We start from the raw sequence: 72,089 nt of genomic DNA on the forward strand, positions 1-72,089 counted from the left end.
TGGTTAAGAATTAAATGAGTTAATAAGTGAAACATGATTAGAACACTTCCTGGAACATAATTCTGCCATAAACACTAGGTTTTAGCATTAACATTATTGTTATTATTGTGCCACAATAAATTCTCAATAAATTGCATCATTATACTCAATGTATCCCATTAGAATGGAATCACAAGGGTTACTGAAGCTGAGACACATTGAGACAAAGTATCTAATCCCTGGGAAGAACTGCAAATACCCTGCCAGGAAGAATTGCAAATATCCTGCCAGGGAAAGTCTATATGATGGTATTGTGTCTGAAAATGAATGTTGTCTCAGAGCCTCATTCAGAAGGGTAGCTAGATCTGGGGACTCATTCACTCAATAATGTGAGGAGCACACAGGTCTAGAAATTCTCTCATCATGCTGTTCTTCTCTCTGAGCCCAGAACATGTCACATGTCCTAAGCAGGAAGCTTGTCTCCTTCTAGGAAATTCTCACACAAACTTGGTTTACACAGTGTATACATGGGAAGCATTTAAGCCCTACTGGGGACTATAGGAATATGACTGATTCAAATGGATTATGTACAGAGTAATGAAGGTAGAAATGTTCTATGAATCTAAAACATTCATATTTATGGATACAAATCACAGTGACTGCCTGTATTTATTTATTCATTCATAGATAGGTATTGATAGCAGGCACCCTGCTAGTGCTTATGATATAGCGGTAAAAAAGACACAGTCCCTTTCCTCACAGAGCTTCAGTCTAACAGGGCACACTGAACAAAAATGCTGGATACTATGGGGGCACATATCTGACTTCATCTGGTGGCTTAAAAAGGATTCCCAGAGAAAGTGAATTCTAAGGCTAGAAATAAAAGGCATTTGGGTAGACTGGGAATCATTATAAAGCACTTGGCTGAAAGAGAACATGAGAACTCAAGGATCTGAAAACTCTAATACTGCTAGAACCAGAAAGCAAGGGAAGAAGTAACAAGAAAGGCCAGAAACATGGGCAGGGAACCAGGTATGCAGGACCTACAGACCATAATAAGGAGTTTGGATCTTACTCTGAGGAAATGAGATATGATCATATTTTCATTTTAAACTGACTATTCTGGCCACAGTGAAGACAACTGATTTTAGAGTTGTGGCAAAATTGGATACAGGGAATTCAACAGAAAGCTATTGCAGAAGCAGATGACCAATAATGTTGACTCAAATTAGAATGGTGACAGTGACAAGGGAAAGCAGATGGTTTTCAGGGCATCTAAGAGGTGGTAACAATAGTAGGTCATGGAGATTAAGGAAGAGTAATTAAGCAAAGATGACTTCTAGGTCTCTGGCATGAATTGCTGAGTAGGTGGTGCAAATCATTTACTGTTAGAAAGAACATTGGAGGAGAAACAATTGTGAGCTGATGAACACGATCTCATTTAGGGAATATGAACTTTGAATTGAGCATAATACATCCAAGTGGAAATCTCAAGGAGGCAAATTGATGGTCAGAAGGAAAAAAAAAAAAAGCCCAAGACAGTAAATATTTTGAAAGTTGTCTATATAAAAATAGCCATTGAATTCACAGAAACAGGTGGCATTCCCTGGGAAGAAAATACAGAATAAGAGAAGTGGAGCAAGACAGAACCTTGAATGAACAGACAGAAAGAATCAAGAAAAAAAGACTGAGGAGCTGGCTACTCAGAGTCAGAGAAACCAGAGGGTCAGAAGTGGAGCCTGCAGTTCTCACCAGGAAGATCTGCATTACTGAACCAGAAACCAAAAAGAATCTTCCTCTAGGAAGATCCTAGAATTTGTAGGTAGGAGTAATAAATGACTCAAAAAAATCTAGGGAGTAAAAGAGATATATAATTTTAAAAATAAGGTCCTATGTGAAGATTGTATTTATTCTGTATCTAAATAAAGCTTGAAACTTCAAAATTAAGCAGCTAATCATCACCCAGATAGAATTATAGGTAGACATAATTTGGCATAATTAGACATAATTTTACAGATAAAAACTGAAGGGCTGGAGCTTCTGAGAGTGGGTTTTAAATCAAACCTCCTAGGTGATGGATAAGGGTATGGCATTGACTGTGGTGGTGGTTTTATGGATGTATACTGTTACACAAACACAGAAAGTTTAAAAGAGCATACTTCCTGGTAGATATTGTGTCTCGTCTTTGTATTCACCTTGTCTTACACTAAGCCTGCCCCTCACATAGCGGGTATTGAACAGTTACTCTTTCAGTATCAAACTCTGCATGTGTAAGGTTCTACATTCCTCTCTAAAACAGTATTACTATGGCTGTGAAGTGAGGTCATGTGGGTGACACTCATAAAGAAGTACAGAACAAACAAACAAACAAATAAAACCTCCGATTCGCAAAGACAGTTACCTCTCTGTGCTTTGGCACCTTGGACTTCCACAAATTGTTACGGGCATTTAAACCAAATGTTTTCCTCCTAAGATTCATTGTTGTGAGTCTTTGTTTGCTTGTTGGTATATCATTACTTCTCTAAACATTTAGTGCTTTAGAAATGGGTCCGGAGTTCATGTGAACTACTTGCTTTATCTGTTAAGCAGGAATTTACTCCCAGATGAAATACAAATTCTAAAGCTAAATCATTAGGTACTAAAAGAAAAACATCACCAAATTTTTTTTGTATCAAAATGAATAAGCTACTTTTCTCAATATTTGAATTATAAAACAGCCTATTTTTTCCATTCTTAAGTCATTAGTTTTGTTGGCATTTCACATTACATCATCCCACTCAATGCACTCTTCTTGGATTTCTTGCCACTGTATCATGCCAAAGGAATTAAAAATTAGAAAACAGGCAGCTTCTCATTTCATTTTTAAAATCATTTGATATTAAGATCAAATAAAATTTTATCTACTGTCTAAAGCCAGATTCTTCCAAATGCTGTTTCAACCACTCTCTTCCAAATGCTTATAGTGCATGTATCTAAGTCATACATAAAGTAACAGTTTTTAAAACATGTATTCTACACTATATGAGGTGTCTAATTAAACAACAATAAAGAATCTAAAATTACTCAATGCAAATGCCAGTCAAAATCTGCAAACTTGTTCCCCATTTTCTCATGATCCTCTTTTTAAAAGCAATTATTTAACTATGCAATATTGAAATACTAAAACTTTAAACTGAGAATATTACTTTTAGAAGATTTAGTTATTCACTCAACTCTTAAGAGGGAGAGCTAGGGTTATCTTAATGGCTTCAGTTTCTTTTCAGTCATATAGAGACCTAATGATATCTTCTTCCAGAAAGAATGAGGAATTGATAGCTACTGATGGAACAGGAGACTCAAGAAGAAAGTTGGAAGTGGAAAACACTAATTAAAGGAGGATCCAGTTCCACTTGCACTTAGAGGTAGAAAGCCACAAAATAACGTGGCTTTCACATTAACAGGAACAAAGCTGGACAATCAATAAAATCATGATTTGCCTGAGCTCATCAGAGAGCTAAGATAGCAAGGCAAACAAGTGCACGAAATTTCAGATGACGGGCCACCCTGAGGAGAGATCAGGGGCATGAATGGCTTCCCCTTTTGGCAAGGCACAGAACGAAAACGCAACAACCTTACAGGAGGGTAAGAAGAAAACATCAAATTTTAGCAAATCCTTAAAGGCCAAGGGTGAGCAAGCGTGATGGTTTCAACTCCTGGCTCCTCCCAACACAAGAAACTCAGAACTGCCTCACACACTGTTTCTACCCCACACTCCATAGTCCACAGACACAAAGCCCCATCCTCTTGCATTTCTTGAAGAGAGATTCTTCTTGAAGTGGGAACCAAGGGCTTTGGGTCCCTGGGTGAGGGAAAAAAGTCCTCCTGCCTCCAGAGCTCAGGCAAGAATTTCTTGCCTCTGGTCAGAGACAGAATCCAATATCACTGGGAAGGCGTGGAGAACCCTTCCTTCCTCCCTCAGTCCCAGGCAAAGATAAACTCTGAAGAGATTTCTCAGAAACCTTTGTATTTCCAATATAAACCTTGCACAGAGTAACAAGTGCTAGCAACCTATCACTGGGGGTAGGGTGGGGAAAAACAGGGCAATTCATATGTCCCTTATCTCCAGTGAAGGTACAACGCTGCTGAGGGAAGAGTAGAGCAAAAGCTAGCTGACACTAGGGAAGGGACAGGAAACCCCTAGGGTCCAGCCTTGTACTGATAGAAAACAGGTGTTAGCTACCATTGGGGCAGGAGGATGAAACTCTTTCCTGCCCTGAGGGCTTCATAGATAGTAGGTAGGGTTTGGGTGCCAAATGGGCACAGGAATGTTGAAAACAACCCACTTCTGAAACCCAGGTATCCAGAACTTAGCCAAGTGAGACTGGACCAAGACAACAAAGAGTCCCTATTCACTCCCATCTTTAGCCTTCCACCAAATAACCAACAATAACAGTAGACCATATAAGAAAGATAAGAACATAGAAAGACTCTTTAGTGGTTAAGTGTGCAGGGCTACTTATAGCTGAGAAAACATGGAGAAAAGTCCTCTAGCACCCTAGGACTCACAATAAGTACATGGTAGCAGCAGTCTACCATTGGAGGGGTTTTGATATGGTTTGGCTGTGTCTCCACCCAAATCTCATCTTGAATTATAGCTCCCATAATTCCTACATGTTATGGGAATGACCCAGTGGGAGATAACTGAATCACGGGGGCAGTTCCACAGTACTGTTTTCATGATAGTGAATAAGTCTCGTGAGATTTCATGGCTTTATAAGGGGAAAGCTTTCACTTGGTTCTCATTCTCTCTTGTCTGCCGCCATGTAAGAGGTAACTTTCACCTTCCACCGTGATTGTGAGGCCTCCTCAGCCACATGGAACTGTGAGTACATTAAACCTCTTTTTCTTTTGCTTCTTTTTTGTTTGTTTGTTTTTGTTTTGAAATGGAGTTTTGCTCTTTTGCCGAGGCTGAAGTGCAATGGTGTGGCGCCATCTAGGCTCACCACAACCCCTGCCTCCCGGGTTCAAGCGATTCTCCTGCCTCAGCCTCCCAAGTAGCTGGGATTACAGGCATGTGCCACCACGCCTGGCTAATTTTGTATTTTTAATAGAGATAGGGTTTCTCCATGTCTATCAGGCTGGTCTCAAACTCCCAACCTCAGGTGATCCGCCCACCTCGGCCCCCCACAGTGCTGGGATTATAGGCGGTGAGCCACTGCACCTGGCCAAAGACTCTTTTTCTTTATAAATTTCCCAGGCTCAGGTATTGTCTTTATCAGCAGCATGAAAACAAATTAATACAGATCTGAAGGCTGTTATACATTAATAGTAGTGGAAGCAAGAAGACCAAATATCAGCTAAAATAAAAACTAAATTGACTCAATGCCCCCATACTAAAAAACTAAGAAGAGATATTATAGTTGGTAACTTCAGTACTCCCCTAAAAGTGAGTATAAATCTTACTGATTTTCAGGTATAAGTCTTTTTGACCTCAGGCTTTACTGTTTTATATAAAATATGCAATAATCAATCAAAGATTATTAGACATAGAACAATAAGAATGTATATTCTGTTGTTGAGTGAAGTATTCTATATGTGTCAGATAGGTCAAGTTGTTTGACAGTGGTTTCTATGTCTTCAAAATTCTTACTGATTTTCTGTCTAGTAGTTCTATTAATTACTTTTAGAGGACTACTGAAATCCCCAAGTATAATTGCTGAATCATCAGTTTTCTCTTTGGATTCTCTCATTGTTTCATGTATTTTGATACTGTGTTGTTAGATATATAATCATTTATAAATTTATATCTTCCTGATGAGTTGACCCTTTGCGCTATTAAAAAATATTTCTCATTGTCTCTAGTAACATTGTTTGTCATAAAGTCTATTTTGTCTGAAACTAATACGGTCACTCACGCTCTCTTATGCTACTGTTTATATGATACATCTTTTTCCATCCCTTTACTTTCAAGCAATTTTGTGTCTTTGAAAACAGATGTGAATCTCTTATAGAAGCATATTTTTAGATCTTGCTTTTTTATTCAGTCTGCAATCACTGCCTTTTCATGTAATTATTAATGTAGTTGGACTTGTCTACCACTTTACTATTTGTTTTTATATGTCTCATGTTCTATTTGCTTTTCTGTTTCTTTTTACTGCCTTTCTACGTGTAAAATATGTATTTTCTAGTGTATCATTTTAATTCTATTGTTGCCTTTTAAGCTTTTAAAATATTTTTTAGTTGTTTACATCACTCTGTTGCCAAGGCTGGAGTGCAGTGGTGTGATCTCAGCTCACTGCAACCTCCGCCTCCCAGGTTCAAGCGATTCTCCTACCTCATCCTCTAGAATAGCTAGGACTACAGGCGCATGTCACCATGCCCAGCTAATTTTTTGTATTTTTAGTAGAGGTGGGGTTTCACCATGCTAGCCACAATGATCTCAATCTCCTGACCTCATGATCCAACCACCTCGGCCTCCCAAAGTGCTGGGATTACAGGCATAAGTCACCACACCTGGCCCTACTATGCATTATTAACTCATCATAATCTACTACAGGTTAACACTGACTTAATTTTTATTAAATATAGCAAATTTGATTCAAGATAGCTCCATTTCCTCCTCCATACTTATACTGTTATCATCATATATTCTAAACAAGATGCCCATCAACAGCAGATTTGATAAAGAAAATGTGATATACACACACCGCAGAATACTATCTCATGCAGGAACAGAAAACCAAATACTGCATGCTGTCTCTTATAAATGGGAGCTAAATATTGAATACACATGGGCACAAAAATAAGAACAATAGACAGCGGTGACTTCTTGAGGTGGGGAGGGCAGCACAGGAGTGGGCTGGAGACTTAACTATTGGGTATTATACTCATTACCTTGGTTACAGGATCATTTGTACACCAAGCCTCAGCAACATGCAATTTATCCACGTGACAACCTTGCACATATATCCCTAGAATATAAAATTAGGGGAAAAAAGATGTCTTCTCTGTAGTATGCAGCCACTGATGTCTCTGGACATGCTTTTTAATATTACTTTTCATTTTTACCCTGGCTTCTTGGTTTCACCTGTGTCAATGATTTGATTAGAGCTTGGACACAAACATCTTAAGTCCATAAAGCTTTCTACCCTCTCTGCTGATTGTTTGTGTGTGACCTGGGAATGTACTCTCATTTGCAATTGGTTAAGTATCCCTTGAGATATATTTTTCTCCCAGCTCCCTCAGTTCTCCCCCATGCATGTGTGCAGTTTTCTATTCAACCAGAAATGTTTGGAGAGCTAATCTCATTTCCAGGATCTTTCCATTCAGTTTCTGGCTTTTCTAATATTACTCACCCTAGAAAGAACTGCAATCTCAAGTTAGCAAAGCAAATTATTTTTTTCTGTTCCCAACCAGTTTTGTCAGTTTTAGCTGGCAAGGACACAGGTTTGCCACCTCCCACCTCAAATTAAGTCTATCACCCATGACAGTCTCATGTCTTTATTGATCCAGCAATTGGGGGTGGGGTGGACAGAGGGGAAGACTACCTGGTTTAGTAAAAATAATAATTAAGGATTCCCAGTTAAATTGGAATTTCATTTATTTATCCCAGATAAACAATGAGTAATTTTTAAATATAAATATGTCCCGTTTAATGTTTTGGACATACTTACACTTAAAAAGTATTTACCATTTATCTAAAATCAAAGTTTAACTGGGCATCTGGTATTTTATCTAGCAATCCTAGGAGGAGCCACAGGCCATATAAGCCTGATGTTCTTAGCTGAAATACTTTCATTTTCCAAAATAAACTCTTCTAAATTTGTTTTCTACCTTTGGTCAATTTCCAGTGCCCTTAAATGGTTGGTTTTGACACTGTTACCCAGTTTAGTACTTGCTTTGCAAGGAGAAATCATGATAATCTTCATCCTGCTATAACTAGAAACTGACCTTCCTTAATTTATAAATACAAATATTTTTAGAAAAATTTAGTTAGTTTAAGATGTGCTAAGAAAATGAAGGGGAAAATGCCAATTCTCTTTATGATCGAACACAGGTTTGATGGTAGCATTTCAGTTCACTGAAAATGATCCACAGAGAAAGAAGAAAGGGCCACAGAAAGAAGCTGGCCCCTTTCCCATGATTCTTCCCTTAGGATGGTCGGTCCACATGCACAGTGCCTTCCTTACCTTTGGGAGGTGAGCACACGCTGTGTGTTTAAGAAGTTGTACACATGCCGATATGGTGTTTTTTCTCCTTTTTCTGGTGGTGTGCTGGAAGGTTATACTCTGCCATGTTGTCTCTTAATGTGCATTCCCAGAAAGTTGCTTCTCCCTGGCACCTGCATTCCATTAACACTTCAGGGCAACAGGTGTGGACCATCAAGAAATGACCTCTCCCTGGCACCAGCTGCCAATTTATCACTTTTAGAGAGGCAATCTGATAATCACCAAACCATCACTGGACATTCCTAGTGGGTGTGGAAAAGCCCTTCCCTGCCCCTGCCCATTCATGCCTGTCTAACTAACTATAACAAACTAAGAACATACAAAAGGTAAGAAATTATATTTTATCCTCTACACATGAAAGTAACATAACACAGCTGTTAGCACTGACAGAGCACTTTATATAATCCAGCTATTGTCATGTTTTAATCTTTGCTATGCCATTGGGCTGCCATATCTTTCCATGGAACTGGCCTTGTAATTGGCCTACCACAGAGAAGGGAAGATTTGAGGCCAAAATCAGGCTTCAGCACTCATCACTTTTGCAGCCTGGGTTTCCTTGGCCATAAAAGAAAATGCAAAGCATAATGCAGGCTTTGGAAGCTTTGAAAGAAGTTTTTCTTAAACAAGCAGTTTCATTCCTTAAGCATTTTCTCCACTGTGATATTATGAAACATACATTTGACCTTCTTCCCCATTTCCAGGCAAAATTCTCCTAAACCCTTAGAATCTCCAGAGTGATATGAGTGTCTTTTGCCTGCTAATGAGATGACTGGTGGCTAGGGGCTCCTAGACAGCTTCTAGATGGAGACTGGTTATCATAAAGACCAAGGCATGATTAAAGAGTTAGGACTTTAAGCTTCACCCCCTAACGTCTGGGGAGGGGAGAGTCTAAATGTTGAGTTGATGACCAATAGCCAGTGATGTACTCAATCATGCCTATAGAATGAAGACTCCACGAGAGTACTGAGTTCTGGGAGCTTTCAAGGAATATGCAGAGGTTCCTAAAGGGTGACATACCCAGAGAAGGCATGGAAGCTCTGCACCCCCGTCACATGCCTTGACCTCTGCAGCTCTTCCATCTGCCTGTTCATCTGTATCCTCTGTAGTATCTTTTATAATAAATGAGTACATATAAATGAAGTGTTTCCCTGAGTTCTATGAGCCTTTCTAAAAAATTAATTGAACCCTAGGAAAAGACTATGGGAACTCCAAATTATAGCCAATTGGCCAAAAGTTCTGCAGGCCCAGACTTAGAACTGGCATCTGAAGTAGGGGACAATCTTGTTTGACTGAGCCCTCAATTTGGGTGATCTTCAGGTAGATAGTATCAGGATTAAACTGAATTAGACACCCAGCTGGTGAATCTTCTAAGAACTGATTGCCTCCTTGGTGTGTAGGGAAAATCCCACACTCATTTGGTCACAGAGGTGTTCCTGTTTAAAAAGTATAGTAAAACTCAGTTTTCTTTTTTCTGTAACTTCAGACCCACTTTATAAGTACCTCCAATTCTTTCTCCCCATGTTACTCATAGTAGAGTACTTTTTAAAAATCCTCAATCTGCTAATTTTGCTCTCTTAACACACAGATCAAGTCTCTTAGATCTCTAGTGCCATGTTTGGCAAAGTGATATAAATAAATAGTAATATCTGGCCAGGCGCAGTGGCTCATGCCTGTAATCCCAACATTTTGGGAGGCCAAGGCAGGCTGATTACTTGATCCAGGAATTCAATACCAGCCTGGGCAACATGGTAAAACCCCCTCTATACAGGAATAACAAAAAGCAAAATTTAGCTGAGCATACCTGTATTCCCAGCTGCTCAGGAGGCTAAGGTGAAAGGATTGCTTGAGCTCAGGAGGTCAAGGCTGCAGTGAGCCGTGTTGACACACTGCCCTCCAGCCTGGGCAACAGAGTGAGACTATATCTCGAACTAATAATGATAATAATATCTAATATTTAGTGAGCCCTTACTAAGTGCCAGGCACTGCTCTAAATTCTTTATATACACTGACATTTTCAACTCTTAAAACAACCTAGAAGGTATGGATTGTTAGTATCCCAATTCTATGGATGAGGAAACTGAGATACAGAGAGGTTAAGTAACTTGTACAAAGTGACACAGCTGGTAACTGGCATCCTGGAACTCAAGCCCAAGTAACCCAGATTCAGAGACTACACTCTGATCACAATGTCCTACTGCATCTTTTTGAAGGAAAGAAAGAGCATGAAGAATGACTTCATTAAACAAAAGGTGAAATTAACTTTACTATCTCATTCCTCTGATCCAAAGCAAGTAAGGATGTATTATACAGGTACATGTTAAATGAGGTACTTCACATAAATACCTTCAATGGAAAGAAGGTTTAATTTATTTTCCTAGATAATTGTACGAAGATTGAAAAGTAGATGCATGAACTTGAAATAAAGCCCCGGGAACAATAAAATTTCAACAGAAATAAATTAACATGTAGTTTCCTACTAAATGTAACACTGGCTTACTAGTTAACATGTTCCTGAGCATACTGTTTCAATTATATACCCTATTCTTTGCATTTCAAATAATAACAGTAATTGCACTAATTTTTTATTTGTATCAGGGCTTCTATTCTCAATCCATACACTAATTACTTCTACTTTTATGATGTTTTCAATATATTATTTTATACATTCGCTCAATTAATTCAAAATTGAATTAATTCAAAAGCATTGAAATGGGCATTATTTCTCTCATTTTAAGATGAATCAGATGAAAAACTGTGAGTTAAAGGAATTTTTTCAAGGTCATACAGTCTGTAAGTAAGTAGCAAAAGACAGGTAAACCTCAATCCAAATTCCAAGCTTAATCCCTTTCCTGTTGCCCCAAAGCTATACAAAAAGAGAAATGACTTTCACTATGATAGCAAATTCTATCCCTTGTGGACCATATTGACTAACACTGAGTTATTTGTGCTTAAGCTAGAACCTTGTCTCTGAAGAGCTGAAATACTTTAAGCTCTATTAATCTCACCAAATTTCTTCACAACTCACAAAAGGAAAAGCTGAAAAGATGAACACCAGTCCTACCCTCAGTCCAAATGCCAACAGTTTAACCAACATCCATCAGTTCTATGATTTCACAGTGTAAACCAAAAATAAAACTCTAAGACCCCCCAACCACCTAAATGGACCCCTCCTTTAGGCCCAGGGCTTTCCAGAATTAACCTGCAAAACTTGTTCTGGTCATGATGGAAGAGGGGGTTGGTTGAACATGCTTCATTATATCCTCTTCCCTTTCAGAATTCAGGAAAAGCTTCACATCAGCACTGATCTTAAGTCTGATAAGAAATATTTACAATCTAGGAGGCAGGGCTAAGACGGCTGACTAGAAACAGTGGCATTCAGAGCCTCCCATCAAAAAGAACCATAATAAGTATGTAGATTCTTCACCAGCAACCAAGGTATCCTGGTTCTCTTATCAGAACTGACTAGGAGTCTGGCACAATCCGTTGACAGCAAGGAAGGGCAGGGTGGTGCAATGGCCCACCTGAGATCTGCATGGGGCAGGGGAGCCCCTAACCACCAGCCAAGGGAAGCAATGAGTGAGCTCACTCCTCAGTCAGGGAAACTATGCTATTTCCACAGAACTGTGCAACCCATCGATCAGAAGATCCCACTTATGAACCCACAGTACCAGGGCCTAGTGTCCCAATCCTGGAGCCGGAGCCTGGTGGATTCTCAGTAGCCTCTCAGCTGGAATCTGCTTAAGCATACCAAACTCCCAGAGGGAGGGGCAACCAGCACCACAGCTGTGGCTGCCTGCTGTCTAAGCTGTTTGAGCTACTTGGGGGAGGGGCAGCAGCCAGCACTGGGACTCGCAACTCTAAGCTCCCAGGGCAGGGGTAGGATGGCATCCATATCTATAGCTCCAGGCTGCACTTTTCTCCTGCTGTAGCCAGAGAGGCTGGACAGCTTGGTCCCAAGACATTTCCTCCCCAGCCCAACACACCAGCTGTGGCAGAACTATGTCCAGAGTGCCTCTTCAGGCCTGACCCTGCCTCATCCTTCCTCACTGGGTGGGGCTTCCCTGCAGGAACTCCAACAACTCCAGCCAGAGGCTCGGGGACAGAACCCAGATCTCCCTGGGCCTGAGTCCCTAGAGCGAAGGGTAGCCACAGTCTCTGTGAACCAGCAGACTTAGCCTTTCTTCCTGGCAATTCTAAAGAATCCAGGCAGCCCAAATGAGTGGGTTTCCCCCCAGTGAAGCACACATCTTCCACCAAGGGACAAAGTACTTCATCAAATAGGTCCTGTTCCCTGTGAGACACCCAACTGGATGAGGCCCTCCAACAAGGGTTGTCAGACACCCTATACAGGAGCAATCCTGTTGGCATCAGGTTGGTGCCCCTTCAGGTCAGAGATCCCAGAAAAAGGAGTAGGCACCCATTTTTGCTGTTCTCCAGCCTTACTGAGTGACATCTCCAAGTGCAAGAGTGAATCAGTTGAATAGGGCCTGAAGTGAACCCCCAGCAAATTGCAGGAGCCCTATAGAAGAGGGACCTGACCATTGAAAGAAAAACAAACAAATAGAAGGCAACCACAACAGCATCAACAAAACAAAACAAAAAAAAGTCCCACAAAAACCCGATCCAAGGGTCAGCAGCCTCAAAGATTGAAACTAGACAAACTCTCGAAGATGAAAAAGGGTCAACCAAAAAGCACCAAAAACCCAAAGTCTAGAGTGAGTGCCTCTTCTCCTCCAAATGATCACAATGTCTCTTCATCAAGGGCACAGAACTGGTCGGAGGATGAGATGGATGAATTAACAGAAGTAGACTTCAGCAAAAGAGTAATAAAAAACTATGCTGAGCTAAAGGAGCATGTTCTAACCCAATGCAAAGAAATTAACAACCTTGATAATAGGTTACAGGAGCTGCTAACTAGAATAACCAGTTTAGAAAGGAACATAAATGACCTGATAGAGCTGAAAAAAATAATACGATAACTTTGTTAAGTATACACAAGTATCAATAGCTGAATCAACCAAGCAGAAGAAAGAATTTTAGAGTTTGAAGACCAACTTTCTGAAATAAGGCATACAGACAAGACTAGAGAAAAAGGAATGAAAAGAGCCTCCAAAAAACATGGGACCTTGTAAAAAGACAAAACCTACAATTGGTTAGAGTACCTGAAGGAGAAGAGGATAATGGAAACAAGCTGGAAAATATACTTCAGGATATTATCTGGGAGAACTTCCCCAACCTGGCAAGACAGGCCAACATTCAAATTCAGGAAACAGAGAGAACACCACTAAAATACTCCATGAAAATATCAACCCCAAGACATATAATTATCAGATTCTCCAAGGTCAAAATGAAGGAAAAAATGCTAAGGGCAGCCAGAGAGAAAGGTCAGGTTACACAAAAAAGGGAAGCCCCTCAGACTAACAGTGGATCTCTCTGCAGAAACCCTACAAGCCAGAAGAGAGTGGGGGCCAATATTCAACATTCTTAAAGTATTTTCAACCCAGAATTTTATATCCAAACAAACTAAGTTTCATGTGTGAAGGAGAAAAAAAAAATTCCTTCCAGACAAGCAAATGCTGAGGGACTTTGGTTAACACCAAGACCTGCCTTGCAAGAGATCCTGAAAGAACTAAATATGGAAAGGAAAAACTGGTACCAGTCACTGCAAAAACACAGCAAAATATAAAGAGCAATGACACTATGAAGAAACTGCATCGACTAGTGGGGAAAATAACCAGATAGCATCATGATAACAGGACCAAATTCACACATAACAATACTAACCTTAACTGTAAATGGACTAAATACCCTAATTATAAGACACAGGCTGGCAAATTAGATAAAGAGTCAAGACCTATTGGTGTGCTGTATTCAGGAGACCCATTTCACCTGCAAAGACATACATAGGCTTAAAATAAAGAGATGGATGAAAATTTACAAAGCAAATAGAAAGCAAAAAAAAAAGCAAACCTTCAACCAACAAAGATCTAAAAAGACAAAGAAGGGCATTACATAATGGTAAAAGGAACAATTCAACAAGAAGAGCTAACTATTCTAAATATATATGCATCCAATATGGGAGCACTCAGATTCATAAAACAAGTTCTCAGAGACCTACAAAGAGACTTAGAGTCCCACACAATAATAGTGGGAGACTTTAACATCCCATTGTCAATACTAAACAGATCAATAAGACAGAAAATTAACAAAGATATTCAGGACTTTCAGCTCTGAATCAAGTGGACCTAATAGACATCTACAGAACTCTTCACCCCAAATCAACAGAATATACATTCTTGTCAGGGCCACGTTGCACTTATTCTGAAATCGACACCATAATTGGAAGTAAAACGCTCTTCAGCAAATGCAAAAGAACTGAAATAATAACAAGCAGTCTCTCAGACCATAGTGCTGTCAAATTAGAACTCAGGATTAAGAAACCCACTCAAAACCACACAATTACATGGAAATTAAACAACCTTCTCCTGAATAACTCCTTGGTAAATAATGAAATTAAGGCAAAAATGAAGAATTTATTTGAAACCAATGAGAACGGAGACAACATACCAGAATCTCTGTGACATAACTAAAGCAGCATTAAGAGGGAAATTTATAGCACTAAATACCCATATCAGAAAGCTAGAAAGATCTGACATTGACACCCTAACATCACAATTAAAAAGCTAGAGAGACAAAGAGCAAACTAATCCAAAAACTAGAAGAAGACAAGAAATAACTAAGATCAGAGCAGAATTGAAGGAGACAGAGACACACACACCAAAAAAAAAACTTCCAAATAAATCAAGGAATTTAGGAGCTGGTTTTAGAAAAAGTTAACCAAATAGATAGACCTCTACCTAGACTAACAAAAAAGAAAAGAAGAATCAAATAGACACAATAAAAAATGATAAAGGGAATATCACCAATGACCCCACAGGAATGACTCAAGGGAACATCCAGCTCAGAAAAACAATTAAAGAGAGAGTAGAATGGTCCATCAGAGCTGGAAGTGTGGTTAGTCAGGACCTTTCAGCAGGAGTAATTAGATAGCCTGCCCCTCCGAAACCTCCCCATTTCCACCCTCAGCAGCAAAGGCATCTGCCACCAGACTTGGGCAATGAAGTGGGGCATGTCAGCCAGGGTATTAGAACAGATATGAACTTCAGGGGACTAGCAATACCCAGGAAAAACAGGGGAGTTACATTCCTAGGAGAAAAGCTACAGGTATATTCCATCCACCAGCATAGCCCCCAAGTCCTTGGAGTTCAGGCATCATAAAGAGATAAAACATTGACACGAGTAATTACAACAGGCAGGAGCTCAACCAAACATTGGTGAACACAGGAGGAATACCAGTACCAGGATATTCTGAGTGGTCCCAAGCAAAAACACAACCTAATGCATGAGTAAACAGCGTTACTACAGCAAACAGAACAAGACTTTGAATAAGAATAACTTAAAATATATAAAGAACATTTAGAAATAAGTTTAAAAGACAATGGATCTCAAAAAAAGAGAGAGCAGACAAAAAATATGAACAGGCAAGGCAATTTAGACAGCCATAAATACATTAAAATGTTCTAATTCTCACCAGTAATCAGGAATATTCAAACTCAGTAATTGCCTACTATCCCTGCTTCTTAAAGACTGAAAAACTTTGAGAGAATGATAACTGTTGTTGTATGATGGGAAATAAGTATTCTTACACCCCATTAGTAGAAGTGTAATTTAAATCAGCCTATTTGATATTAAATATGCATATTTCCTCTAATCCAGCAATTCTACCTCTTAGTATCTACCTGAAAGAAGTATTTTTAGGCCGGGCGCAGTGGCTCAAGCCTGTAATCCCAGCACTTTGGGAGGCCGAGGCGGGTGGATCACGAGGTCAAGAGATCGAGACCATCCTGGTCAACATGGTGAAACCCCATCTCTACCAAAAATACAAAAAATTAGCTGGGCATGGTGGTGCGTGCCTGTAATCCCAGCTACTCAGGAGGCTGAGGCAGGAGTATTGCCTGAACCCAGGAGGCGGAGGTTGCGGTGAGCCGAGATCGCGCCATTGCACTCCAGCCTGGGTAACATGAGTGAAACTCCGTCTCAAAAAATAAAAAAATTAAAAAAAAGAAGTATTTTTACATATGCAGAAAAATGCACAAACAAGAAAATTCATGCAACACTGTATAAATAAGGAAAATTAAAACAGCATAAATTCCTATCAGTAATGGATTAACAAACTCTGATATGTGCTAGCTAGGAAAAACTTGGTATTCTATGCCACACCAACTCCAATAAAATATGAACTCCTGAAAGACAATGACATTTTTGACCTTATTCCTTTGACTGTGGAACAATGTCTGTTATAAAGAAGCACTGAGGATGTGTTGAAAGAATTAACAAATCTGTATAAATATGCCAGTACTGTTCCTGGGAAGGTTGACATATATGGATAACATCAGCATACTCCCTGTCCCTCCAACTTCTGACTCTGTTCAGTCAATGAGAATCTCCCTCCATGATCACATAGGGTGTCTTGATCTCGTCAAGCTACCATAACAAAATACCACAGACTGGGTGGCTTAAACAACAGGAATTTATTTTCTCATAGTTCTGGAAGCTGGAAAGTGCAAGATCAAGATTCGGTGGGGTTTCTGGTAAGAGCTCTCTTCCTGGCCTGCAGATGTGCAGATAGTATCTTCTGTTTTTTGTTTTTGTGGTTTTATTGTTTGCTTGGATTTTGTTTTAAAGCAGGCCTCATTCTGTCACCCAGGCTGAAGTGCAGTGGTGCAGTCATGGCTCACTGCAGCCTCAACTTCCCAGCCTCAAGCAACCCTCTCACTTCAGTCTCCTGAGTAGCTGGCACTACTGGTGTGATGTGAGCCACCACACCTGGCTGTTTTTTTTCTTTCTTTTCTTTTTTTTTTTTAAAGACGAGGGTATTGCAATGTTGCCCAAGCTGATTTCAAATTCCTGGGCTCAAGGGATCCTCCTGCCTCAGCCTCACAAGGGCTGGGATTACAGGCAAGAAACACTGCACCCAGCTGCCGCCTTCTTGCTGTGTGCTCCTTGGTCTCTTTCAGTCCATGCTCTTGGAGAGAAAGAGTGCAAACTCTTGCTGTCTTTCTCTTTTCTTATAAGGACACTACTCCCATTATGAGGATCTGATCTTATGACCTCATCTAACCCAAACTACCTCTCGAAAGTACCATCTTCAAATACTATCATGTTGGAGGTTAGGGCTTTAATAAATGCATTTCGTGGGGATAGAAATATTCAGTCCACAATAGAAAGGAAGTGATGGAGAGCTTTTTATTTCCTTGGTTCCCTCCCTGTGGAAGTGGTTTAGACTGACTGCCTCACTCCACTGCAGGTCTCAGCCCTGCCAAGCAGCCCATTCCACACAAGTCTCTCTGTCTCTGTCTCTGCTTCTGTCTCTCTTTCTCTCTCTCCATATTGCTGTTTATTTTTCTCTGTCTCTCTCAACCTCTTCCTCTCTCCAAAACCTCCTCCTTACCCTTCCCTGTTCTGGTCTAGAGGTGGTAGGACTGTCTTTATTATTACTCAGGGTACTCCTCTATGATTTCCCTATACATGGCCATAAAATTTAGTTTATGAAAATTCAATCAAATTACTTAGTTGGCGTTGATACAACAAAACTAAATATTTTTATTTGTACATATGTGTATGTAAATACAGAGAAACAGATATGAAGGGATGTGGCTAAATTGATCACAGTGATTATGTCTAGAAGAAACAGATTTGGAATATGGGCAAGAAAGAGGGGTTAAGGGAAATTTTCAGTGTGTGTGTATATATATATATATACACACACACACACACACACATATATATATATATACACACATATATATATATATAATTAGCATTTTTAACAATGAGTAAGCATTTTGGCATAACATAATTAAAATATCTTAAAAGAAAAAAATGAAGAAAATTAAATGTCCATACAGTATTTTTTAAGTTACAGGCATAACACAATATTTTTTTAAATATATACGTCAAAATATTAACAACGGTTACTACCAGACAGTAATATTACATCCTGTCTTAGTCTGTTTTGTGCTGCTATAACAGAATACTTGAGACGGCGTAATTTATAAAGAAAAGAAATTTATTTTCTCACAATTCCGGAGGCTGGGAATTTTAAGATCAGTGTGCCAGCAGGTTCATAGTCTGGTGAGGGTCTTATGACATCCTCACCTGGCAGAAGGCAAAAGGGCAAGAGAGTGGAGCATTACACAGAGCCTTTTTTATATGGCCCTTAATTCTATTCACAAGGGAGGATCCCTCGTGGCCTAATCCCTCTTAAAGGCTCCGCTTCTTAATACCATCATATTGGCCATTTAGTTTCAACACAGGAATTTGGAAAGGGATTCATTCAAGCCACAGCATTGTGCCCTTGGCTCCCAAAACTCATGTCCTTCTCACATGCAAAATACATTTACATATGATATTTGTTATTTTCTCCTTTCTGTTCTCAAAGTTTTGTGAACTTAAAAACATATGACTTTTGAAATTTGGAAATAATTTACATCATGAATTGGACAAATTAAATAGGGTTGAAGTAGGTAACCTCTAAAGTGGCTTTGTTTTAAACCCTGAACTCTTGACATTTCACTTAAAATAAACACAAAATTATCAAAATAGCAGAAAGCTACAAGGAAATTGGAAGTTTGCCCAAGTAATAGTGGGCTTGAGGAGGATAAATAACACATACATATTCACAACAGGAAAACATATAAAAGAGAGCCATCTACAGCTATTCAGACACTCAGCTACATGTCTGAGTGGGGACTGGATAGATGAACACAGCCTTCTCTCTACTGGTAAGGATTCAGATTCTGGGGCCTGGAGTATGTCACAAGGAAAGAGCACATGGATCAATCAGTTCTCCTCCAGAAGAGTAATAGAGAATAAAGTGTAAGAGGCTGTCCAGGCCTAAGTTTGGCTTGTGTATGGATCAAAGACAAATCAGTCTATCTTCCTAAGCCAAACACAAGTGCCAAAGCAAATGGATATTGATAGCAACTGGCAAAAGGGTACTTTCCATCCACAGATGGAGAGCCTGTAAGACAATCATAAAAAAAATATTTAATTTTATGGAAAAAGCAATTGGGAAACCACAGCTGTGTTCTGGTGACAAAGACATAACACAAAACACCACACTAAAAAGATCCAATGCTGATCCTCCTGTGTAAAAACAGAGTGAGCGAGGCGGTAGCAGCAGTCCACTAATACCTCAAAGCTCTTTGGCTATGAGAATGGAAAAACCTGGAAAGGCCAAAGAAATCTTATAAAAATACTATAGAAAATGAGACAGTTGCAATTAAACCAAGACTGATGTGTTTGTATGAAGATAACAAAATATTATCATAACATGTAAGAGTACAGTTTTCCCTAGAAGACAAAAAAAATTAATTTTACTCATTTCTGTTCTATTCTGGCTTAAATCCTGGCTGGTTCGTCACTGTCTGTGGACCTTGGGGCAAATTCCTTAACTTCTCATCCTTCAGATTGTATATACAGTGTGTGCTACATGATAGATTCTATATTCACATCCTTCCCTCACCTCTCATCTTTTCTCTTTTCTTCTTATATTCATAGCTTTACGCAGATACCAGGTACATTTTTAGTGCTGTTTTCAACCCACTAAAATAAATTATGCTATAGGAAGCAACTTGTTTACAAAGCAGATTCGTGAATCTGAATGTTAAGGAGAAATAGAAATTCCCTTCTCAAGTATAAAAATAACTTGAGTTTCTTTTTATTAGCAAATAACCTACTAATAGGAAAAAAAATGATTTTTTTCCATTTTTTCCTATTAGTAGGCTATTTGCTAATATGCTATGAATTTTCTAAAATGCATGCCTATCTTAAACCCTATAAAGAGTCATTGAGCAATTTGTGTAGGAAAAAAAGAAGCAATAATGCTATAAGAGAAAAGTCAGAGAATAAAAATGTATTCAGAACTACAATACAATTGCAATTCCATATGGTAAGTGCCTGAGGTGGGGTCTCGGGTCCTAAGATGCAGATTCACATAAAACTGATTTACTGGGAAGTATTTCAGGGAGCAAACAGTAGGGAAGTGGGGAAAGGAGACATGATAAGAAAAAAAAAATGTTCTTCAAAGGTGAGATTGCAAGCCAACTCTTTGAGAATGTAGCTTAGTTCAATTCCACAGGAACCTCTGGAGATAGTTGTAGGTGTAGGCTGCTGTCCCATCAAGGGCAAGGAAGTTTAAGTGTTTATTACCTTACACCTGTCAGTCATTGGTTAAGGACTGCTCTGGGAAGCTAAATTCCCAGGCATTCTCTGCTCCCTTTTGCACAAAATCAAAGCATTTTCGGCAGCCTGAGGGCAGCCCTTCCAGAGAGAAAGCACCGAGGCAGTACACAAGGAAATGACCTTGGGATGTGGGCAGAGCACTGATAGTACATATGCAAGTGTTTGAACATGTGTTGATCTCTACCTTTATACTTGCCCTGAAAGTCCATCCCTAGGACCTTTCCTGTGAGTTCATTTTCAAATAAATAGAATATACACTCTGGCATTTCTCAATAGCATAGATTTCATTTCCATAAACACAAATTAATCAATATATTCATATAAGCAAATTTAGTGGTAAAATGAAAGCCAATCTTAACTCTTGGTACTCCTTTGCCCAGTTTCAGCTGTGAGTAGACAAGTGCAACAGTCCCAACCTGAGAAAGAGAATTATCAGGGGCTCAGATTCCTCAGGAATGAAGAGTTTGATCACCCTACCAGGTAAGCCACCAAGGCCAACAGAAATAGTAACTGAAAGCAAGGGAATTTAGAATGGCTTGTGTAAAAGGAAACTTGAGTACCACTCACAGTCCCAAGATGAACTGCAGTATTAGGGCAATAGATCATCCCACTAACTTTCCCTTTCTAAGTTTCCCCTCTTGAATAGAGGCTACTAGAATTCTGAAGGAGCTGCCCCTTGATCATGTGGATCCATATGGCACAAAGCATAGTAGACTGTGGCAGCTACAGAAGCGTGTGGCTCAAATCTCCCTCCAACAAATAACAGATTCCTCAGTTACAAGGAGGGCATTTAGGTAATAGCCTCCAGTTGTTAACGCCTTTAAGCTCTGCCTCAGCTTTTGAATCAAGGCTATACTTTTCCTTGGCAGCCATTAGCTAGCAACAAAACTTCTCTGCCCATTTGGGACTCTAAAGGGTAACCATTTCTCTGGGGTTCCCGGTTGATTTTGTAAGATCTACACTATGGTCTGAGTCTTGCCCTCCTTCCCAATCTTTCTTCCTCCCCTCTTTTCACACATGTCAGACTGAATCCATCTAAAATCTTTGCCCGTCCAATTTTGTTGCACCCCACTTTAATCTTTCACAGGCGTTCCCCTCATCTAGTACTATCTTGCACTCCTGCTCCGTCTCAGTATTTGTTTTACACAGAACTCAGCTGATGCTTTGAGTCCAGTAGCTTCTGTATGATCCGCAAACCCCACAGTCACAAGCTACGTGTCACACCTTTTTTTTTGTTTCTGTAAAGCATGTCCCTTGGTCCTATGTGATGTTATGCAGGATCCCCCATGTTTGTGAGTCAAACAATTTCTAGGCCCTTGGATAATGGTTCTGGTTGAGACCCTATGGCTTAAAAGGACAAACCCATAACTAGAATATGTATCAAAATGAATTGTTGCCCTTTCCACAGTAGAAAGGGGTTAATGTAGTCAATCTGTCACCAAGTGCCTGGGTGCTCACCTTGAGGAATATTGCATCAGACTCTGGTTGATAGGCCAGCTGCTGGGAGAAGGTCTTGACGTGTGTGTGATGGAGTGTATGTTTTTTTGCTAAGAGGCCATGGCAAGGAACACCAAGCCATCCCCAGGCAAAAAACTGCTAGAATAAGTAAGTGATATGTACCGGTCATGTGCTAGTTAAACCAGTTCCCAAAACACAGGATATTTGACCTTGTCCCCATTGCTGGCTTGCAAAGAGTGCTTTCTAGCTTACTTCTATCTTAGTAGTGAACAGGCATTATCTGCCTGTTTAGTCTATCTTTATTCTATGAAAAAACACTGAGCACCTGCTTATCAAAAATAATCACTTGTTCACAAAGAATAAATACGTGAGTCAGAGTCTGCTCTTGGCTGGCAGCTGGGAAGTGCTGTCAGACCCCTGATGTCCCACTCTGATCCCACTTTTGCACTCTATCCTTGTTTTTATTTCTTAATTCCTTCAGCGCCACCTGGATTGGAGTCTCTATGACCGAGCTGGTCTTGGCAGCCAACCATTCAGCCACAGCAGCTACATCAGCCTTAATGTGAGAGATCCCATGCTAATGGGTTCATACCTCATATACGAGGGTTCATGACCCTCGTATTCCCACCTTAGTTACTCCATTCATTAGTTCATTGCAAAAGTGCTGGGGTAGCCAAGTACAGAATAACTCGGTCAGTTATTCCGTCCACTTGGTTTGTTAATGACTCTTGCCTAGTAGATGCTTTCTGTTTTATAGTAACTAGCCTGTGATACCAAGAAATTCACACTTCATGCCTACTCCCATATGTCCATCCACATGTCACTACATAAAAACTCCTCATCTTCTACCTTTCAATCTTGCTTATTCCAGACCTCAACGAATCAGTTAGGCCATTTGCCACTGCTCATGAATCCATATATGTTCTTCCCTTTGGCTGCTTCTCCTTTTACACAATTGATCATCATTTGCATTGCCCATACCTAGAATTTCTCCTTACCACTGTCTTTCAAAACCACTCTTGAGTGGGGATGAGGTAAAACAACCATTAATTTTTATGTGCACCAATATACCAGACATGAAAATTAATGTCTGGTATAATACATAAACCAAGCTCAAGTTTTCCTATGTTTACCAGCTGGCTGTAGGAAACCTTCCACAAAGTCATAGGTATAAGCTGAGAAAGAGGCTTCATTGCAACTTCTCCAATGATCATTCTGGCATTCCTAGTCAATTTAGTGGGGGTCATTATTTTTTCCAATTTTCCAGGACCCATCTCAACAGAATATTAGAACTAGCTTTCCAGCGTATTTGCCAGAATGTTAAATCCTGTAACAAAAGAGACTCTCCTATATTTTTTAATAGTCCTTATTCAGTTTAAAATTCCATCTCCCTTAATCCTGCACATTCATGATTCACGCCCAGGCATACTCTCCTGGATCTTGACAGGCCCTGTAGTTCCTTTTGCATATAATTCCTTCCCTCTATCAGCAAGCTTATCTTTTCCCCAGTTGAGTCACATTGATATTTGGCCTGATTTATTGGTCTAGTGACTAGGGAGAGAGATCGGGACAGATGCTGAGAGGGCCATTATTGTCTTGAAAGCACTTCTATTATATAAAACCTCTTCACAGTAGTCAAACAAGCAAAGGACTTTGTATTCCAACAAGGGAGACTACTAGAGTCTCAAGAGTTAAGAGAAATCTGGGAGTCCAGTTATTCTAGTGTATCTACTCAGTTATCTCCATCCCAAATCTCAGAGTTTCATTCCCTCCCTAATAGAGACCTAACTTTCTCATAGAAGACTTGAAAGGCCAAGAATGCACCCTTATTCACTCTTAAAAAATTGAGTCCTGAGACCGGTCAGTAACTGTCATCCCTCAAGCAGCAGGACATGAGGACCTCTTTAAATTTTGCCGAGGAGGTCCTATGACTCTCACACTTGAACTTGAGTTGACAATTGATATGGTTTGGATCTGTGTCCCCACCAAATCTCATGTCTAATTGTAATCCCCCGTGTTAGAGGTAGTGCCTGGTGGGAGGTGATTGCTTTGTTGTGGTGGATCCTTCCTGAATGGTTTAGCACTACCCTCAGTGCTGTTCTCATGATGGTGAGTGAGTTCTCACAAGATGTGGTTGTTTAAAAGTATGTAGCACCTTCCCCCACTTCTACTTCCTCCACATAACACAACTGCTCCCACTTTGTTTTCTGCCATCAGTAAAAGCTCCCTGAGGTCTCCCCAGCAGATGCTGCCATGCTTCCTATAAAGCTTGCAGAACCATAAGCCATTAAACCTCTTTTCTTTATAAATTACCCAATCTCAGGTATTTCTTTATAGCAATGTGATAATGAACTAATACAGAAAATTGGTACTGAGGAGTAGGGCATTGCTATAAAGATACTTGAAAATGTGGAAGTGGCTTCAGAACTGGGTAGCAGGAAAAAGTGGAAAAGTTTGGAGGGTTCAGAAGAAGACAGGAACGTGAGGGAAATTTTGGAATTTTCAAATTTGTGACAACCAAAATGTCACAACCATTCAACAAGTCACAGTCATATAAACAATGAAGTCCAGGCTGAGAAGGTCTCAGATGAAAATGAGGAACTTAGCGGGAACTGCAGTAAAGGTCACTTTTGTTATGCTTTAGCAGAGTTTGGTTGGATCATGCCTCTGTCCTAGGGATCTGTGGAACTTTGATCTTGAGAGAGATGATTTAGGGTATCTGGTAGAAGAAGTTTCTAAGTAGGAAAGCCTTCAAGATTTTGCCTGGCTGCTTCTAACAACCTATGCTCATATGTGTGAGCATATAAATGATGTAAAGCTGAAACTTACAGTTAAAGGGGAAGCAGAGCATAAAAGTTTGAAAAATTTGCAGCCCAGCCATGTGGTAGAAAAGTCCATATCCAGGGAAGGAATCCAAACAGGCTTGAAAATTTGCATAAGTAAAGACAAGCCAAGTGCTAATATCCAAAACAATGGGTAAAAGGCCTTGAAGGCATTTCAGAGACCTTCACAGCAGCCCTCCCATAACAGGCCCAGAGGCATAGGAGGACTGAATGGTTTGGTGGACCAGGCCTAGGCCTCCCTGCCCTGTCCTGTGCCACCCCAGGACACTGCTGCCTGTGTCCCAGCCCCAGCCATAACTCAAAGGGGCCCAGGTACTCTCAGGTCACTACTTCCAAAAATGCAAGCCATAAGCCTTGGAAAAGCCTGGGTATCAAAGCAGAAGCCTGCTACAGGAGTGAAGCCTTCAGAGAGAACCTCTACGAGGGCAGTGCAGAGGGGAAATGTGGGGTTGGAGCACTCCTACAGAGTCCCCACTGGGGCACTGTCTAGTGGAGCTAGGAAAAGAGGGCCACTGTCCTCCAGACCCCAGAATGGCAAATCAACCAACAGCTTGCATCCTATGTCTGGAAAAAAGCCACAAGCACTCAATACCAGCCCATGAGAGCAGCCATGAGGGCTGACCCTTGCAAAGCCACAAGGGCGGAGCTTCCCAAGGCCTTGGGAGCTCGCCCTTCACAACATTGTGGCCTGGATATAAGACATAAAGTCAAAAGAGATTATTTTGGAGCTTTAATATTTAATGACTGCCCTGCTGGATTTTGAACTTTCATGGGGCCTGTAGGCCCTTTCTTTTGCCTAATTTCTTCATTTTTGCAATGGTAGTATTTACCCAATGCCTACATTCCATTTGAATCTTGGAAATAACTAACTTGTTTTTTATTTTACAGGCTCATAGGCAGAAGAGACTAGCCTTGTCTCAAATGAGACTTTGGACCTGGACTTTTGAGTTAATGCTGGAATGAGTTAAGACTTTTTGGCATTGTTGGGAAGGCATGGTTGTATTCTGCAATGTGAGAAGGACATGAGAATTGAGAGGGTCCAGGGATGGAATGATATGGTTTGGATCTGTGTGCCATCCAAACCTCATGTTTAATTATAATCCCCAGTGTTAGAGGTGGAGCCTGGTGGGAGGTTATTGGATCACAGGGTGGAGTTCTTATGAATGGGCTACCACCATCCTCTTGGGGATGTTCTTGTGATGGTGAGTGAGTATCATAAGACATGGTTGCTTAAAAGTATATAGCACCTCCCCAGGAGTTTGAGACCAGCCTGATCAATGTGTAGAAACCTCGTTTCTACTAAAAACTCAAAATTGGCTGGATGTGGTGGCACATGTTTGTAATCCCAGCTACTTGGGAGGCTGAGGAAGGAGAATCACTTGAAACCAGGAGGTGGAGGTTGTGGTAAGCTGAAATGATGCCATTGCACTCCAGCTGGGTCAACAAGTGTGAAACTCTGTCTTTAAAAAAAAAAAAAAAAAAAAAACCATATGGCACCTTCATCTTCTCTCTCTTTCTTCAGCTCCAGCTATGTAAGATGTACCTCCTTCCACTTCATGTCTGCCATAATTGAAAGTTTCCTAAGACTCCCCCAGTAACTGAGCAGATGCTAACTTCATGCTTCTGTACAGCCTGAGGAACCATAAGCCAATTAAATATCTTTTCTGGATAAATTACTCAGTCTTGGGTATTTCTTTATAGCAGAGTGAGAACGAACTAATACAATGATTGATTGCCATGAGAATGAAGGGCATTCAGCAACAAACACCCAATTAATCCTTGTAATGCTATTGCTCAGACACATTTCAAATGCCAGATATACTACACAAACCAGCCTCTCTCCCACCTGTATCCCACCACAGTTAACTACAAGTAAAAGGCTTAGCAACTACACTGTTTCTACAAGCCAGGAACTATCAGTACTTCACCTATCACTGGTGATAGAGACTCACTGCTAACTACCTGGGAAGTTATCCAACTTCAGAATCCCTTACAGTCTTCTTCCCAGTTCCCCTCATCTAGTACCAACCATGACAGGTCAGGTTCTCTAAAAGCAGAATCTGAACCAGACATTTAAATTCATAATAAAAATAAATATATACATTTTAAAATAGGTAGGGATTCAAAATAAAGCATGCCTACTATTAACTTTACATAAGGCTGAGCCTAAAATATCTCATAATTAATTATATCAGAAAATTAATGCACTATGTAAATTCTAAGGAGAAAATATGCAAAGAAGTATTTCAAAAACATTTTTAGATCTGGGCAGGGCATCAAAACAGCGTCCACCAAACTATCCATCCACTAAATGTTTCAAACATGAGTGCTGCCTTCCCAGATTGATACTTATTGGGTTTAAAATATCTATTTCAAAATGAAGATATTGAAATGGGAGTTTTTCCCAACCATAAAAAGAAATGTATTATTTTCATACTATGGATTAGAAGGGGTCCAAATGGTGCTACGAACTCAAAAAAGTTTAGCTGTCATAGATTTTCAACAGAAAATCAAGTTGAAGAAACTAGAAATTAATAGTCAAAGAGATGTAGATTCTAGTTATAAGAGGTCTCATTTCAAACAGTCTACCAATTGCATAACAGAATGCAAATTGTTAAAATAAATATTTAAATCTAAAAGTAGTTAGGGATTAAAAATAAAGCATGCCTACTATTGACTTTACATAAGACTAAGCCTACAACATCTCATGATTAATTATATCAGAAAATTAATGTACTCTGTAAATTCTAAAGAGAAAATGTGTAAAGAAGAATTTTAAAGACATTTTAGCTTAAATTTCTCTGTTTGAATTCATAAAGCTCCCTTCTGGTTTCCAATCTGTCATGAAAAGAACTATCTAATTGACTGCACTTTCAGAATTGGTGGAAAACAGAAACAGTCCAAAGACCAATAATAGAGTTGAAATGCCTTTCTTCTTTACCAAAAAACTAGATTTGCATCCAAAGATGCAGGCTTTGAAAATGCATTATTTATTTAGCACTAAGAATAGGGAAGCCAGGCTCTGTTCAGGAGTTTTCTTGCTGTTATCAAAATGACATTCTGCTTTATAACCACACTTCCTACATAATAGCCTTGCTATTTCCATTTAAAATGTTTAGACCTTTTTCTTAGAGGGCAAAAGGGGAGTCACATAGTAGAGCATTTTGAGCCTTTCGATATGGAAATTGTCCAAATAGGGTGCAAATTCACAATGCTATTTTTAATGACCTTGAGCAACTATTGGTATTTCTGCATTTCAGTACCAAAGATCAGAAATTTCCATCGTTAATAGGGAGAAAAAGAATAAAGTTTGCACAACTCCAGCATACTCCCAGGGTACCCACTATGGTCAACATTTTCTCAGGTCATATATTTAAAAAGAAACATAGCAACTAAAGTTAAAAGGAAACAAAGACGGGTGTGAGGAAAACTTTAGAACCTCAAAGTGCTAACAACAAACGTTCTCTTTGATGTTGACAAATGTTTAAAAAAAATTTTAAAAAACCCTGGAAACAGTTGAATTTCTATACTCTAATCTCTAAGCCAAAGAATGTAGTATGGAAATTGTAGAATATCTTTTATATCAGTGTACACGAAGAGAATTCATTGAAAAATGTAAGGGAGGAAGTTTTAAGAAGCCCAAGTCTACAGTTACAGCACTGATAACAGCTAAAGGGGCTAGAAAAGTTACTTTAAAAATGAGGAGACTCAAAACTGGGATCAAGGGAATTTCAGTTAACTTCAAACCCCCAGAGTTTTAACTTGAATCAATCTTTCTTTCCTTTTTTCTCTCTTTCTTTTTTTTTCTTTCTTTCCTTCTCTCTTTCCTTCTTTCTTTTGGAACAGAGTCTTGCTCTGTCACCCAGACTGGAGGTGCAATGGCGCGATCTCGGCTCACTGTAACCTCCACCTCCCGGATTCAAGTGATTCCCCTGCTTCAGCCTCCCAAGTAGCTGGGATTACAGGTGCCCACCAAGATGTCCAGCTAATTTTTTGTAGTTTTAGTAGAGACATGGTTTCACCAGTTTGGCCAGGCTGGTCTCAAACTCCTGACCTCAGGTGATCCACCCACCTCAGCCTCCCAAAGTGCTGGGATTACAAGTGTGAGCCACTGCACCCGACTGAATATTTCTTATAAAAGGTAATGTTCACAAGATAGTCATAGTTGTTCATTAATAAATTTCTTTGGATAGTAGATGCCAATGTAAAATAAAAATTTTGTGAGGGCAGAGTAATTTTCAAATATAACCTTGATAACCTTGACCATAATCCATAGGAATTCCTGGCTATACTGTGAAATCCAGACCTAGATTCCTAAGTGCATTCACCAATTCTTTCACAAGAAATATTGTATAAGCAGTCTAGGTATCAGATATTGGCACTTCAAGTCAATGGAGAAAATAGTTGTCTATTAAATAAATGGTATTGTAACAAAAGGCTGAATTGGGAGATAAAATTAAGTTAGATTTCTACTTCCTAACAATTATAAAAATAAAATGCAGCTTAATAAAAGAGCTAGAATTTTATAATTAAGAATTCTAAATATAGACAATTCTGTTATTACCTATTACTGTATTTCACTTGATGCTTGTATGATGGGAAGGAAGCTTCCATGTTAAGATCCATGTTAAGATCTGTAGGAAAGAACATTCCTACAGAAGGAATAAATAACAAGTGCAGAGGCCCTGATACTGTAATGAGTGTGGCATGATCAAGGTCAAAGAAATCCTGTAAACTTGTAGAGAAGAGAGCAAGCAGGAAACCAGAATGAGGTCCCAGAACTAGGAAAGAACAGGAACATGGGAAGCCTTCTATAATATGTCAAGAGGGCTGAATTTTATTCTATGTGTAACAGAAGATATAGTGTTTTAATCTACAGTGACATGATTTGATATGTGTTTTAGAAATATCACTCAGGAAGATTAACAGGAGGAGTACAAAAGCAACACCAGGAACTGTAATGCAAAGAGAGATGGCAGGGACTTTAATAGGGCATGAAAATAAGAGACCAATCCAGGATGATTCCTAAGTTTGAGTCTAGTATGGATGGTGGTACCATTTACTTGAGGGGAAGGGCAATTTTGGAGGAAAAGAGTTAATATTTCTATTTGGGCAATGTTACATACAAGATACCTATTATAATCCAAGGTCCCTGTCATAATGTCCAATAATCAGTTCAGTATCTAACTTGAGAAGCTCAGGGAAGAGATTTGGGCTGCCAATATAAATCTGAGGATTTACCAGTATATAGATGTTATCTCAAGCTAGGTCTGATCAGGTAGGATGAGAACATAGATAAAGAAAAAAACACAACCAGACTGATAGACTTCTACTTTCAGAGGTCTGCAAGAGGAAAGGACGGAAGCCATCAGCAAGACTGAGAAGCAGGGGCCCAAAAGGTGGGGGGAAACAGACTTACAGGGTCACTGGAGCCTAAAGAAGAAAGAATTTCATCAACCATGTCAACTGCTGTTGAAAGGTCTACTGGGACAAGGAGAGAGAACCGACAATTGACTCTGACATGATATAAATCATTGGTGACCTTGGTAAGCATGACAAGAGCTGCTTCAATAAATGGCTTTGGCTAAAAGCCCCATTCCAAAGAGTTAGGCTGAGAAAGAAAATGAGAATGACACAGAGAGTATAGACAACTCTTTCAAGCAATTTTGATATGAAGCAGATGAAAATAGGGCAGTAGCCAGAGGGAAACATCAACCCAAAGGATATTTGTCAATGCATGATAATAAGGCATGTTACATGCTGTTGCAAATGATTTTTAATAATCTGCTAATTTACATTTATTCAGCATTTACACTGTGCCAAGCACTGGCCCACATACCTTCTTGTATTGCTCATTCAATTATCAAAAGTATCACTGACTCAGTGGCAAAGTTACTGAGACAAAGAAAAGTCAATAAATGTGCCTAAAGTCACATTGTTAGTAAGTTATGGAACTATGATTTGAAAACTGACAATATGAGCTCTTCACCACTGCACTAGAAGATGCAAGAAATAAAGCAAATAATTGTAGAAAAGTAATGCCTGAAAAGGAAAGGGAGAGTAAGTACCAGGGCACAAGCAGAGGGATCAGCTTAGATACAAAAGCAGATGGAAAACAGAGTCTATTGATACAGACACAAGTAGTTAGAATTTGTTGTGGGAAAGGAATTTCTTCTCTAATTGCACCTATTACTGATATAATTAAAAATAAATAACTTTAAAACATTGTTAAGACTTTCCTGTCCTTAAAGGGCATATAGTCCCACGGGGGAGATGGATTATGAAACCAAGCAAGTGATTTATGTAAAGTGCTTAGAATGGAGCCTGGAACCCAAGGACTTTCTAAGGTAAGATTCTATTAAGCTCGATAATCATATTACCTAATGCTACTGAGAAGCATGGGCAGTATAGTGGGGACATTAGAGCAGACAATTCTACTGTGGGAGAAGCAGGAGCAGGGAGGTCTCAAAGGTTCCCAGAAGACAATGGACTCTGAGTTAACACTTGGGATACCCTTTGAAAAATAAATAGGTGGAGTTCTGTCTGTTGGGTGGGGTGGAGGATAGCAGAGAGCATTAAAGAGAGAGGGAAAACATGAGTCTCGGGCTCAGAAGTTTCAAACCAGCTATTAAACCAAAAGAGCTACAAACAATTTTAAAAGGCTGAAATATGAGTTTCAAGGAGGGACAATGCAAGAGGGAGGATGACAGGCCCAGGAATAAACAGCCCGGTATCCTATACAAAAAGCCCCCTAGTCAAATTTGCATTTCAAAAAGATTACTTGGGTTCTAAAATAGAGAGTACAAAATTGCAGACAGGAAGACCAACTGATAACTTATAGAAAGAAGAGGATCTAAACGTATGAAATATTTGTAACAGAAGATTAAAATTGAGATATATTAAATGGAAAAATATGCAGTGTGCAACATTAAACAGAGGGAAATCAGAGACTGACGAGCAGTGCAATAAAATACAAAAGGAAACCTAAAAGTACTGAGAAATAAGTAAATATGAGCCCCCTGCAAAAAAGGTCTCTACCAAAAAAAAAGTGTGTGTGGAAAGTTAAAAAAGAAAAGAAGGAGGAAGAGAAGAGGGAAGAAAAAGAAGAGAAGTTGGTGGAACAGGAGGAGAAGGAAGAGGAATAAAAAGAAGAGGAGGACAAAGAAAGGAAAAGAAAAAGAAAAAAGAACAATTAGTAGTTATAGCCAATTTTAGAGAGATATAGTAAGAAGAGAACATCTACTCCTAACAAAAGTTTAGTCACAAAACCAAATCATTTGGAAAAAAAAGTGGCCTTTGGATTATTAGAGGATATCGGTACCATAAGTAGGGTGCTACTACAGAGATACCCAAAAATGTGGAAGTGATTTTGGAATTTGGTAACAGGAAGAGGTAGGAACAATTTGGAGGGCTCAGAAAAAGAAAGGAAAATATGGGAAAGTTTGGAACTAGAGACTTGTTGAATGGCTTTGACCAAAATGCTAATAGTGATATGAACAAAGAAGTCCAGGCTGAAGTGGTCTCAGATGGAGATGGGGAACTTGATGGGAACTGAAGTAAAGGTCACTCTTGCTCTGCAAAGACACTGGCAGCATTCTTTCCCTGCTCCAGAGATCTGTGGAACTTTGAACTTGCAAGAGATGATTTAGAGTATCTGGTGGAGGAAAATTCTAAGTGGCAAAGAGTTCAAGAGGAAGCAGAGCATAAAAGTCTGGAAAATTGCAGTCTGATGATGCAATAGAAAAGAAATCCCCATTTTCTGAGAAGAAATTCAAGCTGGCTGCAGAAACTTGTGAAAGAGGAGCCAAATGTTAATCACCAAGACAATGGGGAAAGTGTCTCCAGGACATGTCAAAGACCTTCACGATAGCCCCTCCTATCACATGCCCTGAGGCATAGGAGGTAAAAAATGGTTTCTTTGGCTAGGTCCAGGGCACCCGTCCTGTGTGCAGCCTTTTGACTTGGTGCCCTGTGTTCCAGCCACTCCAGCCATGGCTAAAGGGGCCAAGATACAGTTCAGGCCATTGTTTTGGAGGATACAAGCTTCAAACCTTGGCGGCTTCCATGTGGTGTTGGAACTGCCAGTGTGCAAAAGACAATAATTGAAGTTTGGGGACTTCCACCTAGATTTCAGAGAATATATGAAAATGCCTGGATATCCAGGCAGAGGTGTGCTGCAGGGGTAGAGCCCTCATGAAGAACCTCTGCTATGGCAGTGTGGAAGGAAATACATGAGGTAAGAGCCCCAAACATAGTCACCACTGGGGCACTGTCAAGTGGAGCTGTGAGAAGAAGGCCACCATCCTCAGACCCTAGTAGAGTAGATCTATTGAAAGCTTGCCCCGTGCACCTGGAAAAACTGCAGATACTCAATGCCAGCCCATGAAAGCAGCCAAGAAGTGAGATATAGCCTGCAAATCCATAGGGGCAGAGCTGCCCAAGGCCATGAAAGCCCACTTCTTCTATCAGTGCTACCTGGATGTGAGACATGGAGTTAATGGAGATCATTTTGGAACTTTAAGTTTTAATAACAGCCCTACTGGTTTTTGGACTTGCAAGGGGCCTGTAGCCCTTTCATTTTCATCAATTTCTCCCATTTGGAACAGGTATATTTATCTTATGCCTGTACCCCCATTGTATATAGGAAGTAACTAACTTGCTTTTGATTTTACAGGCTCATAGGTGGAAGGGACTTCCCTTGTCTCAGATGAGACTTTGGCCTGTGGACTTTTGAGTTAATGCTGAAATGAGTTAAGACTTTAGGGGACTGTTGGGAAGGCAAGATTGGTTTTGAAATGTGAGAATATGAGATTTGGGAGGGACTAGGGGCAAATCATATGGTTTGGCTGTGTCCCCACCCAAATCTCATCTTCAATTATAGCCCCCATAATCCCCATGTGTCATAGGAGGGATGCAATGGGAGGTAACTGAATCATGGGCATAGTTTTTTCCCAAGCTGCTCTTGTGATAGCAAATAAGCTTCACAAGATCTAACAGTTTTATAAAGGGAAGTTCCCCTGCACATGCCTCCCACCACGTAAGACATGCCTTTGCTCCTTTGTCACCTTCCACCATGATTGTGACACCTCCCCAGCCATTTGGAACTGTGAGTCCATTAAGCCTATTTTTCTTTATAAATTACCCACTCTCAGGTATTTCTTCATAGCAGTATGAAAATGGACTAATACAGCGGGTATGACCAAGGAACAGCTAAGTAGGCACCAAAAAAGGATGCCTGGATCACCAAGCCATATCCTTTGTTAAACATGAAAATATAAGAAATTCAAAATAGAATGTTATGTACAAGTAGGTGACTCTGTAAGACTACTGGGAGAGTTGCAGATGGAAACTGTCAATGTGTTTGAGAAGTTTTGAGGCATTGTAGCTCTGTTGATTCTACAAAGGATTCCAATCCAGTCACCATATATAACAAACCATATCTACAATACCACACTTAGTGTGCTAGTTGGTTTCACTGCACGGCAGAAACCAAAGACAGAGAAAGAGAAATGTTCCTGCTCCTGATTCCCTGAGTGAGTTGCCAGAAATTGAATAGTTGAAGTAGCCAGGGTCAAAAATAGAACAAGGGATCAACAGGAGCGTGGCACTAGTGAAAAGAAGGAGATAGCTTTGAAAGTGTTATGGAGAAAGAATCTACAGGATTTGATAACTGAATGGATTTGCAGTATGAGGGAGAGGGAAGATCAAAGTTGATGCCTCTATTTCTACCTTGGAGAACTTAGTGGCCATTTACAGAAATTACGAACAGGTTTGGGCAAGTTGGAGGGGAATATAATAAATTTGATTTAGGTAGAGTCTGAGAGGCTGCTGAGGAAGCAGGAGCTCATGAGAAAGGTGTAGACCAGGAAAGTGCTAAATCATGCAGAGAGCACCCAGGTCTAGCAACACAGTAGGAGCAGACAGAAGAAGAGGATCCAGCAATGGGAACCAGAAGACCTTCAGTCTCAAGGGGAGAAAGAATATGGGAGAGGACTGGATTTTGAGGAGATGCATTATCTAATGTCAGGGCCCAAAGTGGTTCGCCTTAATATTTTAGCTTTTAGTCGATGAACAGAAATTATTTTGACAAATACCTCACTATTCACTTAATACAGCTGAAACAAAGCAGGCATAATGAAAATTTCCAACAAATGCATAAGCAAATATTGCTATAACAGCAATATGACCTTCAAAGGAGAAAAGTTTTGAGAGACCTTCTCTCCCTGTACTGTCTCTTGTCTTGTGATTTTTTTTCTCCTGAACAATTTTGAATCATTAAGAGGCATAGCTTCTAATTAACCTAGTAATACCTCCTAATTATTACATGTACTCAAGTCAAGACTTTGACATCTCTCTAGATAGCTGTCATGAGATTAAAAAATACTATTTTTTGGTAAAATACATTATTTTTATTAAAAATTGATACCTTCCTATTCTAAGCATAAAAAATAACTATAATATAGACCCTCCTCAAATATACTCCTTCTTCATCACCTAATTAAATTCTTTTGAGGGAAGTGAAATGGATGAAGAAATATTAAGGATCTATGGGAAACACTGATTAATGAGTTTACAATTGACAAATAAGTCTTGCAAAGAAATATTTCATGCATTGAGTCTCTAGAAAGAGATTTGCCATATTCCTTTCTTCTTTCAACAATCTTAGAAGCTACACTCAGATGCTGAAAGGCACTAAAGTCTATGCTCTCATTTCCTATAACTGAACTAGATTTATAAGAAGTGGGAAACATTTTTATCCCAATCGGCATAAGATTAAAATCTTCTCAAGAGTGGAATGAAAGAGCTAGGTTAAATAATTCTGAAGGTCCCTTCCACTTTCAGACATGTTATGATATCATAATTGATGCACATGGCACTTATTGACAGCAATTTTCTTTGAAGCTCGGAAACCACATACGTTTGTTTCCACAGTTTCATATGACCTCTAAATAAGAAAGCTCATAATACTTTCTCTGCTATCTCACAGAGGATTTTCAAAGTGGTCATTTCTTCATTTCTTCTTCTTCTTCTTCTTCTTTTTTTTTTTGAGACAGAGTTTTGCTTTCTTACCCAGGCTGGAGTGGTGCAATGGTGTTATCTTGGCTCACTGCATCCTCTACCTCCCAGGTTGAAGCTATTCTTCTGCCCCAGCCTCCTGAGTAGCTGGGATTACAGGTGCCCACCACCATGCTAATTTTTATATTTTTAGTAGAGATGGGGTTTTACCGTATTGGCCAGGCTGGCTTCAAACTCCTGACCTTGTGATCTGCCCACCTTGGCCTCCCAAAGTGCTGTGATTATACGCGTGAGCCACTGCACCTGGCCGAAAGTGGTAATTTCTGATGCAACAATTTTGTGATTTTGTTTTGAAAAATTGTAAACTTTCCAAGATATAGTTTCTCAAACTCTTCTCCAGTTCCTTCCTGAGTATTCCTGAGGGATATGACCCAATCCTATCTATAAAAGAGCACACATAGAAATGATTCTCAAAATGCACTCTACGTGAGCATGTGAATATAGGAGATAAGTGGTAAGTTGCCGCCACTGTTTCCTCCCCATTTTTAGGCACCTGTGGGACATAATTTGTTAGGAAGAATAGATCAATGATTAAAAGCACTTCTAAAAGCTTGATGGTTCGGCCATCTTTTTTCCATTAGGAAAGAACTTGCTGAAATCCATCCAAGTCATTGGGAAACAAGGACAAATTGCATTCCATTATCACTTTTCTTTAGCTTCCATCCACCACCCCATGCATACTTTGGCCAAGAGCCTGCTGAGGAAACCAGACATGACAGCAAACCAAATTGAAGTACTGTTAAGTATCTTTATTTCATCCAGGCCACATGATTTTATTTCTAAACAAAAACCTCACATTACACCAAAACCAGAGATTGCTTTAAAAGGGCAACATACTGTAAATCACTACAAAGCAAATACCATTTTTGCGACTTAGCAGCATAAACAATGTAATACATATAAATAAGACAAAAACATTCTGTGACATAAATCCTGCTACTGGACACAACCTTGAAAGTATCCTTGGGAGTCGTAGCATAACTGGATCTGACAGCCTACACTTAACATTTACATGCTACGAAATTGTACATTAGGCTTTCTGAAGAATTATGAATAATTCTTTTAATAATTACTCTAAATAAAACGATTTCCCTGCTGATTTGAGATCAAAAAGAGGAGAGAGACTTTGAGTTGAACTCACCTTGGCATGAAAATTATTCACCTTTTCTGCTCTTTGGAAAAGGAGTAGCAGGCAGTAGAGAAAAGTGAGGTGTGGCCATCGAGATGACTACAGGATGCTGGAGAAATATCAGAAGACTAATGCCCGTTCATATATCAAAAAGTCTTTCCCAAGGGGTCTTCACCATCAAAATGGACATATGTAGTCAGTCTGATTTAAAGTCATGTTGGTCTCTGGATCTGCAAATCCTGGCTCCAGCATTTTCACTCCCTGTCGGCCAATATTTTCACTTTTTATCAAAAGGGTAGCTTATGCTTTGGCTTTTCTGATTCTGTTCTACCCACCCCTTATAATTCAGAAAAATCATACCTTTATTGAGGATATGCTATATGTCGAAAAGTACATAACCTACCATTCCTGACTATTCTACAGACAAACATTCCTGCAGTAGGACCAAATGGGGTGACTCCAATTGCCTAGTTTCAGTGGCATCCAAACTATGAAAGAGAATGAGAGGAGAATGTAGTGGTATTCCTTCACGCTAAAAATGAGGTTTGTACATGTGCTTACATATTCATATTTGTGCTGGCAAACAAATATATATATGTATGCAAATATACATAAACATATAAAAATAACCACAATTATTTTCTTTTCATCTCCTTCTCCTAGAAGACTACAGAATGCAGCCAGCCCTGCCCAAATACCATTTCATAACTTTTTTTTGCTTTTTTTTTTGTGGCATCTTTTTCCCTTCTGTGTTACCCTTGATGCTTATCTTGCCCAGATTTCAACCGTATAGAAATGTTAGGGGAGAAATAACATTTTATAATTCGCTGTAATTTGAGACCATGAATATGTACTGTTGGTTTCCCTTGAGTAATTTATAACCAAGCCAAACAGCATCTCTAACATTGAAGACTCAAGAACTAAAGGCATTTAAAACATGCAAACACTAGAGTTACTAGTCCGCTAGCAGGCTTTACTCATTCAACCAAGATTACTTTTATGGATTATTAGCAACTTTAAGAATTCCACTACACTACTGCACTCTGCTCATTTTAGTTCAATCTTTTAAATGTCCAAGTTTTTCTGATGGAAAATCATCTCATTGATCTGTCAGGGGTTAATTACCCAAAGTGCTAATGACAGTTGTCAGCCAGACCAAGCTCTTTTTGCTTTGGCCTTTATCGGTCAGAGCTTGGAAAAATGACAGATTTTAAAGACAAAAACGTCCTAGGCAGGCAGTGTGAAAAGACTGTAGATTGAAGATCTGTCTCTCCAGCTTCACTCATACTCAATACCCAGAACTGTAGAAACTTCCCTGTAAGTCTTCCTAGACTTTTGCCTGCCTTTGAAGAAACATATTAGTGTTGTGGTTGATAAGCCTTAAACAGCTCAGCCTCAAACCGATTGCCACACTAAAGGCCACATCATTTTGGCAAGCTTCCTGTCCAGGATCCAGATGGATAATTATATGTCATACACACAACAAAACCCCAACTGTACACACACACTCACACACTTACACACCCAGCTATACGTTCCAGAGACAGAAACATTATCCAAAGAGCTCAATTCTAACCACATGTTGGGCTGTAGGCTTATTTAGCCTTTGTTCCATTGAATTTCAGATGCTCTTCAATTTGGCTGCTTTTCTATCAAATGGGAAGAAAACTACTTAACTCCATATTCCTTGAGAGGGGTGGGGTGGAGAATGTTCTATTTGGTTTTATTGCATTGCTAAATTACACATAAAAGGCTGATTTTTTTAATTAGCAAAGAATGGGTTACCAATGAGCTTTTAAAGAAACAAAAGCAAGCAACTGGGGTGAGTCTCCCCAGTAAGTCGTGAGTGTTTTCTAGGCGCAAGGAAATTCACAGCAAGGAGGCAGAAAAGCTTGAATTGTTTAAGCAAGATTCATGCGCTCAGGCCAACTGAGAAACCCCCAGGGTGGGGTTGCGTGGGATTTTTCCACCGACAGCCTGAATACTAAGCAGGAACACGGCTGCCCTTTATGTTACCACCCTCTGGTTTTCATCCTGATATGTCCTGTTGATTTTTTAACAGCTTAAATGTTTGAAAACAACTGCCTTCCTTGAAACATTTTAGCCACCAACAGGTGAATATGATTAGTTAGACATAAATAAGGGTGGAGGGGTATTCTTTCCTTTCTCTGTATGAAACAAGTCTTTCCTAAATTGAAAATAAAGTAAAAATGGAAATCTGCGGGTACCCTGGTTACCTGGCAACCCAAACCCATGGGCTGCGTCTGTTCTCATCCTAATGTCCCCCAGCATGAAAGATGCAGTCAGAAGGGATTCCTTTCATGTGGAGCCTCTACTGTGGTCCATTCATTCATCCCCAATTATTTGGTTTCCAAGACAGTAACCCAGATTTCTAAAGGCTCTAATGCTTGTCTCTATAGGGAAGGATGCTTCCACTAGGGAATTTACTATAACACCTTTTAAAATGAATCAGTGTTTTGCAAACCCACTGGGAACATTTGTGTTAAACGAAAAAAAACAGTGAAGGGGATCTGGGGGAAGACTGCTTCTGGCTGCCCCACAGTTCCTTCCCCGTTGCTCTAGGGAAGTGCAGGGTCTTGACTATTTCCTCAGGACCTCACTGCCTGAGGCTTCACTCGAAGAACTGCCTGTCACACTGCAGATTCATCTATAAATAATCAGCCCAAATTGGCAACTGCCTGGAATGAGAGTAAGGGAGAAATAAGGCATTCCACACTGGCTCCACCCCCAACCCAGGCAGGCCCCTAATACTTATTGACAGTTCCATTACTGGGTCTAGAAATAATAATTCTAGGACTGTCCTGATATTGTTGTTTTGACTTTGCAGCGTTACAAAACAATTTGAAGACTACTGAAGAGCCACGTGCTGAATTCCAAGGCAGAAAACTTCAAATAATTAACATTTTGCTCTCCTCTGAAGAAAAATGCAATATAGCTCACTAGATTTTTAGAGTAAATATCAATGATTCTTACAGTGATTCTGTTCATCCCTAACTAATCAAAACAAGTTTATCTGTTCTGTGTCTTTCAAAAACTTAGTTCTCTCTGGGCCTTGTCCATTCTACTATTTGTTTGTTTTTCTATCAGAGGCTTTAAATTGTCAATGAAAATCAAATCTCCATGTTTTTCCTATTTGTCAGCATCTTTGTTGAAAAATTTTATGAAGGATAAGAATTTTATAACACTATAGGTGTTACAATATAGAAAGAATAGTTAAATCTCTATAAACCTAATTAATTCAACAAAATAGATTGAGAAATTAGCAGAAGTAACACCCTGCTAAAATGTGTGTGTGTATGTGTGTGTGTTACAAAGATGAATACAGAACAGTCTGTTCTTTGAGAAGTTAATTCTAAAGAGAAAGATATAATCTAGATGGTTTACCAGGAAATAATAATATATGTGCTTTACAAGGAACATATACTAAATATCAAAAAAGACATGAGCAATGGTAACTTTTTGAGATATAGTCATTTCCAGCTCTGGCAATGGAAAAAGCCACAAAGCCTTCAGGAGGAAAATGGAGAGTAAATGGCATTTGATCTAGTCCAATGGATGGGTGGAAATGGAAAAGACGTTAGAGATGAAAGAAATGGAGTGACCAAAATCATGGGGTGGGAAGGTGCTGGAAACATTCAAGAATTGGTCAGTGGTCCAGTTTAGTCAATGCACAGGATGCACAGTTGTCCACTTCAACTGTGCTGTATCAATCAATCTATAATTCTGCCTTCTATAATTCATTCACTCACTTACTCAACAAAATGTACTGGGTGCCCACTCTTTTTGGAAGAGACTTAAGAGGATTTAAAAGAACAGTAATATATAAGTGATCCTTAATTTTTCACAAGACCCTTTGCCAAAGTTGTTGTTCACAAATTGCCACTCCTGCTTTAAGACTATAACAACATCACAGTTGATGTTGCTAAAATAAAATAAAATGAAATAAAAATTCCTGTGCATGTTTAATGTGACTTATTCATGAAGAAACTGCATCATTCCAAGTTGGGGGCAACATGACAGCTTGGTGGAAGAAACCGATTCAAAGCACAAAGCATCAATACATAAAACATTCATACCATTACAACATCCCAACTACATGCAGTTACACCTCCAAAGTATTACCTGAAAGTTGAGTGTTCTAAGTGGTGAAGCTTAGCCATTTCATTTGGAACTAGCCACCATACCCCATACCAGTTCACTTAAAAGCTGGACATTTCACCTGAGTGAAAAAATTAAAGTGTAAGAATATTCTCAAACAATATTCTTTAATCTTATGGATAAAAAAAAATACAGACAAAAACATTAGCTGGATCTACTTCACTGGGTTAACACAGGATAAAATGAGATAATAGATGAAAAGTAATTTTAATCTGCAAATCACTAAATAAATATTAGTTCATTTTATCACAAAAACCAGTCTTTGCTTAGTCAGTGCCACTGTAAATTTCTTACTGAAAATGGTCCCAGCATGCACAATAGGACACACATTAACATTACACCAAGTTGGGAGGCTATTACGTTTTGTTTTGTTTTGCTTTTTTGAGATGGAGTCTTGCTCTGTCACCCGGGCTGGGGTGCAGTGGTGTGATCTCAGCTTATTGCAACCTCTGCCTCCCAGGTTCAAGTGATTCTCCTGCTTCAGCCACCAAAATAGCTGAGACTACAGGCATGCACCATGACACCCAGCTATTTTTTTTTTTGTATTTTTAGTAGAGATGGGGTTTCACTATGTTGGCCAGGCTGGTCTCAAACTCCTGACCTTGTGATCCGCCCGCCTCGGCCTCCCAAAGTACTGGGATTACAGGTGTGAGCCACTGCGCCTGGCCGGGTATCATGATTATTTAGTGGAATTCAGGAGAGAGCTGGGGACTGTGTTGGTCACCAGTCAGTCCAGATAAGCAAGTGGCAACCACAGCAGCAGCAAAACTGAGACAATAGCTTGCAGAAGCTGCAAACATTAGCTAGTTGCTAGGGAGATTCAGCAAGATGAGATCATGTGGCCTATATTACAAAAAATTAATCCAAGTTGGGGCACAGCTGAAAACGATGCTCACAGCCAAGTGGCTTGACAGCAGGTATTGTCTTTGGTTTAGAGCCATCTCACACTCATATTTTGGCTATACTACCTGAGCCACCAAATGAAGCAAGGACATCAGGTCATCATAACTCATTAGATCATAATTGCTGAAAATGAGTTACATAATATTTTCTGAACGTCTTTACTGGTCAAAAGGTTATTAAAGAAAGACAGATAGAAACCAACAGTTATTAACTGCTTGCTCTGTGCCAAGCACTCTAATTATTATTTACACATTAATTATCTCATGTGACATCCAAAAGACAGATGCACCCCAAGGGGTATATGACTGAATGTAATGCTTTTGTTTCTTGTAAGTTGTTATAAACATAAATGTCTTGCTGGAATTAGCCCAATCCCTTGACATCTATTCCCCCAACATTTTCCAGGACTTTTATGAGTCACCTGCTGAGAGACTAGGACAGAGTGAGGATAAGGCAGAGAGGCAGAGATTTGGGAGTGCTCCTCTGGGGAAGCCAATAAGGAGGGTCAGCAAAAATGACCACTGAGAGCAAACAAGGAATTCATAGCAAACTGATCAACATGACATCATGACATCTTCCAGGAAAAGGACAGTAAAAGACACAGCATTAAGATTCTCATGACTTTTTTCCTCTGGGAGAAGAAAAGGTAGCTAAAACAATGATAGTGAACATATTAAGTAGCACGTAAACTAAAAGGCCTGCTACTCACTAGGTAGAGCATATCCTCCAAATCCACATGGATAGACACAAAGGTTAAATTCACTCTATGAAACAGCCTCCTTTCTTGAAAAATTCACTGAATGGAATTCCATGGTTTGGCATGCCCTAGGTAAGAAGATAGACCTTGTTCGTAAATACTAACAAATAGGAGGTCTGAGGATTTTTTTTTTTTCATTGACTGTTTTCCTTTTTAATTCTCACCCACAAAAGACTTTCTCTTTTTTGTGTGTGCAAAACAATGCTAAAAGCTCAACTCTATTATGATAACCTTTCCCAAAAGTCATAAAGTCCAAGAAATGTATGATGATATCCCTGAACCATACTCCCCTCTCCAAAATTAATATCCTCTTCCCTCGTCATTTCAAGCCTGCTTTCATAGGAAATTGATGTTAAATCTCCAGGGTCTGCGGGCTGGGGATAGTCAGGAAAGACAGTTCATCTAAGCACACTTTCTAGGTCATGTAGAAATCATTAACCAAAACCCACAATATGACTAAATATAATTTATATAATGCTACTATCACAGCAAGGTATTTCTTAATTATTGGGGCATTTTAAATATTTAGCCTAACTAGAGACTAAATTTGAGGAGCTGTCCTGAATATTAGCAAAATGGCTTTTCTAAAACTGAAAATTTCATTAAGAGACTGGATGTTTATACATGTGTGGAAACTGTCCATTTTCAATTGTGCTCCTTAAAGAAACATTCTTCTGTGAGATGAGTTTTAGGGTGTCATAAACAGCAAATGAGGCTGGGTGTGGTTGCTCATGCCTGTATTCCCAACACATTGGGAGGCCAAGGTGGAAAGATCACCTAAGGTCAAGAGTTCAAGACCAGCCTTGCCAACATGGCAAAACCCTGTCTCTACTAAAAATACAAAAATTTAGCCAGGTATCGTGGCACATGCCTGTAATCCCAGCTACTTAGGAGACTGAGGCAGAGATTTGGGAGTGCTCCTCTGGGGAAGCCAATAAGGAGGGTCAGCAAAAATGACCACTGAGGGCAAACAAGGAATTCATAGCAAACAAGGAATTCAAATCACTTGAACCCAGGAGGTGGAGGCTGCAGTGAGCCAAGATCATGCCACTACACTCCAGCCTGCATGTTAAGACATTCTATAAATGGCAGAACACAGTACAAACCTGAAAGATTAGTTCCCTTTCTCTCCTCCATGTTTACATCAGACTAGTTCATGGTGAATGGGGAGGAAATCTGAGTCTCTCTGTCATAAATGTCTTATCATTTTCAATCACTGACACTGCTTTATGCTAAAGCTTTTTGCTTGCATTTAAATTACGTATGAAGTCCACTAACATATTTAGATTGAATTACAAAAAATTGCCAATATTCAACCATTTTAACCTATAAAATGGTCATTTCATGGTTCAACCAAATACAAAACATTAATTTTTCTTTTATGATGCTGTAGAACTACAGATATCATAAAATAGCTGTGATTATTTGGACAGAATTTGCATTTATAGAAGATGAATAAAAGCTATGCTGCTCTGAAGACTGGGGGTCTCCCACAAGAACTTGAATGAAGGAGATAGAAATGGGGCAGCTTTCCTGACTAAGGCTGACTGGAACCTACATACCAGAAGGAAACTAGCTACATAAAGAAATCCACAAACATTACAAATCTTACACTGTGATATGGAGACATGTTGCTTTCAGCCTGTAATAGGATGTTGAAGGACTCTTTTTCCCTTGTCTCGGAATTTCAGCTAAAACCCAAAGCTGAGGATAATAGGTGCTAAGATCCTCCGCATTCTAAAGAGAACTGCCAGACATATCTCTGTAGAGCTTATCAGTTATGCAGTAACACCCACTACTCCCACCAGCCTGCATAAGTAATACATTAGACCTTCTAGAATTCCAATGTGTTATTGAGTTATTGGCCTACCAATGGTTCTCAGGCTGAGTGGAGGTTGGAAACATGGAGAGGCGTTCTCAGGGGTGCAATTGGCATCTAATGGGCAGGATCCAGGGACACTAAATATCCTGCAGTTTAAGAGAGAGCCCTGCACATCAAAACCTTATCTCATCCAAATTTCCATTAGCTTTCCCATTAAGAAACACTGACAAGGTGACGTCCTATGGCTTTTCTTCTTCCCTGCAGGGATGGGGCTGTTTTCCTATCCCAAAGCTAAGTATCACATGCTCAAAGAAATTAGCAGTAACTGCAAGAAGACTGACATCCACTCTCCAGGTGGACTCTGTCTGTGAGCAAGTTTGTTAACCTGCTTCTGTCCCAATTTGGGCAGACAGTCAAAGGGAATTAAGTGTGGAGTGGTGGCTGGCTGAAGAAAGGGAAGCCACATAGTAACCTGCCCTCCCACCCATAGGTGCATCTCCCTGAGCCAAGTGGACACCACAGAAATTATCCAGGTTTAAGTTGTGTGGCTAGAGGGCTGCCCACTGGACAATGAGAGAACTGTCATTAGATGCCTGTCATACAGAGGATATGGCCAGCCAAGGAAGAAACACAGGACTTTTCATATGTAGCAGGCATTTGTCTTCCCCCATTCTTCCCCCCATACCCTAGCACCCTAGAGGTAAAAAAAAGAAGATGCAAAAAAAGAAAAGTAGCAAGACAGGCTCCTGAGGCAGTTCCCTTGCCAATGCAGGTCTTGTGGGTTCTAGGCCAAGCTTGGTGAGAAGAGTTCTTTCTCCATTGGACATGAGACTGACATTTCAAAGTGATTAAGTGAGACTGGAATTTCATGCCCCAAAATGTCCACAATGCAATGTGATTCATCTAAAATATTATTGAGATGGGAAATATTTGATAGTACATAGCCGATGGCAAAAAAGAAAAATGTTGGAGAAACGACATAAAGATGTTTCATGTTTGTATGTCATCAAAATCTTAGTTAATAAGGAACATTCTTAGCTGATAACTTACCTACATGAAATTTTAAAAGTAATTCCTATATGTGAATGGAAACACTTTAAAAGTAACTAAAACTACTAAAAACACTTCATAATGATAGGTATTTCCAGGGTCAATAATTACAACCAAAAAATAGATTTGGGCTCTTTTAGGTAAATAGTGAATTTACTAGAGACTATAACAAGCTCACAGTGTTCATTCACTCAATAAATACTCATCTAGTACTATTATTTTCCAGATATTGTTCTATGCATTGGCACATGACACTGAAGAAGAGACAAAATTTTCTTCTTCCTGAGGCTCAGCTTCTAATGAGAGAATCACACAAATCAAATTGGAAAAATACCCAGCATAGTAGATCATGCTAAAAGTAGAACTAAAGCAAGGATGGGGAGAGGGAGCTACACATTGAGGGAGGCGGGTACTGCTCTTTAAAATAAGAATACTCAGGGGAGAGATCACATGAAGTTGACATTTGGGCAGAGTCCCGGAGGACATGAAGGCACTGAGCAATTTTGGCAGTGGACACAATGCCACAGCTGCTGGCTGTGACGGACACTGACAGGCTGTGACCACCACCAAATCCTAACCATCCTTTCATCTTTGTCTCCCTCACTGATTCCACCCCCTCACTCCAGGAGGAACATCTATGTGGTCAAGCCAGAGTTATATGTCCCTCTGTCCTGGCTGCTGGAGGTTGGGCAGAGGGAGAATGGGTTACAGTTACACTCAATGGGGGCTTCCCCTATTGAAAAGGATAATGACACTGTCATTTTTGAGAACTCACTCTGTGGCATTAGCCCACTAAGAAGCCATTTAAGAGGTTAAATGGCTCACTCTGGCCATGACAAGTAGAGCAGGAACTCAGATTCAAGTTTCAGCTGACTTCAAATACTGTGACCCTACTCATAAAGACAACTCTTTCCTAAGGAGCAATCACTATACTTGTTTTTGTTTTCTTTCCAGTGTACCTGGGGAGGGAAAAGCGATCGTCCCCAAAGTCAGTGTCATTCATAGGCTTCCTTAAAAACATTTCGCATCAAGACCTGTGGTCTTCACACTCCTGTTAGGTGTTTCCTTCAGCTTTCCTTGCTTCCTGTTCTCTTTGCAAACAGCTCCTAATCAAGCCAAGTGATGACTCGCCCACTAGGTTAATGTTTTTCAAATGTGGTCTTTGAACAGCTGTATCAGCATCAGCGGGGAACTTGTTAGAATTGCAAAATTTCAGAACCACAGCCAGATCTACTGAATCAGGAACTAGGAATGGGAACAGCAATCTCAAACAAGGCTTCTCAATGATGCTGAAGGAGGCTTAGTTTGAGAAACACTGCCCTGGGTCATAGAACTGTTCTGGAGGCTGTGCCTTCTCATCGTGGTTCCAGACACCTGGAAGAGCCATCTTCTTGCCCCTCAGGGACACCCTGCTGACCTCCTTTCTGAACCTCCCCTCGCCTGGACACAGGAAATCTCTGCCTCAAATAATCCTTACCTCTAAAGTCCACATCAAGCATGTAAAACCTTAAAAGATTAAAATAAACGTTCCTATAAAAGCAAAGTACACATATTTCCAGTTTTGTATTTTAACAACCAAAGATAAGGTCAATACCGTGATGCTTTGAACTATGAGGCCATAGAGAAAAACCATGCATATTTCTATATGGCATTATTTGGCAGTGCTTAACAAACCTTTTTAAAAGCCTATCTACTTATTAGAATGGTTGAATCCTGAGTATGTTGTTAGGTGACTACCTAATCATATGTTCTCCATGGGTGCACAGCTGACCCACAGTATAATGAAATCCATGGAATGGTGAAATAATTAAAAATAGGGCTTTACCGAAATGTTTATAGCTTTTTATAAATGCAAATTCACACCACTGGGTAAAGTTTCACATAGTTCTTTTTTGCCAAAGCAAAATGAGACTCCTCAGTTTCCATGGATTTGTGATTCTCATGGGTCTTGAGAAGAATAGTCTAGTATTCTTCCCCAATGAGTTTTACTTCATAATAGTTCATAATGTGACTTTTTTTCCTACTTGTCTTCTCTAAATAGCTCCCATATATCTTTTGATAGGTTAATGTCTTTATTAATAACACTTAATATTTCTTAGTATAGAAATGATACAGTCCCTGTTAAAAAGATTAATTTTCTTAAATCAGTATATTTTTTAATTTTTATAATTCAATTTCATAATTAGTAGATTTGTCAAGAGAGTGGAAGTACTTTGCAGAGATGTTGCAAGAAAGCAATATGAATCCTCTCTCTCTAATACTAAAATGGTGGTCTCCAACCTTGTTTTTAAAAAATATTGAGTACTAATATTTAATACCATGCACACAATATTTCAGTGGAAGTTCATGGACAAGTTAAGTAAAACATAGTTACCACTTTTTTTAAAGAGAGATAAGGTCTCATTATGTTGTCCACCCTGGTCTTAAACTCATGGTCTCAATCAATCCTCAGCCTCCCAGGGCGCTGGTATTACAGGCATGAGCCACTGTGCCCAGCAAAATATGGTTATTTAATATGTAGTTAATATCACCCTACATAATAAATGGAGTCACATTTTTGTCCAAAGTTTTCTTAAATCATTGAGTACAAAACTCCCTACCACATTCCCAAGGACCAAATAGAAGTAAACATGTTTCACGGATGTTACCCATGAGAAAAATCTGAGAACAGGAAAGGCAAGGGGAAGTAGAAAATTTAGTGTTTGTTTATTCATTAGTGATCCTGTCTAGCTACATGATAACTCCACCTTGCTGTTCACCACTTCTATTACTGTAATTTATCTCGGATACTAAGAGAATATCATCCTACTTCGCACACACAAATTGAAAAAAAGTTTCACTTAAGTCTTAAATAAACACAATTACTTACAAATGGGGCATGTGTGCCCCTTAGGCCCTGCACGGCCTCTCAATCATTCGAATGAGACTGGACATTGCCATCCTTGTTAACTATTCCATGTTCATTTTTGCATACCACTTGCTTTTTATCCCATCAACCTCCAAAAGCCTAGCTTTGCAAAAATACAATGTCATCTAGGACTGTAGGAATGTAGTGCAATTTAGTATGAAAACTCTGAAGTCATTTGCTTGGTTTCTGGTAGATGCTGCTCCGTTTCCTTCAAAAACTCAAAACATCCTGGGGCCTCCCTGTGAGTTGCCTGTAGCACCCTGGAGTGTCCCAGCACGTAGTCTGGAAACTGCAGGGTTAGTTTATATGTTAGCCTCTTTCCTCCTCTTGGATCAAGCTATTTCTATCCTCTTGAGTAGCTTCTCCGGCTGCCTTTCTAAAATCTCTCCTTCCCAATTTCCTTTTTGAGTAACCACAGACTGTCTTAATAAAGTATGATTATGTAGAGATATAGAGATATATGAGTATGTGTATCACTCTAGTAATGCCACCATTCAGAGGCCTGTATCCTGGTGAAGGACTCATTTCCTTCCCTCTCAGCTTCTGTAAAGGAGTTACTCACCTTTGAAGGTTTTTCAACACGAAACAGATAGAAACATACATTAACACACTAAAACACCATCTCACCTCACACCTATAAAAGATGGGAGGCTGGGAGGGATATTCTCTGTGCCCACTAAGATAATTCTATTCACAGTGGAAGCCAGTGACCTCTTCTGCCAAAATTTGCTTGCATAAATTGCTTCAAGGTTTAGCTGTTCAATTATTTTCAAAATCATTGATCATTTGAATCATTACAAACTGTTTTTAGAGTGAAAAGGAACATTTTAGCCCATATGGGAATTTCCAAGGACTATGAGAAAACCAACACTTTTATTCTAATAAAAATTGTCATTAGCTTTTCAGAGAAGGAAAGACAAGAAAGCATGTTCTCATTGTGAGAATCAATCACACACCTTCATTTCTCCACATCTCAAGTCACCTTCCAACAGCTCACGTGACACAGTTAGCAGCAAGAGGAATGCTGTCATAGCTCATTACCAATGTCACACACTGTGAAACAGAGCAGGAGGCAGCTTGGCATTCTCTCCTTCAAAGTGAGAATTAAAGCAAATTGAATTTACTTATGCTGAGATAAAATAATACAGTAGGTCCCTGTCCCCCCTCCAAAATAAAAAGATCATGATTTCTTGTAAAGTATAATGAGCAGCAAAATGACTTAAATTAAACCTCTGCTTACCTGCATTGTTGGCTAATTACAAAATTAGAGATGCACCACTCACCCCCACTCCCTGCCACCACACACACATACACACCACCACCCTAGCAGTCTTCATAGTAACATAGCACCATCTAGCGCCCATATCATCTTAGGGGAATTCAAAAGCACATGAGTAAAGGGGGCCTAAAAAGCAACGGTAAAATAAAATAAAATAAACAAATATTAACTGAGTATCTACTCTATAAATGCCATATGCCTGCCTTTTTTTTTCCTTCACAATTCTGGGAATTGTGTAAGGCTTTCACAAGCAGGAATTGCTCTGACTTTTGTGGAAATTATTTACATGGTGGTGAGAGGGAAGAAGATGCTCTGTTGAAAGTTGTGTCAGTGATTTTATCAACATTAAATATGAGCATAGAGGTGGCCATCAGGCTGTTCAGCTTGAACAGAGCCATGATTACATTTACTGCACCTCTTCCCAGAAAAATATGGGGCTACTTAGCATTTATATTGCACTTTTCCTCCCCAAACCACTTCGCAGAACCCCTCTGAATAATTCCCCCAATGCCCTTGCAAAATCGTTATTACTCTGTACTATTAGCCTCTCTATGAAAGCTTTTGATGGCTGTTTTCACTGCGTGTGAGTGAATTGCATTTACCAAAGAGAATTTCTCCAAAGACTCAACGTCCAGAGTCAAAGAACAATTGCCATTTAACAACTTAATATTTCCCCTTTTTACAGAGCAAAAAAGGCTTACAATTAATTTACATAGTGAACACATTACCCCTTTCCTATTCAAAGATAAGAATGTCAGAATAAAGAAAAGCGTTGCATCATCAATATGAAATGCTTCCCTATTTTCCTACTAGTGCTACCACACCTAAAACAATAGCATTATTGTGTCCGCAAACTAAAGAAAACCCAGGAGACAATTGAGATGAGCAGACTGCTGAAAGAGGACGACCTTATAAATTAGGACCCTGTGATATATTAAGGATCTGACTTTTTATTTAAAAGGTAAGTGTCTGTTACTCCTAACTTAATCACCTTTTGTAAACCAGTTATTCCTTACAGTATTTGGATTAGTGGTATAATATAAAACCAAAAATTAAAAGATATAGAAGTTGTCATTTTAATGAGTAATATTTACATTTTCATATATATAATTCAGGTTTAAACTTCTTAACTGGGCTTGTACCTTTTGTAAAAGAAAACAGTAAAAAAAAATTAATTTTTTTAAATCACAAAGCATTTTTACTGTGTGACTCCCATAGGCTGTGGGACAAAATATGAATGTTTCAAGAGAAAGGACCTGCATTAAGATGCATCCCAGAGAGAAAGAGAAGAGAGGAAGGCAGAAAAGTTAAAAAGTCAGATTCTAAGCAAAGTGTATGTCAACAGTGGAAGAGGCCAAGACAGACCAATGTAGTCAATAAGGGGTCAGTCTCCCCCACAAACATTCTTTCTGTTTTCATCTTTATCTTCATCTCAAAGATTGCCAGCCCAAGAAACATGTATGATAGGCATTTCACAATGCACATTGTATGACTTAAAAACATTTCACATTAGAAATAATCATCCAATATCTTCAGCTTTAAAAAAAAAAGATTATTCTGTGGTATGTGGGAAGCAGTAAGTTAGAATTAATGTATCACATGCCATTTCCAAAATCCCTTCTGCAGACCTAGGAGGATGCTTTTGGTGATGTCTCAATGCCAGCTTTTTAAAAACAATCTCTAGTTATAGTCACTTTATGTAAGGGGATTCATCATCATTCTGTTACCTAATATATTTTCATATATTTTAGGATTTAGGAAAAGAAGACAGATAGTATGAACTGAAATTAAAACTCTAATGAGCATATTCATTAGGCCAAATTATTTTAGGACTTACAGAAATCTCCCAACTATTCCCTAACAAGAAACCTTGTAATTTCCATTAAAAGGAGTTTGGGAAGTGGAGGTGGGGTTCTCGTTCCAGGAGCAGTGTGTGTCCTTTTTGGAAGACTTGGGACTCTCAGATGAGCAAAGAGGGAGAGGAAGGTATATTCCTGGTCTGTAATGCATCGGAAGCTGCTAACACCAACAAAGGTTTAAAGGCACCCCATTGCCTATGAAATGAAACCTAAACCTCTCAGCTGGTGATGGACAGATACTCACTTTTTCACATTGCATTCTGATGTGACCAGAAAGCTTTGTTTCTTCTGTCTGTAAGACTGACCCGATTTTCCTCATCAAACTCCCACCTAGCTAAATAGCATGGGTAATTTAGAGTTGCAATTAGTGATATTTTGATCTCCTCTCTTTTAAACAGTCAGTTTAGATGATGAAGTTTAAGTAGTATATTCAAAGTCAACTTCCTATCATGCCTAGTTTGCATGATCTCTTTTGGATGAATCAGACCCTTTGCCAAATGTTCAGTCTTTCTCATTTTGTCCCCTCACTTCCAACTCCACCATGACAGCCACTGTATATGTTACAGGGATTTACTGTGCCCTCCTGGCAGCAGCAGGAAGGGGCCCTCAGACCATCATGGCCTCCTCTGGCCATTGATTCTTGCCACAGAACGGCTGGATTGTCTGACCCTGAGGTATAACCAGCCATGTCTGACTGTGATAGGGGTGATGTGAGAACACCCACTTCAGGTCCCAGTCAATTGTTCCCAGTCCAGAGGGCCCCACCCACTAAGTTTACTATTAGTCCAGATTACCCATAGTAATCTCTATATTCTCCCTCCAGGCCTTAATCAGACCCCATCACAGTTAATAACCCTATGCCCCCTCCCTGGCACAAATGGGAATTCCTACATCTCTTGCTCACCACTCCAAGTTCATGGGGAACCAGAGGGACTGCTACAGGCCTGTCTGTCCAGCTCTTCCCATCAATGCTGCCGAGGCATCATCTGTATTTTTCCTGTTAGTAGTGGCTACATGCAAGGTTGCTTCTTAAATCTTGCAGCATCCTATCGTGTAACTGAGAAGTTTACTATTAGTCCTGGTCAGCTCAGGCTCCAATATACTTGTCCAGATAGTGCCATAATTCTTGATGCTTGATTTACTTAGTCTCCCTTCTTAAGCTCTGTAAAAAGAATAGACTGTTCTTTGTCAATGCTTCTCACCCATTTTTATAAAAAACACAAAATTTGATAAGATTTTTACTACACATTGGGGTAATCTGGAGGGGGTTTGGGTGCATTTATCCATGCCTTCCTGAAAAAACTATTACCTTATTTTTCTAACATATGATAAATAAAAACCCAAGTACTAGGAAAGTAACTAAATTTTGAATTTATATAAAACACACAAATAAGGTATTTTCCAATCTTCTAAGAAAAACTTGAGCTTGATTCTACGCACATAAATTTTACATCAGCTTTTATCCATAAAATAAGCATAAGCAATTCCTGTTTAGGTTTTTAATGACAAGCTCTTCAAACTCTAGACAGTTGAAGAGAAACTTTATACATTCATGAGAAACTTTATTCTCACAAATGGGTGATAGGTTTAAAATCAATTTTACACCAGATACTTTATAGCCATTTAAAATTTTAGAAACAACTATCATAAATATTTGAATTTCAAACATTATAAATTCAAAAATTGAAAATAGTTAAAACTACATTTAAAAGATTTACCAGTTCTTCCCTTTTTTTCCATTCACAAATGAAATGTTAGAAATTTTTGGTGATAATTTGAAGACACTTGGAGTGCCATCAAACTTTTTTCTACATCAAGTATTCAAAATAGTGGTTAATTTGCAGAACCACATGCATTGTTAGAACAATCACTCTGGGAAAGAAAAGAAAACGGGTCAGGCAGGCAGTTAGGGTGAGTTGAGTCCTTTCAAACAAAAAAGCAAAACAGCAGGTACAGATAAGGGGACTTGCACAGAGGGGCTTCCCTAAGATATGCCCACAGCTGTATAGATAAGAAAGGCTACACAGGTGACTTGCCAGGACATGTTCACATGGAAATTTATGTCCTCCAACACGTGCAGTGAGAGGAACAAAGCAACATGGAGTAATTGAAGCTAAGGGCCCACATGTGCATTAGGAAGGCAGGGTGAAGCTAACAATTTGAGTTATTACTCAAATCAATCTCCCCAAAAATTCAGAGGCTAGGGCTTTTCAAGAATAGTTTGGTAAACAGGGGGAGAGGGGAATGGGTACTGCTGATTGGTTGGGGATTCGATAGTAGGTGTGTGGAAAATTGTCCTCAAGTGCTAAGTCTGCTTCTGGGTGGGGACCACAGAAGCAGTTGAGCCAAAAGTCACAGGTCTGGGTGGGGCCATCTGGTCTTCAGAAAGGCAAAAGCCTGAAAGGACATCTCAAAAGGCCAATCTTAGGTTCTACAATAGTGATGTCATCTGCAGAAGTAATTGTGGAAATTGCAAATCTTGTGTTCGCCAGAATAATGGCTGGTAATCATTCATGCCTAGATCTTAGCAGAATTCAGGCTCCTCTCATATTCCTAGCATGCTGGTCTTTCATTAGTTTTACAAAGGCAGTTTAGTTTTGGGGAAGATCTATCATCATTTAAACTATAAACTAATTTTTTTCCCAAAGTTAGGTTGGCCCACGTCCAGGAATGACCAAAGGAAATTTGGAGGTGGTTAGATCAAGCCTCTTTCACTGTCATAATTTTGTCATTGTTATAATTTTGCAAAGGCAGTTTTATTCCTACTTGGGCATCCAGCCTCCAAGCTTGAAGAAGAGGGGAATCTTTTAAACACTGTGGTAGAATCCTACAATCTGAGGCTCTATTCTTTGCCTATTAATGGAATTCAGAAAGTTCTCCTTTTAAGATAAAATTTGGATTCCAAGGTTATTGTCTTACTAAAGAATCCTATTTTGAATGTCATGAGCTAAATATTGACACTTGCTTTTTCTTTGCATTCTAACTTTAAGAATCCTAATGTCTCTGTTTTCTAGGAAGTTGTGTGCCTTGACTATGGAGAAGGTCAGTTACACTGAAAAAACAAAGAGAAATGCTTGTTACTATTACTGTCTTTCAATACATTGACCCTGGTGCATGGGACTCAATGCCCTCCAAGAGGTAGCCTTAACCTAACTCTCCTGCCTCATGTCTCCCCACTCTCCTCTTCTCCACCTAGGAATTTTGCCAACCCAGGCAACTCAGAATTCCTGGAACAGAAACTATGCAGCCCCCTTGGCTCATGCTATGTATTCTGCCTGAAAGACCCTTCCCTTCCTGTCTTCATCCATTTTAAAAAATCAACCCACTTTTTTCTAAATCCATCTTCTGCTGAGCCACTCACCACATTTGCTCCACACTAAACTTGATGTACGTCTTTCTCGTCAGAATTCTGGCAGCACTGACTCATCTCTTTACTTCTCCTACTTTGCCTTGTGCCAAAGTAACTTGTTATGGTTTTCACCCCTCATGTTGGCTCCTGAGCTCCTTGAGAACAGAAATAATATTCTTTTTACCTTGGTTTGTATGCAACACTTGTAGACTCAAGTTTGAAATGATGAAGATAGCAGTGTTACCTAGGAGTAGGTTTGGCTACATATAAAGAAAAAAATAATAGTAGCTTAAACACAAAGGATGTTTGTGACAAAAAAAAATAAAGACAAAGAAGAAGAAGCCCAGGGAAAGGTTTTTTGGGGTCAAGCAGTCCAGGGCAAGGACTTTTGCTGCATGAAGTTATCAGGGCCCCAGGCTCCCTTAGTCCTGCCCTGCCTTCCTCAGAATCTGACTTTCATCCTCAAGAATACCTTCAGGCTGCTCCACTTGTCATATATGAATTATAGGCAGCAGGCAGCAAAAAGGAGAAAATAGGAGAAAGAGCAGAAAGAACACACCAGATCTCCAAAAATAAAATCTTTTTTATAAAAAAAATGAAAAACAAGCCACTCACCACTATAGGGGTGAAAGCATAACTTCTTTTATTTCCCTTTTTAGGTTCTTACTTGAGACATTCTCCGGAAAACAAAAGTCAAATGAACAAAAGAAAAACAAGCAGAAGTTTATTAACTCCTGCTGTACCCATCAGCAGGAGAGGCCTTTGTTCAAAAGTATTTCTCTCAAGGCAGGGGCTTAGGGGCTTTGCCTAACTAGTATTTTAACAAAGAGCCATAAGACAAAGGGGAGAGCAGTTTCAGTCTTTTAAAAGGTGAGAAAACATGGAAAGACAGTAAAATCTATTCCTAGGGTCCTCTGGTGCCTTCTGGTGCCTTCTCCGGGCCGAAAAGCAAGTGGTGTCTTCAGTAAGGAAGGATTTACCTCCATTGTCAGACAAATAGAGGCTGAAGCAGAGTGTTCCCCTGTGTTTTCAGTATTCTTAACTTCACAATCCTCAATATTTTAGGGAGAAATGTTTTGTTTTACTTCAACACACACAGTCACACTATACCTGATAGAGAAGTCGTAAATTGGTACCATTGTTTCAAGGGTGAAAGGACAGGACGGGAACTGTCAGAGGCAGCCTAGAGAACAAAGGATTCAAATTATTGGCTTTGGTATTTCTAAGGTCAGATATAAAACAAATAGCAGGCCACTTGCAGCAAGCATTCTTCATCCACACAGAAGGCTCTCTGAGCTGCATGAGGAGTCAGTGGGACACAAGAGAGCCCAGCCTGGGGAGTGCCCCTGGACTCTCTCAGTACAAGGAAGCCACTGTAAGTGTGGGATTTGGGAAGAAAGAAAATATGAACTTTGCTTCCTATGTGAGGTCTCAGAGTTCACCCACACCCCGCAGTGGCAGAGCATGTATAGTGACTGAGAAAGAGAAGCTTAAGACAGCCTCACTGAGTGTGCATGACCCCAATGTCACTTGGAAGAGCATCAAAAACTTTCTTTGACCTGACTGTACCTCCAGAGGCTCGGCATAGCAGAAAAAGCCCAAAGACCTGAAGTAGCCTCAATGTCAGTCAAAGCAAAAACGGAGAATATTCTTCTAGGACTTGCATTTGAATCCATTTGGGAAAGACTGTGTTTCATGGAGGCTGGCAAGGATAAAAGCCAATAACTGAGTCTGGCAGGAATGAGCTGGTATAATTGACAGAAGCAGATGCCAACAGCTACCAATGACAACCAAAGATAAGATGTCCCTTTTTCATGGGTGCTGGGAGATTTCTCAGAATTTATTTATTTATCTATTTATTTATTTAGTTTGTTTGAGGCAGGGTCTCGCTCTGTCACCCAGGCTGGAGTGCAATGGTGCAATCGCAGCTCACTACAGCCTTGACCTCCCAAGCTCAAACAATCCTCCTGAGAGACTGTGTTAAAGAAACTTCTCTTCCTGGGTCCACTAGGGGAGGAGTTTCAAGTTCAGGAATTTCCTGGCTCCCCACCTAAGGCAGCTGAGGCCCTTTGAGCACCTCCTCCACATGGGTCAAGTAGAGTTCTTTGTCTGATCCACACACAGAAAGCCAGGTAGGGCTCTTCTGTCCCAACTTCCCACTGAAAACTCTGGGAGGAGGGGGCTCTCTAACTCAGGGTTGTAAAACAAGTAGCCAATCCCATATCACAGTCAAAGGTCAATCACTCTAGAGGAAGTTTGAAAGAACTCATCTCATTGGATGAGAACATGAAAAGGGAGGGAATAACTCAAGGGTTAAAACTTCAGCTGCTCCTACCTGAACATATTCCTTCTCTGGGTCCCCTCCCATGACAGCGTGGAAGCTTCCTTTTCTCTCTCACTCTCTCTGTCTATTAAATCACTCTTCTGCAAAACTCTTTGGGTCCACAATTTCTATTCAAACGGTAAACTCACCAGGCCTCTGGGGCCCCTTTCCCCATTCTTCCAGGTTAGAGAGGCCAAGAGCCTACGGAGTCTAGTGCTTAGGATTCCTGGTTTTCCCAGGCAGCGTGGACTCGGACTCAACTCCCAGTGTGGAAACCATCCAATCCTGTTGAAGCTTTACTCGCCCTGTAACACTCCCACCTCAGCCTCCCAAGTAGCTGAGACTAAGGCACACACCATCATACCCAGCTAGTTTTTTACTTTTATGTAGAGACATGGTCTCGCTTTATCTCCCAGGCTGTTCTTGAACTCCTGGTCTTGAGCGATCCTCCCGCTTTGGCCTTCCAAAGAGCTAGGATTACAGGTGTGAGCCATTGCTCCTGGCCAATTTCTCAGAATTTATATGAAACCTCCCTGGAAAAAAAAAAAAAAATGGGCTGGGTCTGGTGGCTCATGCCTGTAATCTCAACACTTTGGGAGGCCAAGGCAGGTGGATCACCTGAGGTCAGGAGTTTGAGACCAGGCTGCCCAACATGGTGAAACCTCATCTCTACCAAAAATACAAAAATTAACTGGGCATGGTGGTGGGTGCCTGTAATCCCAGCTACTCAGGAGGCTAAGGCAGGAGAATCACTTGAACCAGGGAGATGGAGGTTGCGGTGAGCAGAGATAGTGCCATGGTACTCCAGCCTGGGCAACAGAGCGAGACTTCATCTCAAAAAAAGAAAAATGGAGCAAATCAGAATTAACTGAATGGGGCCCAAGTATTAAATGCCATTTTTTTTTAAAGTTATGATTTTTCATATACAGGATCTTTAAAAACTGTACCCATATAATCAACAATGAAAGTAACTGACCAGTTCTTCTGAGAAAGAGGATGATAAGGTAATAGTGTGGCTGAGCTGGGAAGCCTTCAAACAGAGCTGTTAGATCTGAGTTTTGAGAACTAAGCATTTACTCCGCTGACAAGTGGGGGTCACAGGAAGACATTTCTGGCAGAGGGCCCTTGTACAGAGAAATAGTGGCAACTCAAAAGTAAAAGAAAGAACCTTCTACGTTGAATTACCAACTTAGATAATTCCCACCCTTCTCTTTCATGAGTTTTCTCTATGCACACTTTGGATTGGTTATATCATTGCTATTATTTTTTTTATTTTTAATTTTTATTTGTATTTCAATAATTTTGGGAAAACAAGTGGTGTTTGGTTGCATGGAAAAGATCTTTAGTGGTGATTTCTGAGATTTTTGAGATTTCACCCAAACAGTGTACACTGTACCCAATGTGCGGTCTTTTATCCCTCATTCACCTCCCACCCTTTTCCCTCAAGTCCCCAAAGCCCATTATATTATGCTTATGCCTTGGCATTCTCATAGCTCAACTCTTGCTTATAAGTGAGAACATAAGATATTTGGTTTTCCATCTTGAGTTACTTCACGTAGAATAATCGTCTCCAACTCCATCCAGTTTGGCATGAATGACATTACTTCATAGCTTTTTATGGCTGAGTAGTATTCAATATCTATATATACTACATTTTATTTAACCACTTTTTGAAGGATGGACATTTAGGCTGGTTTCACATTTTTGCAACTGCAAATTGTGCTACTATAAATACGTGCATGCAAGTGTCATTTTCATAGAATGACTTCTTTTCCTCTGGGTAGATGCCCAGTAGTGGGATTGCTGGATCAAATGATAGTTCTAGTTCTTTGAGGAATATCTATACCATTTTCTCTAGTGGTTGTACTAATTTACATTCCCACCAGCAGTGTTTTATAGTTTTCCTTGTAGAGATCTTTCACCTCCTTAGTTAGGTATATTTCTAAGTATTTTATTTTTTGCAGCTATCATAAAAGAGGCTGAGCTCTTGATTTTAATCTCAGCCTTGTCACTGTTGGTACATAGCAGTGCTACTGATTTGTATACATTAATTTTGTATCCTGAAACTTTACTGAATTCATTTATCAGATCTAGGAGCTTTTTGGAAAAGTCTTTAGGGTCTTCTAGGCATAAAATCATATCATCAGTAAACAGCAACAGTTTGACTTCCTCTTTACTGATTTGGATAACATTTACTTCTTTCTCTTGTCTGATTGCTCCGGCTAGGACTTCCCATACTATGTTGAACAGAAGTGGTGAGAGTGGGCACCCTTGTCTTGTTCCAGTTCTCAGGGTGAATGCTTTCAACTTTTCTCCATTCAGTATAATGTTGGTTGTAGGTTTGACATAGAAGGCTTTTATTACCTTGAGATATGTACTTTCTATGCCAATGTTTTGTTTGTTTGTCTCAAATTTCATTGAGTTCTGCTCTGATCTTTGTTAATTCTTTTCTTCTGCTGAGTTTCAGTTTGGTTGGTTCTTTTTCTCTGGTTCCTTGAGGTGTCACCTTAGATTGTCTATTTGTGCTCATTCAGACTTTTTGATGTAGCCATTTAAGGCTATGAACTTTCCTCTTAGGACTGCCTTTGCTGTATCCCAGAGGTTTTGATCAGCTGTGTCACTGTTATCATTCAGTTCAAAGAATTTTTAAATTTCCATCTTGATTTCATTGCTGACCCAAAGATAATTCAGGAGCAGATTATTTAATTTCCATGTATTGGTGTAATTGTGAGGGTTCTTTTTGCAGTTAATTTCCAGTTTTACTCCACTGTGGTCTGAAAGAGTATTCAATGTAATTTTGATTTTCTTAAGTTTATTGAGACTTGTTTTGTGGCATATCATATCATCTATCTTGAGGAATGATCCATATGCTGATCAAAAGAATATATATTCTGCAGCTGTTGGAAACAATGTTCTGTAAATATTTGTTAAGTCCATTTCTTCTAGAGTATATATTAAGTCCATTGTTTCTTTGTTGACTTTCTGTTTTGATGACCTATCTAGTGTTGTTAGTGGAGTACTGAAGTCCCCATTATTATTATTATTCTGCAATCTCTGCCTCCTGGGTTCAAGTGATTCTCCTGCCTCAGCCTCCCAAGTAGCTGGGATTACAGATGGGTGCCACCATGCCTTACTAATTTTTTGTATTTTTAGTAGAAACGGAGTTTCACCATGTTAGCCAGGTTGGTCTCGAACTCCTAACCTCAGGTGGTCCACCCACCTCAACCTCTCAAAGTGCTGGGATTACCAGTGTGAGAAGTCCCCCATTATTATTGTGTTGCTGTCTATCTCATTTCTTATGTCTAGTAATAATTTTTTTATAAATTTAGGAGCATTCATGCTAGGTGCATACATAATATTTAGGACTGTGATATTTTCCTGTTGAACTAGTCCTTTTATTATTACATAGTGTCCCTCTTTGTCTTTTTAAATTGCTGTTGCATTAAAGTCTTTGTTGTCTGATATAAGAATAACTACTCCAACTTCCACCAAGATAGTTGAATAGGAACACCTCTGGAACACAGTTCCCAGTGAGAGTGACACAGAAGGCAAGTGATCTCCGAATTTCCAACTAAGGTACCAGGTTCATCTCAATGGGACTGGTTAGGCAATGGGTGTAGCCCAAGGAGGGCAAACCAAAGCAGGGTGGGGCACTGCCTTACCCAGGAATTACAAGGGGCTGGAGAACTCCCCTTCCCAGCCAAGGGAAGCCATTAGGGACTTTACCAGACACTCTGGCACTCTGGCTCAGATACTGTGCTTTTCCCATGGTCTTTACAACCCACAGACCAGGAGATTCTCGCCACTGCGTACAACACCAGCACCCTGGGTTTCCAGCACAAAACTGGGTGGCCATTTTAGCCGGTGCCTGGAATGCCAGCAAAACAGAACCACTCATTCCCCTGAAAAAAAAAAAAAAAAAAAAAAAAAAAGGGGGTGGGGGTCGCTGAAGGCAGAAAGCCAAGTAATCTGGCTCAGCGGGTCCCACCCCTACAAAGACCAGCAAGCTAAGACCCACTGGCTTGAAATTTTTACAGCCAGCTTAGCAGTCTGAGCTCAACCTGGAACGGTCAAGCTTGATGCAGGGCGGGGTGTCTGCCAGTACTGAGGCAGTTCTAACCTTGCCTGTGTAAACAAAGTTGCCAGGAAGTTTACACAGCAGCTGGGTGGAGCCCGCAGTAGCTCAGCAAGGCCTGCAAGAACACTGTAACTAGACTCCCTTCTTGCTGGGCAGGGCATCTCTGAAAAAAGGCAGCAGCCTATTAGGGACTTATAAATAAAGCCCCCAACTTCCTGGAACAGAGCAACTGGGAAAAGGGGTGGTTGTGGGATCTACTTCAGCAGACTTAAACATTACTGCCCAGCAGCTCTGAAGGGAGAAATGGAGCTACCAGCACAGCACTTGAGCTCTGATAATGGACAGACTGCCTCCTCAAGTGGTTCCCTTTCCCCCGTATATCCTAAGAGACACCTCATACAGGAGAACTCTGGCTGGCATCTAGCAGGTGCCCTTCTGGGATGAAGATACCAGAGGAAGGAACAGGCAACAATCTTTGCTGTTCTGCAGCCCCTGCAGGTAATCCCCAGGCAAGCAGGGTCTAGGGTAAACCTCCAGCAGTACTGCAGCAGAGGGGCCTGACTGTTAGAAGGAAAACTAAAACACAGAAAGAAATAGCTTCAACATCAACAAAAGGACGTCCACTTAGAGACCCAACCTAAAAGTCACCAAATTCAAAGACCAAAGGAAGATAAATCCATGAAGATGGGAAGAAACCAGTGCAAAAAAGCTGAAATCACCAAAAACAGAACACCTCTTCTCCCCCAAGGGACCACAACTCCTTACCAGCAAGGGAACAAAGCTGGATGGAGAATGAGCTTGACAAATTGACAGAAGCAGTCTTCAGAAAGTGGGTAATCACAAACTTATCCAAGTTAAAGTAGCATGTTCTAACCCAATGCAAAGAAACTACAAACCTTGAAAAAAGGTTAGATGAAATGCTAACTAGAATAGCCAGCATAGAAAAGAACATAAGGCTTGATGGAGCCTGAAAAACACAGCACAAGAACTTCACAAAGCATACACAAGTTTTAACAGCCGAATTGATCAAGCAAAAGAAAGGATATCAGGGATTGAAGATCAAGTCATTGAAATAAAATGAGAAGGAAAGATTAGAGAAAAAAGAGTGAAAAAAAATGAACAAAGCCTCCAAGAAATATGGGATTATGTGAAAAGACCTAATCTACATTTGATTGGTGTACCTGAATGTGACAGGGAGAATGAAATCAAGTTGGAAAACACTCTTCAGGATATTATCCAGGAGAACGTTCCCAAACTAGTAAGACAGGCCAACATTCAAATTCAGGAAATACAGAGAACACCACCAAGCTATTCCTCAAGAAGAGCAACCCCAAGGCACAAAATCATCATTCACCAGGATTGAAATGAAGGAACAAATGCTAAGGGCAGCCAGAGAGAAGGGTCGGGTTACCCACAAAGGGAAACCCATCAGATTCACAGTGGATCGCTCAGCAGAAACCCTACAAGCCGGAAGAGTGAGGGCCAAAACTCAATATCCTTAAAGAAAAGAATTTTAACCCAGCCAAACTAAGCTTCATAAGTAAAGGAGAAATAAAATCCTTTAGGGACAGCAATGTCACCACCAGGCCTGCCTTACAAGACCACCTGAAGGAAACATTAAACATTGGAAAGGAACAACCAGTACCAGCCACTGCAAAAACATACCAAATTGTAAAGAGCATCAACACAATGAAGAAACTGCATCAACTAATGGGCAAAACAACAAGCTAGCATCAAAATGGCAGTATCAAATTCACACATAACAATATTAACCTTAAATGTGAATGGGCTAAATGTCCCCATCAAAAGATACAGACTGGAAAATTGTATAAAAAGTCAAGACTCATCAGTGTGCTGTATTCAGGAGACCCATCTCATGTGCAAAGATACACGTAGGCTCAAAACAAAGGGATGGTGGAAGATTTACCAAGCAAATGGAGAGCAACTAAAAGCAGGGGTTGCAATCCTAGTCTCTAATAAAACAGATTTTAAACCAAGGAAGATAAAAAGAGACAAAGAAGGGCATTACATAATGGTAAAGGGATCAATGTAACAAGAAGAGCTAACTATCCTAAATATATATGCACCCAAAACAGGGGCACCCAGATACATAAAGCAAGTTCTTAATGACCTACAAAGACACTTAGACTCTCACACAATAATAGTGGGAGACTTAAAACACTCCACTGTCAATATTAGACAGATCAACAAGACAGAAAATTAACAAGGATATCCAGGACTTGAACTAAGTCAAATTGTCTCAATTTGCAGACAATATGATTGTATATTTAGAAGACGCCATTGTCTCAGCCCAAAATCTCCTTAAGCTGATAAGCAACTTCAGAAAAATCTCAGGATACAAAACCAATGTGCAAAAATCACAAGCATTCCTATACACCAATAACAGAGAGCCAAATCATGAGCGAACTCCCATTTGCAATTGCAACAAAGAGAATAAAATACATAGGAATACAATTAACAAGGGATGTGAAAAACCCTTTCAAGGAGAACTACAAACCACTCCACACGGAAAAAAGAGGACACAAACAGATGGAAAAGCATTCCATGCTCATGGTTAGAAAGAATCAATATGGTAAAAATGGACATACTGTCCAAAGTAATTTACAGATTCAATGCTATCCCCATCAAGCTACCAATTTCTTCACAGTATTGGAAAAAACCACCTTAAATTTCATATGGAACCGAAAAGAGCCTACATAGCCAAGACAATTCTAAGCGAAAAAACAAATCTGGAGGCTTCATGCTACCTTACTTCAAACTATACTACAAGGCTACAGTAATCAACACAGTATGATACTGGTACCAAAACAGAGGTACAGACCAATGGAACAGAACCGAGGCCTTGGAAGCAATGCCACACATCTACAACCATCAGATCTTTGACAAACATGACAAAAACAGGCAATGGAGAAAGAATTCCCTATTTAATAAATGGTGTTGGGAAAACTGGCTAGCCATGTGCAGAAGGCTGAAACTGAATCTCGTTCTTACATCTTCTACAAAAATTAACTCCAGATGGATTAAAGATTTAAACATAAGACCTAACACCATAAAAACCCTAGGAGAAAACCTAGGCAATACCATTCAGGACATAGGCATGGACAAGGATTTCATGACTAAAACACCAAAAGCAATGGCAATAAAAGCCAAGGTAGACAAATGGGATGTATTTAAACCTAAGAACTTCGGCACAGCAAAAGAAACTATCATTAGAGTGAACTGGCAACCAACAGAATGGGAAAATATTTTTGCAATCTACCCATCTGACAAAGGACTTATATCCAAAATCTACAAAGAACTTAAACAAATTTACAGGGAAAAAAAGCAACTCCATCAAAAAGTGGGCAAAGGATATGAACAGACACTTTTCAAAAGAAGACATTTATGCAGCCAGCAAACATATGAAAAAAGCTCATCATCACTGGTGATTAGAGAAATGCAAATCAAAACCACATTGAGATACCACCTCACCCCAGTTAGAATGGTGATCATTAAAAAATCAGGAGACAACAGATGCTGGAAAGGATATGGAGAAACAGGAATATTTTTACACTGTTGGTGGGAGTGTAAATTTGTTCAACCACTGTGGAAGACAGTGTGGCAATTCCTCAAGGATCTAGAAATAGAAATATCATTTGACCCAGCAATCCCATTACTGGGTATATACCCAAAGGATTATAAATTGTTCCGTTATAAAGACACATGCACATCTATGTTCATTGTGGCAGTGTTTACAATAGCAAAGACTTCGAACCAACTCAAATGCATATCAATGATAGATTGATGAAGAAAATGTGGCACATATACATCATGGAATACTATGCAGCCATAAAAAAGGATGAGTTCATGTCCTTTGCAGGGGCATGGATGAAGCTGGAAACCATCATTCTCAGCAAACTGACACAAGAACAGAAAACCAAACGCCACATGTTCTTACTCATAAGTGGGTATTGAACAATGAGAACACATGGACACAGGAAGGAGAACATCACACACCGGGGCCTGCTGGAGAACGGGGGCCTAGGGGATGGATAGCATGGGGTGGGGGGGTTGGGGAGGGATAACATTAGGAGAAATACCTAATGTAGATGACAGGGGGGATGGATGTAGCAAACCACCATGGCATGTGTATATCTATGTAACAATCCTGCATAATCTGCACATGGACCCCAGAACTTAAAGTATAATAAATAATAATAAAATAAATAAATTTTTAAAATAAAATAAAGAATAATACTCCTACTTGATTTTGGTTTCCATTTTCCTGGAATATGTTTTTCGACCCCTTTACCTTAAGTTTATGTGAATCCTTACGTATTAGGTGAGTGTCTTGAAGATAGCAGATACTAGTTGGTGGATTTTTATCCATTCTGCCATTCTGTATCTTTTAAGTGGAGCATTTGAGCAATTTACATTCAATGTTAGTATTGAGATGTGAGGTACTGTGCTAGTTGTTGCCTGAATACCTTGGGTATTTTTCATTGCGTTATTGTTTTATAGGCCCTGTGAGATTTATACTTTAAGGGGGTTCTATTTTGGTGTATTTTGAGGCTTTGTTTAAAGATTTAGAACTCCTTTTAGTATTTCTTATAATGCTGGCTTGGTAGTGCCAAATTCTCTCAGCATTTGTTTTTCTGAAAAAGACTTTATCTCTTCTTCATTTATGAAGCTTAGTTCTCCTGCATACAAAATTTCTGGCTGACAATTATTTTGTTTGAGGCTAAAGATAGGACCTCAGTCCCCTCTGGATGATAGGGTTTCTGCTGAGAAATCTGCTGTTAATCTGATAGGCTTTCCTTTATAGATTACCTGATGCTTGCCTCACAGCTCTTAAGATTCTTTTGTTTGTCTTGACTTTAGATAATCTGATGACTATATGCCTGGGTGATGATCTTTTTGCAATAAAAGGACATGGCAGGAACAGCTTGTCACTTCACAATGTTGGTGGTTTAAGCTGAGACTTAAAGACTGGAGTGATTCAACAACTTGTGGGGTTTAAAACTATCTGGAGGCTCTGTCAATTGTATGTCTGGCAGTTGATGCTAGCTAGCTCCTGGCTGGAACCTCAGCTTGGTCTGTCTCCTGAAGCAATTGCATGTAACCTTTTTATGTAGTCTGGGCTTTGTCAGGACATGGCAGCCTAGGACTTCTTACATAACACCTTGGGTATCAGAAGATGAGTGTCCCAAGAGAACTAGTGAGAAAGTGCATCATCTTTTCTGATCTACCATTGGAAGCCACTTATTATTGTTTCACTTATGCTATTGGTCAGTCACTCACTAAGGTCAGCCCATATTCAAGCAGAGAGAACACAGACCCCCACCTTTCATTGGAAGAAGACATGCTTTAAAACCACTATATCTTGGGTCGGGTGTGGTGGCTCACGCCTGTAATCTCAGCACTTTGGGAGGCTGAGGCAGGTGGATCACAAGGTCAAGAGATCGAGACCATCCTGGCCAATACTGTGAAACCCCACCTCTACTAAAAATACAAAAAAAAATAGCCGGGCATGGTGGCACATGCCTGTGGTCCCAGCTACTCGGGAGGCTGAGGCGGAAGAATCGCTTGAACCCAGGAGGCAGAGGTTGCAGTGAGCCGAGATTGCGCCACTGCACTCCAGCCTGGTGACAGAGCAAGACTCCATCTCAAAAAAAAAAAAAAAAAAAAACCAGTATATCTTTTGGAAGGGTGAGGCAGGAGGACTGCTTGAGGCCAGGGAGGCCAGGAGTTACAGACCAGCCTAGGAAACATGATGAAACCCCATCTCTACAAAAAATTCAAAAATTAGCTGGGCATGGTAGCGCACACCTGTGGTCCCGGCTACTCAGGAGGCTAAGGCAGGAGGACTGCTGGATCACATGAGTTTGAGGCTCTAGAGAGTCTCGTTTATGCCACTGCACTCCAGCCTGGGTGACAGAGTAAGACCCTTTCTGAATCAAGAATCAATCAATCAATCAATCAAAATCATTACATCTACTTAGCAGAGTGGGAAAAGCTGGAATTTTAGAGTTTATAAAGAAGGATGCAAACAAAAACAAGGCAATTCATGCTGTAGAACTTCAGTATGTCTCAGGAATTGAATACATCAGATACCAAGGTGAAGGGATAGGGTGCAAAAAAGAAGGATGAAGGCTGAAACAAAACTGGGTGACCCTCTACATAATGAGCACTTCAACTCCCAGATCCTTTCCCCAGCTTTCACAGACCACCAACCCAGTCACATTCCAGCAAGAGGAGAAAAATGTGTTCCCTGGAGCAGCAGTTCTTAAAGTGTAGAGACCAGGACACTTCCAGGGGTTTACATGATCAAAACTATTTTTATAATAACACCAGAATATTATTTGTCTCTTTTATTCTCATTAGAGTATAGGGGAGTTTTCCAGAGGGTACATGCAGAGAAGTTATGAGAATGCAGCTGTCTTCTTTTAAGTTAGACATTTAAAAGATTTGTAAAAGTGTAAAATAATGCTAATCTTCTCACAAAATTATTTGTTACAGAAAATAGTGGGGGTGGGTCAGAGGAATGGTTGCTTTTTGGTATATTCCATTATACTATTTGACTTTTTAGACTATGTATTAGTCTAATCATGCATTACATTAATAGAGCAAAAGTAAAGGGCTATGATAAAATTGGAATGTCATTTTGCAATTACTAATGAATTAGTAATTGCACTGATCATCAAAGACTGCTAATGTTAAAAAAGAGAAAGACAAAAAGACTGCGGATGTTTCCTGAAGGACAAACACAATATCACATATGAAGTAGACTCCCCTGAGCCCCAAATCAAATCTGAATCTGAATCTTAATCTTATAAAGATTCTAGAACCCATTACCAATTTATAGGAAATACAAAGGATGTTAAACAGCACCACAGGAATATAATCAGCAAAATTCAGACTGAAAAACACTACAGAACAAGCAAATCAGTTTCTTTAACTTGAAAGGGAATGGGAGAGCAGGAGGAGGAAAAAAAGCAACTTAAAGAAATACCTTAGACATTCCCAGTCTCTAAGAATGGGATGTTAAACTGGACTTTCAGGCCAAATACTCAAAAAAAGGGGAGGATTTATTTCCGTGTAACTACTTGGAACAAAAGACACCCTTATGTCAACATCTCAGTGATGACAAGAGGTAAGCATATTTCAGTTTCAAATAGCTCATTATTCAGGAAAAGCAGCTTCTACAGGAAATGCCCACATATGTGTACATAGAAGCCAAACCATGTGGTCCCCAATATGGTCATTCAGATGCATCCATTCTGCCTTGTTGAGGCACTAGGCAGTGCTTGTCATCTAACTAATCATCACACAGAGACAGATTTCATTCCATGCAGGGCCTGTGGCAAAGGAAAATTCCACAACAAAAAGGAAAAATGCCCAAAAGACAGTTTATGAATACTAATTAAAACCGACAAGACTAAAATACAAGTATTCTATCTGTAAGAATAAATTATAATGAATCAAACCCCTAATCATTAAAGTTTAGCTTTGAGACACAATCAAACATTTAGAGATCTCAGCACATATCTAGTATGGGTACGCTTTACACTAGCCTATGTCAGTCAATATATGGTATTCCCCTGACCATAGTCATGGGTTCAGGAATTAGCAATTAGCCCTGTCGCTCCCGGTGAAGGAGACGTTTGCTGATAGTTCTGGAATGAGCAGTTAAAGTTTCGAGGACATAAGACCTGGAGCTGCTGCTCTCTCTCCCCCAAAGCACTGAGCTTGCCTGAGAATGGAGTCCAAGTGAAGGGAGCAGAGTTGACAGATGGAAAGAAATGCTATCCCGCTTAACATTGTTTGATCTCCTAATTAAGCTATTGAGCATTCCATTAGGACCTCTCTGTCAATCATCTATTTACCAGTATGAGAGAGATGAGTTGGAATTTTTTCACAGCAACTAAAGAAGTCCTAAATGGTATAAAGGATATAGCAAGCAGGGGAGGTTTCAGCTTCAACAAACAATGGCCTGCCCCAGCCCAGCAGCCCACATCGGAGACATCTGGACCTGAATCACCAAGCTCCCCTGTGGCTGTGATGCATTTGTGGCAAGAATCTAGCATTTATCAACTTTGTCCTTCAAATCAGCATCTGCCCTGCTGCCGTAGCGGCATTAGAAGAAATCACCACAAACTGGGTGGCATAAAACAAGGAAAATGTATTTTTTCACAGTTCTTGGGGCCAGAAATCCCAAATCAAGGTGTCGGCAGGGCCATACTCCCTCCAGAGCCTCTAAAACAGATTCAACTCCTTGCTTCTTTCAGCTTCTGGTGGCTATGGGCATTCCTTGGCTTGCAGGTGCATCATTCTAATCTCTGTCTTCTTGGTCCTATGGCTCTTATTGCCTTCTCCTCTTATTGCTAAACTCCCTCTGCCTCTCTCTGAAAAGGATGCTTGTTATTGGATTTAGGATCATCCAGACAATCCAAGATTATCTCCTCATCTCAAGATCCTTAATTTAATTTCATCTACAAAGACACTTTTCCCAAATTAGATAACATGAACGTGAACATATTTCTCTGGGGACCACCATTCAGTCCACTACAGGTAATTAATGTCCTTAAAAAGTCACCACCGAGCATGAAGCATTGTCTTGAGGTAATACTCCTTGGCATGGTGGTTCCCAAGCTGCTCACACATTAGAAAAACCTGGGAAACTCACAGTGCCCAGTGGCACCCCATGCCAACTAAATTGCAATGTATGGGAGTGAGAACTAGGCCTCAGTCATTTTTAAGGATTCCCCCAGGTGATTCCAAGAATGTTTTGGGAACCACAGCTTTCAAAGCAGTTGTTTATGTATCTCTTCACTTACCTTCAAGTTCAAAACTCTTTGATTTACTTTTTTCTGTTTCTTTATTAAAACTCTTAAACATTTCCCTTATAGTTTCTTTATTAAAATAAAGTCATGTATATATACATATACATAAAGAATATCTTATTGGATATTTGCTTATTTTTTCCCTTTGATCATCCTTATGAGAACTTAGGAACTGCTCTCACCCCAGAGACCCACAACTTTGCCAGTCCTTCCCCAGTGTACACATCCCTGCCAATGGCAAAGCCAGCTGCCTTGGCTTTAATTCTTTTGAGTAAAGCTTTGTACCCACTGGATCGCATTCCAATTTCAAAGAATTACTTTAAAAGGAATGATTAAACTTTAAAACTTTAAGATCTATAAAGTAACCCCAGAGAAGAAAAAGAAGAAATAAAAGTTTTGAAGGAATCTTGGTAATGGATATAAAAAAGAAGTGTTTAAATATCTTGAATTTCAAGAGAGATGGTTTAGAATGTCTTAAAATGAGCTCAACAGCTGTAGAGAGAATCTCAGTACGTAGCATTGGTCCTATGACATTGTGTGCTCAGGAACATGCCTAGTTTCTCCTTGTGCAAAGAAAGTTCAGATTGAGGCATACATTTAGTTAAATTAGCTCTAGATATTGAAACCATAACTTCTGACCATTCTCCTTATCAATTTTTTGTCAAATGTACCATCATTCCAATGAAATACTTCAGGTAAAAGTATTTCTCTTATCACGCTGAATCTTTTTTTTTTTTTTTTTTTTTTTTTTTTTTTTTTTTTTTTTTTTTTTTTTTTTTTTTTTTTTTTTTTTTTTTGAGACAAAGTCTTGCTCTGTCACCAGGCTAGAGTGCAGTGGTGCGGTCTCGGCTTACTGCAACCTCCACTTCCTGGGTTCAAGCAATTATCTTGCCTCAGCCTCCCAAGTACCTGGGACTACAGACGTGCACCATCACGCCCAGCTATGTTTTTGTATTTTTTAGTAGAGACGGGGTTTCCCCATGTTGTCCAGAATGGTCTCAATCCCTTGACCTCGTGATCTGCCCGCCTCGGCCCACACTGATTCTTTAAGTTTTTAGATGCAGCCAAAAGTTATTGCATGATCTCGAAGGCCAGAAAATAATAGAAGATAGCATGTCCTTACCTAAGAAGGGTTTTACACTACTGTATTTTGTATGATGACAGTGATTTTTTCCCTACAATCAGTCATGAGTATTTAAAAATGTAGTTCATATTAATATACTGTTTACTAAGTAATGTGACTTTTTACTTTACATTTTAATATTTGCTAAATGTTTTAATAAGTTCCAGATATCATACTTCCTATCTTCTAGTCTTCTAAATGCTCATGGCCAGAGGACACAGAAGGCCTGATACAGTCAAAATCAACAAATAGTTATTGTCTACTTTGTGCAATGCATTTTTTTTTTAATGAGATAGCATGAGGTTCCATGCCATTAATAGGCTGGAGAGATTTCCTGGGCCTTGAGTGAAGACAGGACTTGAATAAAGGAAAGCGTGCTACACAAGGAAACCAGTAGCAGGAAAGGAGCATAGATATGAAAGTAAGCAATGGTGGCAGATACCTGGCTGTTGTTTCTAAGGATCAATTTCTTCCTTTCCTGCTAACTGCAAGCCAACTTTCTCTGACAAGCTTATTCTTTTACTCTCAGCTTTCCACAGCTTACGGATTCTAACAGAAGACATGAAACTCTCGGACCAGAATCAAAACACTTGGTTACTCACAGAAATAGCAGTTGCC

Source organism: Cebus imitator, unplaced genomic scaffold (genome assembly GCF_001604975.1).
Source record: "Cebus imitator isolate Cc_AM_T3 unplaced genomic scaffold, Cebus_imitator-1.0 Scaffold46, whole genome shotgun sequence".
Classification (NCBI taxonomy): domain Eukaryota; kingdom Metazoa; phylum Chordata; class Mammalia; order Primates; family Cebidae; genus Cebus; species Cebus imitator.